The 72,089-nt window shown below is 43.7% G+C and overlaps 2 protein-coding genes across 2 annotated transcripts; both read left to right on the top strand.

Annotated features, from left to right (window-relative positions):
- Positions 1 to 25,952: 25,952 nt before the first annotated feature.
- Positions 25,953 to 69,266, top strand: LOC144888589 (uncharacterized). Its single transcript, XM_078767040.1, has 4 exons — positions 25,953 to 26,157; positions 61,470 to 61,912; positions 63,417 to 63,776; positions 69,256 to 69,266. The coding sequence occupies exons 1-4, from the start codon at positions 26,135 to 26,137 to the stop codon at positions 69,264 to 69,266; spliced, it is 837 nt and encodes a 278-aa protein (XP_078623166.1). The 5' UTR covers positions 25,953 to 26,134.
- LOC144888620 (uncharacterized) lies at positions 35,984 to 37,437 on the top strand. Its single transcript, XM_078767213.1, has 2 exons — positions 35,984 to 36,305; positions 36,444 to 37,437. Exons 1-2 carry the CDS (start codon positions 36,009 to 36,011, stop codon positions 37,290 to 37,292), a joined length of 1,146 nt encoding a protein of 381 aa, XP_078623339.1. The 5' UTR covers positions 35,984 to 36,008; the 3' UTR covers positions 37,293 to 37,437.
- Positions 69,267 to 72,089: the final 2,823 nt, after the last annotated feature.

The following is a 72,089-nucleotide window of genomic DNA, read 5'->3' as shown; positions in this document are numbered from 1 at the left end:
TCCTACCGTGCCCACGTCGCCATGCTCGCTGAATAAGCGAGCCAGGCGTGGTGCCCGGGGATGGACGTTCGCTGTCTAAACATGGTAGCGCTAGGCCAGTGGGACCGCCGGGACCCACGTGCACTCACAAGTTGTTCTGTGCGTGGGCGGCAGTATCAGACTGGGGCGCCCAAACGCTCCCCGGCTAAAGTTCATCCTGAAAGCGCCCACATTGTGCGGACAAACCAAGTCAAGGGCCACGTGGTCAGGAGAACCTCGTCCCTTCCGGTCACACTGTGCCTATCGGCCGGCCTCAAAGGCCGAAATTGTGACGGTGTCACCCGAAAAATCATGCAGCGAAAATGAATGAACTCATTCATTTCGTCATCTAAACAGTGACGCGCATGAATGGATGAACGAGATCCTCACTGTCCCTATCTACTATCCAGCGAAGCCACAGCCAAGGGAACGGGCTTGGCGGAATCAGTGGGGAAAGAAAACCCTTTTGAGCTTGACTCTAGCCCGACTCTGTGAAGGGACTTGAGAGGCCGCAGGCACTCAATAGGGCTGGACCCGTGAAATTTCGGGGATTTTTGGTAAAATTACCTCAGGGTAAAGTTACATAGGAAAACACCGTGTTAGATTTCCGTCGCCGAAGGACTCTATTTCTTATTGCGAAATTCTCTAAGACTTCGCCTCTAGGAGTTATTGAAAATATTAACTTATATAAAAATTAGTTTTCTAAGACTGAAGCGCAGTGACGTCATCACGCCCTTAGTTTTCTAAGACTGAAGCGCAGTGATGCCATCACGCCCCCACCATGAGTGTCGAAGGTCTTTCGAAGAAGAAGAGCTCGGAGTTGGACTGGACACGAGGCGGAGCGGACGCCATTTGGAAGAGCTGAGAGGACTCAGTCGTGATAGGGTGAGCCTGAGTGAGTATATCAAGACAAGATCAAGATCTAGAAGGAGGTATGTACGGTGCGATTCATATAATATATTGTTTAGTTATCGTCGATGAGGAATTTGGGGTCGGAATGGGTGGTCGGCCTGGGTGACTTGGTCTCGACTAGATGCTAGGCCGCAACTCAGTTTTTTCATTAGGAATATATGCGATTTGCTCTTGGAGGCCCTCGAGAGTGAACGGGGACTCGGATCTTAATTCTGTTTTCAGATTTTGCAGTCGCTAGATTAGCTTAACACTCAATAGAACGGGACCCGCGAAATTTCGGGGATTTTTGGTGGAATTACCTCGGGGTAAAGTTACATAGGAAAGCCCCATGTTAAATTTTCGTTGCCGAAGGACTTTATTTTTTGCGAAATTCATCCTGACTTCGCCTCTAGGAGGATACAGGGGTATCTGTGGATAACGGGAACCTTAATTTGGCGAAATTCGGACTGATATTGACCGAGTTATTCAAAATATTAACTTATATCAAATAAATCTTTTGAGGTGAAAGCGCGATGACGTCACCACGTCACGCGGCACGAATGCGCACCTGTATCGCTGGAGGTATTGACTTATATAGGGTTGGTTTTCTAAAGCTTATATCAGAATATTAACTTATATCAAATGGGTCTTTTGAGGTGAAAGTGTGATGACGTCACCACGTCACGCGGCACGAATGCGCGCCTGTGTCGTTGGAGGTACTGACTTCTATAGGGAGGCCCCATCACCCTCCCCCATCACCCTCCCCCATCACCCTGCCATCACCCTCCCATCACCCTGCCATCACCCTCCCATCACCCTGCCATCACCCTCCCATCACCCTCCCATCACCCTTTATTGGACCATTTGACTTCTATAGGGTTGGTTTTCTAAGGCTTATATCATAATATCAATTTATATCAAATAAATCTTTTAAGGTGAAAGCGCGATGACGTCACCACGTCACGCGGCACGAATGCGCGCCTGTGTCGTTGGAGGTACTGACTTATATAGGGAGGCCCCATCACCCTCCCCCATCACCCTCCCCCATCACCCTGCCATCACCCTCCCATCACCCTGCCATCACCCTGCCATCACCCTCCCATCACCCTTTATTGGACCATTTGACTTCTATAGGGTTGGTTTTCTAAGGCTTATATCAAAATATCAATTTATATCAAATAAATCTTTTAAGGTGAAAGCGCGATGACATCACCACGTCACGCGGCACGAATGCGCGCCTGTGTCGTTGGAGGTATTGACTTATATAGGGTTGGTTTTCTAAGGCTGTAGGCCGCACCTCATTTTGTCGAATAAAGTGGTATGCGGGTGGTTCCGGTATTTGGGACCGCAGGGACGGAAAGTGCAGCCGGCCCGCTCTGAAGGTTCGGATCGGGACACCGGGATTCATTCCGGTCGCCCGGTCGGCCCGGAGGTGGGGGTGCGGGGCATGTCACGGAACGTCAAAACAAACGGCCTGCCGGGGCTGCCCAAAAGTCGGGCGTGAGGGGCGCGTCCACTAATGGAACGCCTCTCGCTTCCCAGATCGAGGGCCACATGGTCAGGAGAACCTCGTCCCTTCTGGTTGCCCTGCCGTCCCGCCGTGGGCGCTGGCAGGGTGTACTTCAAACTAAGCTTAAGTGTCAAGTGTTAAGTTCCTCCTTGCCCTCGCAAGGGAAAGGCTAGGGTCAAGCTCTTCCAAATTTCCAAACACTAGGAATCGGACATCTCAAATTAATTAATTAATTTGTTAACACATCTCAGTCGCCCGCGACCTCTCTAGCGCGGGCGTCGAACCAGTTCATTCCCGGTGCGGCCGGGCCGAATATCGGCCCGGACGTGGCTGAAGCCATTGATTCCGCCGTAGCCCGCTAACGCGTAGGCTCGCACGTCCCCGGTCCGCCTGGGCTCCGCGGGTGTCCTACCGTGCCCACGTCGCCATGCTCGCTGAATAAGCGAGCCAGGCGTGGTGCCCGGGGACGGACTTTCGCTGTCTAAACATGGTAGCGCTAGGCCAGTGGGACCGCCGGGACCCACGTGCACTCACAAGTTGTTCTGCGCGTGGGCGGCAGTATCAGACTGGGGCGCCCAAACGCTCCCCGGCTAAAGTTCATCCTGAAAGCGCCCACATTGTGCGGACAAACCAAGTCAAGGGCCACGTGGTCAGGAGAACCTCGTCCCTTCCGGTCACACTGTGCCTATCGGCCGGCCTCAAAGACCGAAATTGTGACGGTGTCACCCGAAAAATCATGCAGCGAAAATGAATGAACTCATTCATTTCGTCATCTAAACAGTGACGCGCATGAATGGATGAACGAGATCCTCACTGTCCCTATCTACTATCCAGCGAAGCCACAGCCAAGGGAACGGGCTTGGCGGAATCAGTGGGGAAAGAAAACCCTTTTGAGCTTGACTCTAGCCCGACTCTGTGAAGGGACTTGAGAGGCCGCAAGCACTCAATAGGGCTGGACCCGTGAAATTTCGGGGATTTTTGGTAAAATTACCTCAGGGTAAAGTTACATAGGAAAACACCGTGTTAGATTTCCGTCGCCGAAGGACTCTATTTCTTATTGCGAAATTCTCTAAGACTTCGCCTCTAGGAGTTATTGAAAATATTAACTTATATAAAAATTAGTTTTCTAAGACTGAAGCGCAGTGACGTCATCACGCCCTTAGTTTTCTAAGACTGAAGCGCAGTGACGCCATCACGCCCCCACCATGAGTGTCGAAGGTCTTTCGAAGAAGAAGAGCTCGGAGTTGGACTGGACACGAGGCGGAGCGGACGCCATTTGGAAGAGCTGAGAGGACTCAGCGTGATAGGGTGAGCCTGAGTGAGTATATCAAGACAAGATCAAGATCTAGAAGGAGGTATGTACGGTGCGATTCATATAATATATTGTTTAGTTATCGTCGATGAGGAATTTGGGGTCGGAATGGGTGGTCGGCCTGGGTGACTTGGTCTCGACTAGATGCTAGGCCGCACCTCAGTTTTTTCATTAGGAATATATGCGATTTGCTCTTGGAGGCCCTCGAGAGTGAACGGGGACTCGGATCTTAATTCTGTTTTCAGATTTTGCAGTCGCTAGATTAGCTTAACACTCAATAGAACGGGACCCGCGAAATTTCGGGGATTTTTGGTGGAATTACCTCGGGGTAAAGTTACATAGGAAAGCCCCATGTTAAATTTTCGTTGCCGAAGGACTTTATTTTTTGCGAAATTCATCCTGACTTCGCCTCTAGGAGGATACAGGGGTATCTGTGGATAACGGGAACCTTAATTTGGCGAAATTCGGACTGATATTGACCGAGTTATTCAAAATATTAACTTATATCAAATAAATCTTTTGAGGTGAAAGCGCGATGACGTCACCACGTCACGCGGCACGAATGCGCACCTGTATCGCTGGAGGTATTGACTTATATAGGGTTGGTTTTCTAAAGCTTATATCAGAATATTAACTTATATCAAATGGGTCTTTTGAGGTGAAAGTGTGATGACGTCACCACGTCACGAGGCACGAATGCGCGCCTGTGTCGTTGGAGGTACTGACTTCTATAGGGAGGCCCCATCACCCTCCCCCATCACCCTCCCCCATCACCCTGCCATCACCCTCCCATCACCCTGCCATCACCCTCCCATCACCCTGCCATCACCCTCCCATCACCCTCCCATCACCCTCCCATCACCCTTTATTGGACCATTTGACTTCTATAGGGTTGGTTTTCTAAGGCTTGTATCAAAATATCAATTTATATCAAATAAATCTTTTAAGGTGAAGGCGCGATGACGTCACCACGTCACGTGGCACGAATGCGCGCCTGTGTCGTTGGAGGTACTGACTTCTATAGGGAGGCCACATCACCCTCCCCCATCACCCTGCCATCACCCTCCCATCACCCTGCCATCACCCTGCCATCACCCTCCCATCACCCTTTATTGGACCATTTGACTTCTATAGGGTTGGTTTTCTAAGGCTTATATCAAAATATCAATTTATATCAAATAAATCTTTTAAGGTGAAAGCGCGATGACGTCACCACGTCACGCAGCACGAATGCGCGCCTGTGTCGTTGGAGGTATTGACTTATATAGGGTTGGTTTTCTAAGGCTGTAGGCCGCACCTCATTTTGTCAAATAAAGTGGTATGTGGGTGGTTCCGGTATTTGGGACCGCAGGGACGGAAAGTGCAGCCGGCCTGCTCTGAAGGTTCGGATCGGGACACCGGGATTCATTCCGGTCGCCCGGTCGGCCCGGAGGTGGGGGTGCGGGGCCTGTCATGGAACGTCAAAACAAACGGCCTGCCGGGGCCGCCCAAAAGTCGGGCGTGAGGGGCGCGTCCACTAATGGAACGCCTCTCGCTTCCCAGATCGAGGGCCACGTGGTCAGGAGAACCTCGTCCCTTCTGGTTGCCCTGCCGTCCCGCCGTGGGCGCTGGCAGGGTGTACTTCAAACTAAGCTTAAGTGTCAAGTGTTAAGTTCCTCCTTGCCCTCGCAAGGGAAAGGCTAGGGTCAAGCTCTTCCAAATTTCCAAACACTAGGAATCGGACATCTCAAATTAATTAATTAATTTGTTAACACATCTCAGTCGCCCGCGACCTCTCTAGCGCGGGCGTCGAACCAGTTCATTCCCGGTGCGGCCGGGCCGAATATCGGCCCGGACGTGGCTGAAGCCATTGATTCCGCCGTAGCCCGCTAACGCGTAGGCTCGCGTGTCCCCGGTCCGCCTGGGCTCCGCGGGTGTCCTACCGTGCCCACGTCGCCATGCTCGCTGAATAAGCGAGCCAGGCGTGGTGCCCGGGGACGGACTTTCGCTGTCTAAACATGGTAGCGCTAGGCCAGTGGGACCGCCGGGACCCACGTGCACTCACAAGTTGTTCTGCGCGTGGGCGGCAGTATCAGACTGGGGCGCCCAAACGCTCCCCGGCTAAAGTTCATCCTGAAAGCGCCCACATTGTGTGGACAAACCAAGTCAAGGGCCACGTGGTCAGGAGAACCTCGTCCCTTCCGGTCACACTGTGCCTATCGGCCGGCCTCAAAGACCGAAATTGTGACGGTGTCTGGCTTCATCGCCAGAGATCCCAATGATTTTTGAGAGCCTTGTTTTCCATGGCATCAAGAGGGGCAAGGTGTGAGGCAGTGGCACCAGCCCAAAGAAGAAAGCAGTACTCCATCCAGCTATGAATGCCTTTTATGTTATTAAAAGTTCAGACCGACCAAGGAAAGACTGTGCACGACAAAGGGTGCCTGGTCGGCGGCTAGCTTTGGAGGCCATCTTGGAAATGTGATCTGCCCAAGAGGGATCATGGCTGATGGTGAAACCCAAAAGTTTGAGTGACTTAATTTCCTCAAGTAGTTTATTCAGGAAGTAGATGGGAGGGTTTACTGGACACTCCTTTTGGAGAGACAGGTTGAGTGTGTGGAATCTATCTGGGTTGAAAGACCTTCCAAGTGTTGGACCAGCTCCTGATTTTATCAAGGCCTGCAGAGAGGGAAGAGGCTGCTGCCTGCCTGTCTGAAGGATGGAAATGATATGACAGGGAGTGAAATCATCATCAAGAGGTGGCCAGGATTTTCCAGGGAATCATAAAGATCATTGTTGAAGATGAGGAACAAGACGCTGCCTTGGGGCGCTCTGGCCTTGACATGGAGAGGAAATGAGAGGAATCCGTTGAGAGCTACACGAGCTACAAATTGAATGCAGGAGTGGAGGAAGTCAGTAATCTATGATAGGTGCCCTTGGATACCACAATCAGAGGTTGGAGATCAATGTGGAGTGTTACATCAAATGCTCGAGATATTTCCAGAAAGATGTCCCTGAAAGATGTCCGAGATTGTGAGCAGCTTCCATCCATTGGTTGGGGAGTATGCGCAGCATGTCAGAGGTAAAATGACCAGGTTTTAAACCAAACTGATGATCTGAGATCAGTCCATTTGGAGAAAATAATGGGGTTGATGTCTACTGCAATGATATTCCATGACCTTCCTTATATTTGGAAGCAAGCAAGAAGGCCTGTAGTGAAGAGGATCTGATTTTCCAACATGTTTGTGTATTGCAGTGATTTTGGCTTAAGTTCCAGAGAGATGGAAATTGCCTCCAGAGAGAATGATCATTTAAACGGAACAGGAAGAGGATGAGCAAGATTGGCAGAGCAGATTTTTATGGACACGTGCACTGATGCCCTCTCGGCCTGTCGCAGAATCGCAGTCGAGGTTTGTCCGTTTCATCTCACCTTCTCAAGTGGGAAAGACAGTATTGAGGAGCCAGTTGGGTGTGAGATGGTAGAGCAGATGTAGGGAGTGGGGGTTGGGAAACAAGATTTGAAAGCAAACACAGAATTGAGTCATTTGGCCTTCTCACGAGTCGAGTCGGCGGCGGTGTCATTTGAAGTGAAGGAAGAGATGGATGGCGAGCAGACTCCACAGACAGACTTAATAAGCGGGTGCGACCAGGTTTCAGATGAGGGAGACAAGTTTGAAAGTTCAATCATAAAGTTGGACAGATGTTTCCAGGTCACTCTCTGTCAGGAGATTGTTTTCTTTTAGTGGCTTAACTGCATCTTCCAGTGTGTCAACTTCATTGTGTAGATGACTTAACTTTGCTTGAGAAATCTTTAAATGTTGTTGTTGTAGTGTGGTGGCATGGTCAAACATCATGTCAAGCTTGCGTTTGACACTTCCTGGGCTCTCATGAATGCCGCATGTGTGTTCGTGGTTTGTTGACGTTTCTTTGCTGGAGTTCTTGGCACATTTATGTTGGATTGGGTAATGTCTTTCCATAGAGTCGGTCTCATTGAGGGTGCTTGATGTGAGGTTTTCAGGTTTTGTGTGTTGGGGTGCTTGTTGGTACATTTGTCACCAGGAAGGGGCGTTCAATCATCGGGAAGGTGGATTGGTGTCCTCCATTTGTTCCAATCTGGTTGACTCCATATGAGGAAGGCATTTCTGATGTGATGAGTTGTTGTGATTCGAAGATCCACATTCTGATGTAGTTTGATGGCTGCCTTGCTCTTGGTTTTCTGGATGAGGTGACATCACAAGATGGTGCCTGAGAAGGTTCCTTGTCATTTGACAAGAGGTGTCGATGAAACGGAGGCTTAAGCAGCCTTACAGTCTGAAAAGATAAAACAATGAGAGGAAAACAACTGTTAATAATGTTATACATTGATTCATAGAGCCTTGAACATTTGGGTAAGCATCTAATAATAATTTCGAAAACATCTAATTTCTACGCTCGATCAAACCCTTCAGAGAGCACTTTAACACACAAGGAACTACAAAGAGCAATCACAGATTGCAGACCCTCGCCAGGATGTGTTTTCAGTGATTTTAAGGCTTTGGTGTTGAAACAAATATGGCGGCCGAACCACGTGACAGATGACGTCATTTTTATTTCTCCACCAATTTATCCCTGGATGATGCTCAAGAAATTTCTTCTTGATCGAATGAAGTTTTATACTTGTTGAACAATTCCGCAGGAGGAGCCGCTCATATACTAAAAAATTCGTGTTCATCGGACTAACAGTTGCAGAGGAAATTTGTTTTTTCATACTGATCAGATCAAGCATTGTACTTGTCGAATTATGACGTCATAATGAAGACACCTATGACATCATCATTAACATATGTTATTCCCCATGGAGAGTTCTTTACAATGAGCCATGTCTCAATTTATTCCATTGAGCAGTTTGGGAGATATAGAATTGTAAAGTTTTTCCAAGATGGCGTCCATACCACGTGACATATGACGTCATAATTATCATTAAAAATTCCGACAGGTGGATGTGCACCTATGGTGAAAATTTCCTGTCAATCAGACCAACGCTTGCCGAGAAAATCATATTTATTCTGTGCGAACAGACAACAGACAAAACAATTCAGACAGACAGACAGACAGACAGAGACCAACGGACTCGAATGCAATGCCCTCTCCTCTGGCGAGGGTATTTATTTCTGCACAAGTTTTATTTCATTATTTTTGCTTTAATGTTATTTTTGTGCCCCGCTTCAACGCACACGTGTTAGTTTTCCATAATGGATGTGAGATTTAATTAACTGAAATAAAATTGTTCCGATCTATATGTCATTGAATTGACAATCAGAGCGAGAGGGATACATTTGTATATATGAAGAAATAAGGGAAATAAATGAAAAACAAACTCATGTGATTGTCTATTTCCCCAATTCAAAACAGACCAGTTTGCAATCATTTTTAGTACAGTACGAGAAGTGTCCCCATTATGAGTTTGGATTTTGAAATCAGAAATAGTCCAGAAGACTTGTAATCATAAAGCTGCATTGAAAGGAAGATAATTCCACAGATTGCAACACCTTCCCATACCAATACTTTGGCTTTAAAATGGCAGTATACTTGAAATGGGGGCTGATAGGGATTACCCTTTATAACCCTTTATCATTGCCTTTTAGAACCCTTTAGAATTACCCTTTAGAACCCATGAGAATTACCCTTTACAACCCTTTAGATTCACACTTCAGAACTCTTTACAACCCTTTACATTTACACTTTCGAACTCTTTGGAATAACCTTTTAGAACCCTTTAGAATTACCCTTTAGAACCCATGAGAATTACCCTTTACAACCCTTTATATTTACCCTTTAGAACCCTTTAGAATTACCCTTTAGAATTACTGCTTAGAACCCCTTAGAATTACCCTTTACAACCCTTTACATTATCCTTTAGAACCTTTTAGAATTACCCTTTACAACCCTTTACATTTACCCTTTAGAACCCATTAGAATTACCCTTTACAACCCTTTAGATTTACACTTTAGAACCCTTTACATTTACCCTTTAGAACCCATTAGAATTACCCTTTACAACCCTTTAGATTTACACTTTAGAACCCTTTCGAGTAACCTTTTAGAACCCTTTAGATTTACACTTTCGAACTCATTGGAATAACCTTTTAGAACCCTTTAGAATTACCCTTTAGAACCCATGAGAATTACAGGTTTGAGCGTAATTTTGATGTGATGAGCGAGTCAGGTTTGAGCGAAGGCCCCGGATTTTTGAGGTCCATACCGTTAAGGAGGAGGGGGAGGGGGAGGCATCGGTTGCAGGACAGGGGAGGAGAGGGGTAGGATGAGATGAGATTTAAAAGGGAAGGGGGAGATTAGAAGGGGAGGTGCAAGGGGGGGGGGAGATTTGGAGCTGAAGGGGGAGTTTAGGAGGGGCGAGGGGGGAGTTTAGGAGGAGAGGGGTGATGAGGGATAATTGAAAGGGAGGGGTGAGGGGTGAGTTTAGGAGGGGAGGGGTGAGGGGGGAGTTTAGGAGGGAAGGGGTGAGGGGGCACTTTAAAAAGTGGACGATTAATGACAAACGAACATTTGTTACAAACTGGGTTTATTGTGATTTTCAAGTCAGATATCCGTTTAAAAACTATAGTGGAGCGGTGGAATGAATGTGAGTTTAGAGAATGTAGAAAGGAAGAACTGTAAGAGATTCAACCTTTTTTTTTTAATGGAATGAATTGAAGAGGAAATTGAAAACAGCCTTTTAAATAGGAAGAAAAACAGCATGTTGTAGTAAACCACTGAATAAATCACTGCAGGGGAAAGTTTAAACATATTTGAATACTATTTAAACAAAACCGTGAAAAACAATCTGGGAAAAGTCCCTGAAGTGAAGGCGTGGATCTGAGAAAGAAGGAGAAAGGGTTGAATGAGTATGGTGGAAACTAGAATGGGAAGGTGAGTATGGAGCTTTAGAGGTAGAAGAAAAAGGAGATAAAGGGGGCGGGCAAGACAACACACACGTGGTCGTGGGCAGGAACCACGAGGACAGAAGGAAATCATATATTAATTTATTTATTTTTGTTTTTAAAACGTTAGACAAAGGGTAAGATGTTCACTGGTGGTAGCGGGAGAAAAGAAAATCAAAGAAAAAATCAATACAGCGAAGGAAATAACTTAAGTTTACAAAATACCGACGGGGGGGAGGGAAGCCTCGAGGTACCACGCTTAGGGCGAGGTACGAACAAAAAACTACTAATTACACACAAGTTTGCACGAATTACAAACCAAAACGAACTAGAAACACACAGTAACACATACACAGTAAAATAAGTGGTGGTAATTTAACAAAGACACGAATCGGAAAATACTTAACTATGATGACGTGGAGAGCTCGAAGGACGCTTCCTCACTGGAGGAATCAGAAGCAGAAAAGTGGAAGTCTAATTGGCATTATAATTATGCTTAGAACGCTTTAGAATGATCCTTTAGAACCCTTCAGAATTACCCTTTGGAACGCATTAGAATGACCTTTTAGAACCCTTGAGAAGTACACTTTAGAACCCTTCAGGAATTACCTTACCCTTTAGAACACATTGGAATTACCCTTTAGAATTACCCTCTAGAACCCTGTCGAACCATTTAGAATTACACTTTAGATTTACCCCTTATAACCTTTAAGAATTACCCTCTATAACCCAGTATAATTACCCTTTAAGAATTACCCTTTAGAACCCTTTCGAATTACCCTTTTGGACCCATTAGAATTACCCTTTAGAACCCATTAGAATTACCTTTTAGAACCCTCTGGAATTACACTTTAAAACCCTTTAGGAATTACCTTACCCTTTAGAACCCATTGGATTTATCCTTTGGAACCCTTTAGAATTACCCTTTGGAACCGATTAGAATTACCCCTTAGAATTACCCTTGAGAACACTCTAGAACTACCCGTTAGAATTGAACATGGAGTTGGGGGTTAGAAAGGTTCTTCTTCTTCATTCCAGACGGACAGATCTTGTAAGCAATCATCGATTGTAGATTATGAATATGTATGCATGTGTAATTCAGCCATTGGCTGTCGGACATGCTTTTAATAAACCATTTTTGATTGATCTCCTTGAATAAAGTCTTTGGAGAGAGATGGACGGATGGGAGGAAGGACATATCCAGGTATTGAAGGGGCTTCACCACTTAAAAATCAGATACTCTGTGTCATGGGTTAGCCTCATTTTACCTTCACATATCTAACAGGATTTTGTTTTTCTGTTGAAGTCTCCAGCCACGGACTATCTAGTCCTCATCAAGGCACAGGCCTGAAAACCAAACCATTTGTACACTTTGCCCTTCCTTGACAGTTCATGGAGTTCCCGAATCCCATTTCTCTCCTGGATGGTGTAGATACCAAAGCTCTGGACATCATCAGTATCCTTCACCAAGTTGCTGATGCGCAGGACCTGCTTTCTCATCACAGTTTGTTGGATGGCCACTTGATGCTCCCCATCTTCCATATATCATTTCAGCCTCGGATCCTCCAATGTCCAGTCTTACCGGAACACAGGTTAATTCAGTAACTCCATACTTCTTAACTTGTTACACCTCATGAGTTCTGTTTCTGCCAAAATCTCCATGTATAACTCCAATCCCTGTCTTCGATTCATGGCTGGCAGTGGAATCTGAATGGCTACTGCTGTTCTCTTCGATGTCCAATTGTTTTTTATCCCCACCAAGTTCCTATATTTTATCTGCAGGTTCTTATTTACTGTCATATCCTGATTGCTTGGTCATCCCTAGCTGACTATTCCCCATTGGTTCACTTTCAGTATAATATTGAATCCTTCGTCTATTGCTGTCTTGCTCTACTGTTTGGAAAAAACGTCATATGGCCACCCAACTCCCCCACCCAATCCCACCTTCCCTCCCCCCCACAATCCCACCCAATCCCACCTTCCCTTCCCCCCACATTCCCACCCAATCCCACCTTCCCTTCCCCCCACATTCCCACCCAATCCCACCTTCCCTTCCCCCCACATTCCCACCCGATCCCACCTTCCCTTCCCCCCACATTCCCACCCAATCCCACCTTCCCTTCCCCCCACATTCCCACTCAATCCCACCTTCCCTTCCCCCCACATTCCCACCCAATCCCACCTTCCCTTCCCCCCACATTCCCACGCAATCCCACCTTCCCTTCCCCCCACATTCCCACCCAATCCCACCTTCCCTTCCCCCCACATTCCCACCCAATCCCACCTTCCCTTCCCCCCACATTCCCACCAAATCCCACCTTCCCTTCCCCCCACATTCCCACCCAATCCCACCTTCCCTTCCCCCCACATTCCCACCCAATCCCACCTTCCCTTCCCCCCACATTCCCACCCAATCCCACCTTCCCTTCCCCCCACATTCCCACCCAATCCCACCTTCCCTTCCCCCCACATTCCCACCCAATCCCAACTTCCCTTCCCCCCACATTCCCACCCAATCCCACCTTCCCTTCCCCCCACATTCCCACCAAATCCCACCTTCCCTTCCCCCCACATTCCCACCCAATCCCACCTTCCCTTCCCCCCACATTCCCACCCAATCCCACCTTCCCTTCCCCCCACATTCCCACCCAATCCCACCTTCCCTTCCCCCCCACATTCCCACCCAATCCCACCTTCCCTTCCCCCCACATTCCCACCCAATCCCACCTTCCCTTCCCCCCACATTCCCACCCAATTCCACCTTCCCTTCCCCCCACATTCCCACCCAATCCCACCTTCCCTTCCCCCCACATTCCCACCCAATTCCACCTTCCCTTCCCCCCACATTCCCACCCAATCCCACCTTCCCTTCCCCCCACATTCCCACCCAATCCCACCTTCCCTTCCCCCCACATTCCCACCCAATCCCACCTTCCCTTCCCCCCACATTCCCACCCAATCCCACCTTCCCTTCCCCCCACATTCCCACCCAATCCCACCTTCCCTTCCCCCCACATTCCCACCCAATCCCACCTTCCCTTCCCCCCACATTCCCACCCAATCCCACCTTCCCTTCCCCCCACATTCCTAACTCCCCACCTCTCCCTCCCCACCTTTCCCCTCTCCTCGCCAAACCCCCACCTTCTCCAGAAAAATATTTTAAAACATGATACAGCAAAGAATAGGAACAGCACACTTTCGTGTAAAAGTATAAATTTTTCCTGAACAAGTAGTTTTCCACTTCCTGCATTTCAAAAGGTCACCCAACATGATAGACACAAGTGGTTCCACTCAACGCCTAATGGTGCCATCAGATTGTGATTTTTTCCCCTCACTTTGATGCCTTTGCATATTGAATGTGGACCCCTGTGGGTTTCCAGCATCGTGGATAACATATTGTTTGTGTGGAACGAAATGCCACATGTGCTTTTGGTTTGTGCGCACTTTCATGCATCGGCCAACAATCTGTGTACAAAAATGAGCACAAACATCAGTCAAATAAATGGCCGTCGCATCACAGCGCAGCAATCTCAGCAAGGATCCACTGCGCTCGATTTCCTCAAGAACTAATTACGTTTACTCAAGGTACATTTGGGAATTACAGGCTCTGTTGTATGACTTACCCGAGAGATGACCTCTGGTTTTATGGTATTATGTTCAACAGGTTTGTTTTTATTGATGTCAGAGAATCGGTTATGCTGTGAAATGTAAAACACAATCCTTCGTCAACAACAACGGCACAACAATCCAATTTCCCATTATAAAACAGCAGGTAATTAATTTAGAATAATTCACATGCAGTATATTGCTTATTTTACCGATGTGTGTGTGTATACATATATATATATATCTGTGCAGTGTCTGTCTTGTCTTGTCCTGTGTTGTCACTGAACTACTCCCTCAAACTTTTGTGAAATCGTACCAAACTTCTGGTATGCACCTACCTCTCCCGTGTGTATGTCCTAAGGGTATTTTCTAGAAACCTTTAGTTTTTTTTTTTTGTTTTTTTTTTAACTTAAATCTTTCACTTCAATTGTTTATAAAATGTAATATCACGTATATTACGAATACAATCGTGCAAAATAATATTGTTTGTGTTATGATTGGTGTAAACCATGACAAAACAGCAACTCAGGTACAGTCATCTATCTATATATCTACACATCTGTGCAATGTCTGTGTTGTGACTGAACTACTCCCTCAAACTTTTGTTTCCGTGGTTGTGAAGTGTTTTTAATAATGTGGTGGTGAGGTGTTTTGAATTACGTGGTGGTGAGGTGTTTTGAATTACGTGGTGGTGAGGTGTTTTGAATTTCGTGGTGGTGAGGTGCTTTGAATTACGTGGTGGTGAGGTGTTTTGAATTACGTGGTGGTGAGGTGTTTTGAATTACTTGGTGGTGAGGTGTTTTGAATTACTTGGTGGTGAGGTGTTTTAAATTACTTGGTGGTGAGGTGTTTTGAATTACTTGGTGGTGAGGTGTTTTGAATTACGTGGTGGTGAGGTGTTTTGAATTTCGTGGTGGTGAGGTGTTTTGAATTACGTGGTGGTGAGGTGTTTTGAATTACGTGGTGGTGAGGTGTTTTGAATTTCGTGGTGGTGAGGTGTTTTGAATTTCGTGGTGGTGAGGTGTAATTATCCCAAACATCCAGTCTGCACCTACCCATCCCATATATATGTGCTGTGGGGTTTTTATTTTATTTTATTGTTTTCAACCTAAATTGCTTATAAAAATGTAATATCACAAAAGCCACAAATAAATTTGTGTAAAATAATTGTTTGTATTATGATTGGTGTAAATCATGACAACACAGCAACTCAGGTACAGTCATTATCCTCAGCTAAAACAAGCCCGTTCCTCTGTAATGACACGTCACGTCCGTAACGACACAACACGTAAAGCTAGTACTGTATATCTATCTATCTATCTATATCTATATCTATATAATTATAAAATTGAAATCTTGCGTGTTTGTGTGTAACATTCGATTGGTCCGGGGGCGTGGCTTACCCCTTTGAGAGAGTAGTAATATCCACCATTTTATTAACTCGCATAGCTTTGAGGCCTGTTTTGTAGGCCCGTGGTGTCTTGCTCTCTCTCCCAGCTTTATTTCAAATCAAATTCGATATATCGTTTCATTTTTCACAGTCGCTAACATAGTTTTAGACTCGGTTGAAAAAAAACGGGAAGAAAATCGCGCCACGTTGATATACGAATATACACCGCCTAAAATAACAGGCATACAGTATATATCTTCGTTATTTCATTCAACATTATTACCCGGAAGTAAAATATGTTTCAGGAAATTACCGAGAGATATTTCTTCGATTTTTTTAATTATTTATATGCGCATACACTTTAAATAGGTTTATTTGAAATCTTTAATTTTCACAATGTAATTTATTTGTCATTTGATGATCGGCAAAAATATGTTTCAGGAAATTACCGAGAGATATTTCTTCGATTTTTTTTATTATTACCGCTTCCATCTGATTTCATTTTTATCGATGGTTTTAGACTCGGTAAAAGGAAATAATTGAGAACATTCACGCACACACGGGAAATTGCAGAGATATATTTTAAAAATCGCGCCACGTTGATATACGAAAATACACCGCCTAAAATAACAGGCATACAGTATATATCTTCGTTATTTCATTCAACATTATTACCCGGAAGTAAAATGTTTCAGGAAATTACCGAGAGATATTTCTTCGATTTTTTTTATTATTTATATGCGCATACACTTTAAATAGGTTTATTTTAAATCTTTAATTGTCACAATGTAATTTATTTGTCATTTGATGATCGGCAAAACGATAGCACAAAAACAATACTATTTGCAGGAAGAATGTCGTATCAACCCTCCGACGGCGCTACGGACGCGGACAACGAATCACACCTCACGTCTATGGACGCGAATAGCAACATTCCTTCAAGTTCTCGTGCGGAAGCAGTATCTCCGAGGGGTGCTGAAACAGACGATGGGAGATCACGACGTCTTCAGCAGCAACGAGAAAGCCAAAGGAAGAGACGACATGCTGAAACGCCTGAGCAAAGGTCACAGCGCCTTCAGCTGCAAAGACAAAGGGCAAGGATGAGAAGGAGTGCTGAGACGGAGGAGGTGAGAGCGCAGCGTCTTCAGGAGGAATGAGAGAGAGTCAGCTTGCGAAGGGATGCGGAATCTGCAGAGGAGACGTCACAGCGCCATCAAGAGCAGCAAGAAAGAGATCGTATGAGGAGAGATGCGGAATCTGCAGAGGAGACGGCACAGCGTCTTCAGGAGCAGCGAGAAAGAGATAGGATAAGGGAAGTTCTTGAGACAAGGCAGAGAAACGCGCAGAATGCAAGAAATTTCACTTCTGCTGACGTCGGTGCGATGGACAAGATTTGTCCACATTGTAGAGCGCTTCTTTTCCAAGGTGAAACAGCTCATTTTTGCTGCACGAATGGAAAGGTGTCCTTGGGAAATCTGGGACCTTTACCCCATCAATTACACAATCTGTTTGCCGGCGATGGACCCACAGCGAACGAATTCCGCAGGAACATCAGACAATACAACTGTCTATTTCAAATGACATCATTTGGAGGAAGCCAAGTTTCTCCTCGGCATGGTGCATGGAGCCCATCGGTCATAATTCAGGGTCAAATACATCATCGTATCGGTTCCTTCTTGCCAAATGCGGATGAACAACCGAAATTCCTCCAAATTTATTTCTTAGATCCACATGACAGCGTACAGTTGAGGATGCGGATACTCACCAATGCTGGTATTCACCGTGATGTAGTTGGAGCATTAGAGACCGTGCTGAGACAAGTGAATCCTTACGTTCAATCGTTCCGCATGGCACGCGAGGAAATAGGCAATTTGCCAGAGGCGTTCGTTCTTATTGATCCCAACAGGAGACCAGCTGGTGAACATGAGAGGAGGTTCAATGGTCAAATCGCTGATGAAGTGGGTGTCGTTGTGAAGAATACTGTCGATCCTCAAGCTACAACGCGTCACATTGTATTGAAAGCAAGAGGAGGAGCGCTGCAAAGTATTTCTGAGTTGCACCGTTCTTACGACGCACTCCAGTATGTTCTCTTCTTCCCATTCGGAGATGACGGATGGCAGCCCGAAATGAACATGACCAATGGCAGGAGATTGACTGCCAAGAAATACTACTCCTACCGAATAATGAACCACGAGGATGAGTTCAACTACCTCCTCAGAGGGGGGCATCTGTTCCAGCAGTATCTTGTTGATATGGCAGCCAAAATGGAAGGCACAAGATTGGCGTTTATAAGACTGAACCAGGCATCGCTGAGGTCTGCTACATACAGTGGCTTCACTGATGCTCTCAATGACAATGACGATTTGTCCAACATCGGACGCCGCGTACTACTGTCATCGACATTTGTAGGGGGGCCGAGGTATATGATGGAGCGATGTCAAGATGCCATGATGTACGTAAGAAAATATGGTAACGCGACCTACTTCATCACTATGACGTGTAATCCAAAGTGGCCTGAAATCTCCAATAACCTGTTTCCTCACCAAAGTGAGAACGACAGACCGGATCTCATTGCGAGAGTGTTCGAGTTGAAGAAAACGGTGTTCATTAAATACCTCACTGGATCAGAAGGCTTCTTCGGGAACTGTATCGCTCACGTTGTGTGTGTGGAGTACCAAAATCGAGGTCTCCCTCACATACACTGTTTGCTGTGGCTCGATGAAGCTTCAAAGCCGAGACCACAAGACTATGATCGATTTGTACAAGCTGAAATACCAGATCCCGATGAAGATCCAGAGGGACACAGACTGGTGTTGAAGCACATGATCCATGGTCCATATTGTTCCACAGCAACTGGATGCTGGAAGAATGGAGCATGCAGACACAGATACCCGCGGTCATATGCTCCGTACACACGGTGCGGAGACGATTCGTACCCCATATATAGAAGAAGATCCCCAGAAATGGGAGGATTTGAAGGGCACCAAGAAGGGAGGCAACGACGACCTGTTACAAATCAGTGGGTTGTTCCCCATAATCTCTATCTCCTGAAAACGTTTGATTGCCACATCAACGTTGAAATATGCTGCTCTATAAAGTCGATCAAGTATGTTATTAAGTATGCCATGAAAGGTAGCGATCAAGCTACGTATGCACTGCGCACAAACGACGAGATAACGGAGTACTTGACGGGTAGATACATTGGACCTTCAGAGGCTGTTGCCTCCATTCTTGGATTCTCAGTCCATGACAGGAAGCCGGCCGTTATCCGTTTAGGAGTACATCTGCCAAATGAACAACAGGTATTTTTTGCTGGGAACGTTCATGAACAAAGAAATAATCCCAATATGGCCAAAACCACGTTGACAGAGTTTATGGATCTTTGCAGACGTGACCATTTCGCTAAGACACTGTTGTACGTGGATGTTCCGAGATTCTATACATGGACTAAGGAGAGATGGCAACGAAGAAAACAGGGCAGACCAGTGGAGGGCAACCCTGGAATGTTTGAGGATGACATATTGGGACGAGTTTACACTGTTTCGCCGCGTACTGGTGACCTGTACTATTTCCGACTACTCCTCCACCACGTGAGAGGGCCGACTTCGTTCGAAGTCCTGAGAACGTGTGATAATGTCATTCTACCCACATTCAAAGACGCTTGCAGAGAAATGGGTTTGCTGCAAGGAGACGCTGTCTGGCGCGAGACTCTGGAGGATGCTGAGAGGACACGCCTTCCCAGACCCATGAGGGATTTGTTCGTTGTGCTCCTCACACAAAGTGAAGTCGACAATCCATTGGATCTATGGGAACATTTCAAGGACGCTATGGCTGAAGATTATCTTCTAGCTCATCGACGATCTGCAAATGATCCCAATATTGCCATCAATGAGCGCCATCATGACTTGGCTCTATCGTATTTGCAGCAGAAACTGCAATTGTTGAACAGAACTGTTGCACATTTTCACTTGCCGACTCCAACGACTGTTCTTCATCATGAAGGGATTGCCAACATTCACCTACTGAGAGAACTCCAATACGACACGGAGGAACAACAGCGAATCGTAGACGAAAGGCAGCTTCTGCTCAATGATGAGCAGAGAGTTGTCTATGACTTTGCGTGCGGTTGCATCCGCACGAATCAGTCATCAATGATTTTCATTGACGCGCCTGGAGGCACAGGGAAGACGTTTCTTATTAACCTGATTCTCTCTAAAGTGAGAGCGAGTGGAGAAGTTGCCCTTGCGGTGGCCTCATCTGGCATAGCTGCTACCCTCATGCCTGGTGGAAGAACAGCGCACTCAAGGTTCCAAATCCCTCTGACACCGAGGGAAGATGGCGTATGCAACATCGATAAAAATTCCACTATCGCAGACCTCTTTCGAAGTACAAAACTCATTGTGTGGGATGGGTGTCCTATGATCAGGAGAGAGAGTTTCGAGTCTGTGGATCGCACGTTGCGTGATGTATGTGACAAAGACGAGCCTTTTGGAGGGATCTTGACGATATGCTGTGGTGATTTCCGTCAACTTCTGCCCGTGGTGAAAAGAGGGTGTGATGCTGATGTTGAGAATGCGTGCATAAAGAAGTCCTACTTATGGCAGAGCTTTGGAATGTTTCACTTGAGAACTAATATGCGACTGACCGACGGAAGTGGGCAGTTTTCAAGATTTTTGCTCGACATCGGCGAGGATAGAATCGAGAAAAATGCGGATGATGAGATAGATTTGCCAGAGGATATACTGCTGACAGCGAGTGGGCTCGATGAGTGCATCGATACCATATATCCATCATTCGCCAATCCGATGGAGGTTTTTTCAGCAAGGTCTATATTAGTGCCCCTCAACGAAATGATGCGAAACATCAATTCAAGATGCATCACAAGGTTCCCTGGTGCTAGCAAGGAGTATGCTGCGTTCAACAGTGTGACTGAGGGTACTAATGCGACGCACTTCCCAACGGAATTCCTAGATTCCGTTGAAGTCTCGGGATTGCCGCCGCACAACCTCGAGCTCAAAAAAGGATCCCCTATCATTTTGATGCGGAACTTGGACCCTCCGAAACTTTGCAACGGGACGTGCATGATTGTTGAGGACATGCTTCGAAATATTATAGTTGCGAGGATCATAAGTTCAACGTTTGAAGGCGAAACTGTAATGCTCCCTCGGATCCGAATAAATCTGTCGGAAGCTGAGGATATCCCTTTGCAGCGCTGCCAGTTCCCCATACAATCCTGCTTCGCAATGACGATCCATAAGGCGCAAGGGCAAACTATGGAGAATGTGCTGGTCTACCTGGAGAAACCGGTCTTCCAGCATGGTCAGCTGTATGTGGCGCTCAGTCGAGGGAAGAGGAAAGAGAATGTGCGAGTTTATGTAAATGGAGGATCGTCGACAAAGAACATCGTCATCAGAAGTGTCCTCTGACAACAAAATCGTGGTAGTCCACGGGTCGCGTGTTTTTTCTAAAAAAAAAAAAAAAAAAAAACGTAATCGGAGATAAGGGCCGAAATCACGTGTCACAGATAAGTGATTTAGAACGCTGGAGAGGTGAGCCTTATGGCTTGCTGGCCCAAATAATCTCCCTGATGATGTCCAGCATTCGCTTTAGTTCTATTCTCATATCTATTCAAACTGACTGACCCAACGGGTCATGGGTCGTCTAGTATATATATATAACTAGAAAATTCTTCAAAAAAAATACCCTTAGGACATACACACATGAGAGGTGGGTGCATACCAGAAGTTTGGTAGGATTTCACCAAAGTTTGAGGGAGTAGTTCAGTGACAACACAACACAGGACAGACACTGCACAGATAGATATATATATATATATATATATATATATATATATATATATATATATATATATATATATATATATATATATATATATATATGTATGTAGGGAATTACCAGGGAGCTGTTACTCAATTCGCACACACACATGACAAGCTGTCAGCCTCCCTGGCATTAATTCAGTGATCGATCGGGATTCGAACCCAGGAACCTAGGATCTCATGCCAGCACCCTAACCACTAAGCCAACACCAGGCTTATTATACATATCTGTACAAAGTTTTAATTTAAATCCCTTCAGCTGTACACAAGTTATCACATTTTTACCTGACATGACCTCTGACATTTGGCCCCGGGACCCAAAATCTAATTTATTAATCTTTACATCATTATACATATCTGTACCAAGTTTAAATTATATCCCTTTAGTTTTTATGAAGTTATAGACCTATTACCGACTTTGACCTTTGACCTCTTGACCCCAAAATTTAATCAGTTATTCTTTACATCATTGTACACATGTGTACCAAGTTTGAATTAGATCACTTCAGCCGTTCTCAAGTTATAGAGCTATAACAGACATTGACCTTTGACCTATTGGCCCCAAATTATAATCAGTTAATCTTTGCATCATTATATATGTACCTGCACCAAGTTTGAATTAGATCACTTCAGCCATTCTTAAGTTATAGACAAGTTATTGCGGTAACAGGATTTTTACCTAACATGACATCTGACCTTTGGCCTTTGACATCGTGACCACAAAATCCAATCAGTTCGTCTTTACATCATGCTACATAAGTCTACCAAATTTGGTCAGAATCCCATCACTGGTTCACAAGTTATTGCGGTAACAGGATCTTTACCTAACATGACCTCTGACCTTTGGCTTTTGCCCCCGTGACCACAAAATCTACTCAGTTCATATGTACCTCATTATACATACCTGCACCAAATTTGACTAAGATCCCTTCAGCTGTTCTCAAGTTATCACGGTAACGAAAACCTATCACGGACGGACAGAAGAACAGCGGACACGGACAACCTGAAAACATAATGCCTCAGGCGACTTTATCATGTGGAGGCTTAATTATGCAGTTAAATGTGTCCTTTGTTTGGCTTTAAGTTTTGGCAGCTTTTTCAAAAGTATAATCTTGAATACCCTATCTTCATGACAAAGCCATTAAGATAGAAGCAGAATTGTCTTCTTCTTTCATAAGCAGGCTGAGGCTGCTAGTTACCCTGTGCTCACAAAGCGAAAAGCGGGGTTATGCAATCGGGTGCGTATGTGTGCCGTACGTGTGCCGTGTGCCTTACGTGTGCCGTGTGCCGTGTGCCTTACGTGTGCCGTGTTTGCATTTTAAAAACTAGTGAGATACCCGTGCTACGCACGTGTGGGACGGACGCCAGAAGCAAACAGACAATGCAGAAACGGCGAATGCTAAAACATGAAACCAATAAATTCCACATTCCTGTAGCACCCTCAGTCGCACGTCAGACATGGACAGAAAGTTCGTGAAGGACTTCCATGAAAAACGTACCCGTACGCAAACAAACGGGTACGTTCACATATAGAAACGTCGATCGTGGGTCCGTGGCGGATCTGCATATGGCGATCCGCAAATTTCACGTTTAGAAAGTAGAAACCATCATGACATGTCGTCATTCACCTGAACTCGATATACATATTTTTTCATTCCAAACAACATATCTCCAATCACAAATTAATCACCACATAAACTTTTAACAACATTGTTAATGTTTCCTTCTTTGTAAAAACTACCAAGTCAACAGTTAAAGGGATTTTGAGCCGATAGCTGTTACGGCCTTGGCAAGATCGATTGAGACAGCGATCTGTTAGCTTACACACCGCCCAAATAACTATGTGGAATTCTCTCATGTAGAGATTAAACCCATGTCGTTTGAACTTTGGCCGAGGTCTTTATTTACTTTTAATGATGTTTATATACGAATCAAAAAGAAGATAATTGTTTTTTGGTCGTCCTTTCCGCATATCTCTTGGGATTGTGAGTTGGAGCGACGACCGTGATGGCGGGGAGGGGTTTGGCATTCTCTCAAGCAGGGATTCAACCCATGTCCTCATAAAAGGTCTTTGTCCGAGGTCATTATTTTTAACTGTGTTTTCATTCATCAGGTTGTGATCGGTGCAGCCGTTTGTGCTGTACCCGGGAAAATAACGTCATGCGGAAGTCCAAACCTGAAAATGCTGGAGACCAAAGCTGAAATTGGAAAAACAATATAGCCTATTTTACTCCAGGGGGTCCCAGGATTACCCACCCAAAATATAGTTTCGATTGGTTCAGCCGTTTTTGCGGTACCTTCGAACTGACGGACAGACGGACGGACAGACAGACATTTGGTGAATTATTGTAAGATTCATTTTCTCGGCAACGTTGGTCCGAATGACATGATCGGACCAACGGTTGCCGAGAAATTTTACCGTATGAGCGCCTCTGCCTGTAGATTTTTTGCTGATAATTATGACGTCATAGGTCACGTGGTACAGATGCCATCTTGAAAAAACGTTACACCTATATATCTCTCAAACCACTTAATGGAAAAAATTGAAACATGGCTCATTGTCAAGTACACCCCATGGGGAATAAGATATGTTAATGATGATGTCATAGGTGTCTCCATTATGACGTCATAATTCGAGAAGTACAACGATTGATCTGATCAGTATGAAAAAACAAATTTCCTCTGCAACTGTTAGTCTGATCAGCACGAATTTTTTAGTATATGAGCGGCTCCTACTGCAGAATTGTTCAAATGATAAGTGTGACGTCATTAGTCACGTGGTGCAGGCGCAATCTTTAAAAAATCGAAAAAAGTTGCACCTCTATATCTCCGAAACCACTCCATGGAAAAAAATGTAACATGGCTCAATGTCAAGCATTCCCCTTGGGGAATAAGATATGTTAATGATGATGTCATCAGTACCTAATAATGAGGTCATAATTCAGCAAGTACAACGCTTGATTCGATCAGTATGAATTTCTTCCTCTGCAATTCTTGGACCGATTGACACGAAATTTTCACCATACGAGCGCCTCCTCCTGCAGAATATTTTAATAATAATTATGATGTCATTGTTCAGCGGTAAAGGTGCCATCTTGCAAAAACCGAAAAACCTTGCCCCTCTATATCTCTGACCCCGCTCCATGGAAAAAATTGAAACATGCCTCATTGTCAAGTACTCCCCATTGGGAATAAGATATGTTAATGATGATGTCATCGGTTCCTTCATTATGACGTCATAATTCGACAAGTACAACGCTTGATTCGATAAGTAATGATTTTTTTTTTCTTAGCAACTGTTGGTCCGATGGACACGAATCACCATAGGAGCGACTCAATCTTCACCATAGGAGCGCCTCCTCCCATATAATTTTTTAAATGATAATTATGACATCATAGGTCACGTAGTACAGGCGCCATATTGGGAAAAAAAGAAAAACTTTGCACCTATATGTCTCCGAAACCTCTCCATGGAAAAGAAGAAAAAGCAATCAGAGGTCGCAGACCCTCGCCAGGATGTGTTTTAGTGTTTTTTTACGGCTTTTGTGTCAAAACAAATATGGATCAAAACACAATATATATATATATATATATATATATATATATATATATATATATATATATATATATATATATATATAGATATATATATATTATGGTCTGGCAGCCATATTGGATCAAAAAAAAAAACCCTTAAAAAACAGAAGAGTTGGCTTCTCAAGATTGCGCAGGGTAAGTATTCTATAGAATACCATCTACTTGTATCATTGCTGGGGGTGCAGCTGTGCCTCTGATGCAGTGCCCCATTTCCAGTAAGCTGGCACTCATTTTGCCGACCTCGGAAGGATGACGGGCTGAGTCAACGCACCTGGTATTATTTAACGGCACGATAGAGGCTCAAACTCAAGACCCTAAGGTAAGCCAGCAACCCTCACCATTATGGCAACGCCAGGCTTAGCATTGCCCTGGATTGGTGGAAATGTGAACTTTTGAAATTCCACGTGAGGACAATGTCCTTTTTCACGGATGGTCCATGGTCATGCCCCCAGCGAAATGTCCATCACAAAACGTAAGCCATATTTCCGTGAGGCCCTTAGGCATCATTTACAAAGAATATATCCCATTAACATAACCTTCCAATTTAAATTGCATTAACATGGTTCAAATTATCCTGATAATCCTCTAACAAAGATTGTCTGTATTTCCCCATTCTCATCTCATCGCCTCATTGGATCATTTAACTCAACTCCTCACTGAAAATACCCCGAGCATATCTATGGATTCAGGCATTCTTTCAGACTGATGCTCCAAATACTTTTCCTATTATTTGTCAAGTAGTTTGAGCTACTGTTTGTGGATTTTGAGATGGCCACAAGGAGTTAAGTTTCCACATTCATCTGGTGTCCTCCCCTGAAAAGGCAGCTCATGTTACAGCAAAGCCCCTCCCACAGTACAGAGCAAAGCCCCTCCCACAGCACAGAGTACTTTTGAGAGTGTTTCCCCTGCAGAAAGGGCACCTATCTGGTGGAAAGTTGCCTTGGACATGCAGCGCAAGCCTGATGTCGATAGACATTGAAAAAGTCTGAAGCACAGATAGGTTTCGGTAAGATAGAAGGTAATAGGTCAATCGATAAAGGTGCCAGAGTCGTGCGGAGAAGCTGACAACTCATCATGGAGACGTTTCTCCAAGGACGGTAAGTGCTGCAACAAATTTATAATTTCGTCAACTTGCTACATGAGCAAACCAATATCCAGGTGCTCAATAGTAACTGTCCAGGTAACTATGGTGAACTTTACTGTGGCTTTATAAGGAAATTCAGTAGTACTGCAGCTTGACCTCGTACGCTACTTTATGTACTTTACACCATGTTGGTTGTATCATTGATATTACTGAGATGAGGATTCCCAGCTTTGATCAATGCTTTGGACAATCTTTGAGGAACGGCAACATCTTCCTATATCTACTTTTGCTTGTACATTTGCATCTCTCAAACCCTGCCCCACTACCCACCTTGTATCTCACCAGTCTTTCTTTCCTTCCGAAATAAAATGCTCAGTATATTTATCATCTCTTTATTGAAAGATTCATCTCTTTAATTCGATTATAACTTCACAAGCTGTGTATGTACACGGGTTCATCAGTATGTAGTACCACTCTCTCAAGCCTGGTCTTGGCTTGACGGTTAAGATGACCGGCTTATGATCTTAGGGTCTTGAGCTTGAGCCCCTGTCGCACCGTTGAATTAACATCAGGTGGGTTGACTCAGCCTGCAATCCTTCCAAGATCGGTAAAATGAGTACCAGCTTACTGGTGACACGAGCACTGCAACAGCGGCACAGCTACACTTCCAAGAAAATGATGCAACCAGCAGCCACAGGCTCTTCTTTTGTTTTTCTCTTTTTTAAAGGCTGCATACGAAGAAACAACAACCACTCTCTCAGTAATCAATGATTTAAGGTGTGTGTGCGTGTGTGTGTGTGTGTGTGCGTGCGTGCGCGTGCGTGCGTGTGTGTGTACACACATATATATATATATACTTGCGTGGGTCAGCTCGCTACGCTCACCTCACCACATGTCGTCGCTCCAGAGGCACAAGCTTGTTTTAACTGAGGATAATGACCTGACTTTACGTGAGTTTCTGTGTTGTCATGATTTACACCAATCATAATACAAACATTTCTTTTCTACAAATGTATTTGTATGATTGGTGATATTATTTATTTGTAATTTATTTGTAATCAAAAAAGGTCCAATTGGTGTAAAGTGCTAAATTGTCAAGGGTCCAAGTTGTCTAATCGGTCTTAAGGATGTAAGGGGTCTAAATGGTGTTAATGCCTCGGAGGTCGAAAGGGACTTGAGGTGTGTAAAGATTTAAAGGGTAGAAAGGTTGGAAAGGTGAAGGGATCTAAAGGTGTCTAAACTATTGAAAAGGTCTTATGGGTCTTGGGGGTCTAAAGCTTTTTGGACTTTTGGGTCTTTACGATATTTTGGGTCTTTGGGATTTTTTGGGTCTTCTAGGGTCTTCAGTGAATTTTGGGTGTTTGGGATCTTTGGGGTATTTTTGGTATTTTCCGTCTTTGGGGTCTGATTTATACGAATCATAATACATTTATTTTTGTACAAATTTATGTATAATATTGGTGATATTATGTTTGTAATTTATTTGTAACCTAAAAAGGTCCAAGTGGTGCAAAGCTCTAAATGGTCAAGGATCCAAGCTGCTTTAATGGGTCTAAAGCGTCTTATGTGTCTTAAGGGTCTTCAGGGTATTTTGAGTATTTTGGGTCATCATGGTGTTTTGGGTCTTTGGAGTCTTTTGGGTCTTTGTGGTCTTTTGAGTCTTCAGGGTCTTCAGTCTTTTGGGTTTTTTGGGTCCTCTGTGTCTTTTGGGTCTTCTTGGTATTTTGGGTCTTTGGGGTCTTTCAGGATATTTTGTGTCTTCAATGTCTTTTGGGTTTTTTGGGGTCTTCAGGGTATTTTGAGTCTTTTGGGTCTTCGGTGTCTTTTGGGTATTGTGTGTCTTTGGGTCTTCAGGGTTTTTTTTGGTTCTCTGTGTCTTTTGGGTCTTCGGGGCCTTTTGAGACTTCGGGGTATTTTGGGTCTTTGGGATATTTCTGGTATTTGGGGTCGTTGGGTCTTTAAGGGTCGTTGGGGTATTTTGAGTCTTCAGAGTCTTTTGGGTATGTTGGATCTTCGGGTTATTTAAGGGTCTTCGGGGTATTTTAGGCATTTTGCGTCTTCAGGGTGTTTTGGGTCTTCAGGGTATTTTGGATTTTGGGGTATTTTGGGTCTTCGTGGACTTTTGGGTCTTCAGGGTCTTTTGGATCTTCTGGGTCTTTGGGGTGTTTTGGATATTTTTGGTCATCATGATGTTTTGGGTCTTTAAGGGTCATCAGGGTCGTTTGGGTCTTCATGTACTTTTGTGGTCTTGGTGGTCTTAGGGGTCTTGGGGGACTTAAAGGGTCTTCAAAGGTCTAAGGGGTCTCAGCATTACAAAGGGTCGAAAGATATATTCCAACAGTACGTAATTAATAAACGGACATAACTAATACGAAGAAAAGGAAGGGGCGGCTATGGATTCTCCACTCTCACCCACAGTAGCAAACCTCTTCGTGGAAGACTTTGAATGCTCAGCCCTCCTCTCAACGCCATTTCAACCTAAGTTCTCGCTACGTTATGTCGATGACATCTTTGTTATATGGCAACCAACAAGAGCGATCTCAATTCTTTTCTTCAACACCTTAACAATCAGCACAGCAACATTACATTGACCATGGAGATCGAGCGACAAGAGTCAATTTCCTTTCTTGACATCCGCATTGCCAAGTCTCCTAATGACAAGCTCTCTCACCAGGTACAGTCGTGGCCAAAATATTTGCACCCTTGCCCTTTTTTTCAAATAACTCACAATTTTCTCAAAAAATAAGTTGAAATTGAAAAAAGTATTTGGTCTCCACAATTCTTGATTTCACTGTTAATATTACAGAACCTTTTTTTTTTTTTTTTTTTTTTTTGTATACAAGATCGAGGCTCGTGAAAGAGCTAACATTAATCACACAAAAAGACAAACCGACACACAAAACACAAAAAACAAGGGGAGCGGCAGACAAGATGGGGAGAGAGGGGGAAGGACACAAAAGAGAGGGGGAAGAGGGGGAAGGACACAAACACAACATTTGAGAGCAGGGACATCGGGAGGACTTGGGGGGAGGTGGGAGAGGATTAAAACATATGAACACTGCAAGGACTCTGGGGTGAATTACCGGGGGTAGAAAAGATCAAGGTTTTCGATGGGGGATGATAAGAGATGGTGGTGAACAGCTGTTTTAAAGACCTGGAGGGAGGAGTGGGATTGAAGGGAGTGGGGGAGTTTGTTCCAGAGGCGGGAGAAAAGGGGAATGAAAGAGTGAAGGTGAGCACAGAGCCTAGACTTTGGCAGTTTAACCATAAGAGGGTTGCAGGCAGATCTTGTGCGACCTGAAGGAATATTGGGGGGACAGAGCACAGAGAGAGCTGGGGGAGCAAGGCCGGAGAGGAGTCGGTAGAAGACAGAAAGACCACCAACCTGCCTGCGGTGAGTGAGTAAAAGGCCCTCGGCGTTGACTACATCGCAGGAGATTCCAATGATTCTGAAAGCTTTGGCCTCAACAGCGTGAAGCCGAGCAAGGTGTGAGGCAGGAGCACCAGCCCAGAGGGGGGAACAGTATTCCATTGAGCTGCGGATGAAAGCCTTGTATGTGGTGAGGAGCTCAGGTGTGCCAAGGAAGGACTTCGCACGACGGAGGATGCCCAGTCGGCGACTGGCTTTGGAGGCCAGCTTGGAAATGTGGTTTTCCCAAGAAAGATCATGGCAGATAGTGAGACCCAAAAGCTTGAGCGACAGAACTTCTTGGAGAGGATTGTTGAGAAAGTAGATGGGAGGGTTGTCCAGTCGGTCCTTTCGGAGAGACATTGTAAGAGTGTGAGATTTGTCAGGATTGAAAGACATGTTCCACTTGTTTGACCAGTCTGTGATTTTGTCCAGGTCTGCAGAGAGTGAGGAGGCTGCAGACTGCCGATCTGAGGGATGAGGAATGGAGCGACAGAGAGTAGAGTCATCAGCAAAGAGATAGAGAGGATTTTCAAGAGAGTCAGAGAGATCATTGATGAAGACCAGAAAAAGCACAGGGCCCAGAACACTACCTTGGGGAACTCCAGCCTGAACAGGAAGAGGAGATGAGAGAAACCCATTCAGGGCCACACGTTGACTACGACCAGAGAGGAAGTCCGCCAGCCATGCGTGGAGATTTCCATGGATACCAAAGGAGGAGAGTTTGGAGAGCAGAGCAGGGTGCCAGACCGTATCGAAGGCACGTGAAATGTCAAGTTTTTGATTCAGAACTTAATATATCCCATTAAATCACAAAATAAAAAGAAATGGCATTGACAAAATTGTTGACACCCGAGACTTAATATTTGGTAGCACAGACTTTTGGAAAAAATAACTGCAGTCAATCACTTCCTATAGCCATGAATGAGCTTCCTACACCTCTCTACTGGCAGTCTGGCCCACTCTTCTTGTGCAAACTGCTCCAGTTCTCCCAGATTTGAAGGGAGCCTTCTCCCAACTGCTGTTTTCAGATCTCCCCACAGGTGTTCAATGGGATTTAGATCTGGACTCATTGCTGCCCACTTCAGAACAGTCCAGCATTTTGTCTTGAACCATTCCTGGGTGCTTTTTGAAGTGTGTTTGGGGTCATTGTCCTGCTGCAAGACCCATGAACTTCGACGGAGACCCAGATTTCTGACACTGGCATTGAACATTGTGCTCCAAAATGCCTTGGCAATCTCCTGATTTCATGATGCCATGTACACATTCATGGTACCCAGTGCCAGAGTCAGCACAGCAACCCAAAAACGTCACTGAACCTCCTCCATGTTTGACTGTAGAGAAGGTGTTCTTTTCTTTGAAGGCTTCATTTTGTTTTCTGTAAACATAGAGATAATGTGCTTTACCAAAAAGTTCTAATTTGGTCTCATCTGTGCACAGGACATTCCCCAGAATGAGTTTGGCTTGTTCAGGTGTGATTTGGTGAACTCCAGTCGGGCTTTCTTATGTCTCTCCCTCAGCCCAGTGGTGTCCTCTTGGGTCTCCTACCATAGAACCCACTTTCATTGAGTTGGCATTGGATGGTGCGAGTTGAAACTGTTGTACCTTGTGTCTGAAGGTCAGCTTGGATCGGTCTGGCAGTTGATCGAGGTGCTTTCTCCACCATTCGAACAATTCTTCGCTGCAATCTTCGCTGCAAGTTTTCTCTTGCTGCCACATCCAGGGAGGCTGGCTACAGTACCATGGGCCTTAAACTTCCTGATAACATTGCGTATGGTGGACACAGGAATGTAGTGGATTTACCAAGCAGCTAGCTAGCGCTTACCATGCCAGCCGTTCCTTAAGGGTTTTGAATTGAGTGCTTGCCCGAATGCTTAAACCACTTGGCGATCTCTCCACAAGAAACTTGGTAAATGAACACACACCCAATGTTCTTGAGACCCGATCATAGAGAGACTGTAATCTATATAATCCAAAGAGGAATGACCTTTCCTGCCGCTCTCGAAGTGAGCGGGTGTTTACGTCGTAATGCCTTTTTCTTTTTTTTTGTATACTGAATCGAGGCTCGTGAAAGAGCTAACATTTACTTCAGCTAACATAACACTTCAGACATCATATACGTATTGATGTAGCATGACGGCCGGACACAAAACTTCCCCTACTTTAATATATATGACATATATTTAACCTCCAGTAACGTTGCAGTCACTACAAAGGGATTAGTCTTACGATTAGATTTACTATAATAATAAAATCACGTTATTATGACGAAAATTATATTATTTTTTTAAAACCGAGGTGAATTCCTTACCTCCGCTTTTACACCGCTTCAATCCATCAACTTTCCATTCACGACATTGGGATTAAAGTGTTTTATTTATATGTACTATAATATTATCATTACTACGAAAACGATACTACTGAAACAACACCACTGTATTAAGAAACCTGGGATTAATTTGTCCGGAGCAGACTGAGTTATAACGCCTAAGGCCGATACGTACCATATTGGTGGAAGAGACGTAACGCCGATGCTTTCGATATTTGACGGTCGTTTTAACAATCGATTTGTTTGTGTTTCACACTGAATGAAAAACGTAAATGTAGAGCATGGTGATTGTGATATATGACAGGTTCGACAATATGTTCGGCATTAACGGCATATAAATCAAAATGGCGGTGCATGGAGAGTCCGCCGCAGCACCTCCGAAATGACATCAGACGTAATGACATCATCCTGTCATGTGACCAGATTCTCAGCTCTGATTGGTATACGTTTGAGGGGACATACAGTACATACATACATAACTACATACAGACGGACAAACTCTGTTCTGGACTGCTCTACCCGATATACAGTCACATGAAAAAGTAAATACACCCCATGTAAAGTTTTGACTTTTTCAACATACAGCTATTTGATCTTCATTTCAACAATATTGATAGATAAAGGTGATATAATATAACAAATATCATGAAACATTTACATTTTGTAGTCCATTGTATAATTTAAATAAACATAAATGCAAATTTCGCATGTGGAAAAAGTAAGTACACCCTTGGCTCTAATAGGTGGTATTGCCCCCTTTGGCAGAAACAACCTCAAGTAGGCGTTTCTTATAACCGTCTACCAGTCTCTGACATTGACTGGGAGAAATTTTTGCCCACTCCTCCATGCAGAATTCTTTCGGCTGTGCGATGTTTGAGGGGTTTCTTGCATGCACAGCTCGTTTCAAATAACCCCCAAAACATCTCGATGGGATTTAGATCCGGGCTTTGACTTGGCCATTCCAGAACTCTCCATTTCTTTCTTTTCAGCCATTCCTTGGTGGCTTTACTGGTATGTTTAGGGTCATTGTCATGTTGCAGGGTCCACCTTCGGTTGAGCTTCAACTTTCCGACAGATGGCCTCACATGATCCTCAAGCACCCTCTGGTACAATGAAGAATTCATCGTGGATTCTATGAAGGTGAGTTGCCCAGGCCCTGATGCAGCAAAGCTGCCACAAACCATAATATTTCCACCACCATGCTTTACAAGTTGGTATCAGGTTCTTGTGGTCAAATGCTGTCTTTGGTTTTCGCCAAACATGTCTTCTGGTACTGTGGCCAAATAGCTCTACCTTTGACTCATCTGTCCAGAGCACATTGTTCCAGAAGTGCTGCTCTTTACGTTGGTGTTCATTGGCAAACTTTAGTCTTGCCCTGATGTTCTTTCTGGACAGCAAAGGTTTCCTCCTGGCACACCTCTCCAGTAGATCAAATTTGTGCAGCCTCTTTCTCATGGTAGACTCATGCACTTTGACATCAACAGTGGCAAGAGCTACCTGTAGGTCCCGTGATGACTAGTCTAGTAGGAAGACTAGGTCCCCCTGCACCCCCCGGAGATATACTTCTAATCAGTGTTTCTAGATTGGAAGAAATGTGTAGAAAATGACTAGCTATGGCCCCAAGCTGAAAAAATGTCCCACATACCATTTGTATGCAAATTACTGCTGCCATTATCAAAAAAACGATTTTTGACATATCTCAGCCAATATTGCAGATAATTGAAAAATGAAGGTGTCTAGACCCATGTTTTGAAGGGCATAGATCATGATAGAACTATTCATAACATGATTACATGTGTCTATGGTATACTAGTATGCATATTAATGCTGTAATTACAAAATAATCAGTTTTACAAATGATAAGGATACGTTAATACTGCAGATAACTTAACATGGTACATAAGGGGTCTAAACCCAGGTATTTTCAAGGTTAAATGTCAACAAGATGCTCCTGAGTCTTGCATAGGGGCGGGACATTGGCAGTAACATTGGTACCACTCAACTTTTCTTCCCACCATTGACTTTGTATTGCGAGAGATTTTCACTTGCTTATTTAAAGGTTTCTCACCCAGCCCACGTAAAATCTACCAACTCCTGCTGTTAACTCCCAAACATATTTTTTTATGTTATCCAATCACAGTGCAGAAATGACAGACTAGAGATCCAAATTAGTGCTGCTATAGCTGCCATTTTACATTTCCATCCATGTAACATGCGCGCTCGCGCGCTCGTATCAATTGGTAATGTCGCGCGCTCGTATCAATTGGTAACGTTGATGTTATTGAATACCTCAGTTGAAAGTTCAGTCTTCCATTCCATCTGTGTGTTGTTCTTGGTATTCATCCTCCAATCTAGCCAGGTAAGATGCTAACTATAATGTTACTCACACTCTTGACTTCAGTTTCTGCATGAAATCATAAACAGGCAGAATAACAGCTGAGCCAGCTAGCACCATGTTAGCTAACGTTAAAGCTAGCCTCATCTATGTACAGTATGTTCCTAATGTCGGTGTAACTTAAACTTTTGTTAATGCCAAACATGAGACATATCTGTTGACTTCTGTATATGAATTGAACCAGAAAGAGGCACGACAGCTGAGCTAGCTACAGTAACTTAGCACAATGTTTCATTGGCCTAGATAGCTAACGTTAGTGTGGAAGAATTTAGATGTTTTAGCTATTAGCACTTTTGATGCCACTAAACATGGTTTAGTCAGCTAAAAAGTACCCTAGTGTAGAACATGACTCAGAACCTCTGTTACCTCACTGAAAACTCAGAGCCTCCTTTCACAGGCACTTTTAACATCATTCGTGATTTCTTATTTGTCATTTAACAGTGATGGTAGACATCGACAGCAAGCATGCCCAAAATAAAACGGAGTGTAGAACCTGCAGCCCAAAGCTCTCCTCCTACATGCATCCTTCATGTACCATCCATGTCTGATCATGGGGATTTCACGCCCCTCCGTAAAATTAAAGGATCTGCTTCAGAAAAACTGCAACTGCTTCAAAAGATCCGGGATAGACGTCTCAACCAACCGCATGACTCCCCATGTCGTATGCAATCAGTATGTGATCAGATCCCGGCAACTCTTCCTGATGACCTAGAAAGAGTAGGATATCACAGCAAGTGTTATAAGCACTTTGTCCGCCACTTTCATCGTCTGGGAGATGATACAGAACCAGGGCCATCAACCTCATCATGGCATCACTCTCCTCGTAAACCAGGAGGTTCTGCTGAACCCATCTTCCCGCCAGAGTGTATATTTTGTGAGAAAGTTGAGACCAAAGATGCTCATCGCAATACTGAGAGGCCTACAACCTTCCCATCCTTTAAAAACAAAGAAAATGCATGGGAGCAAATCGAAACACGGGCTGAGAAAATGGGTCTCTATCGACTCCATCGAAAGGTGAAAAACAAAGACCTCTTTGCATGTGAGGCCAAATACCATCCGTCATGTTTTAAAGCTTTCCGCACAGCATTCTACAACTATGAGCGTGCGATTCACAGAGCCGAAGCACCAAAGGAGCAGGCTTGCATGTCAGCCGCCCATGAAAAGGCATTCAACTCAGTACTGGAACACATTCAAACCCAGGTCATCCAGCAGAATAAAGTTCTACAGCTTTCTTCCTTGCGCTTGCTCTATGTCGAGGAACTGAAACTGAATGGATATGAGAACTCAAATTATCGGTCAGAGAAACTACTGAAACGCCTACAGAATGACCCAATCAAGGAGCATATCCACTTCACGAAAGTTGATCATGACAAATGTGATGTCATTTCTTTCTGGCTTGTGCACAGCTCAAACATAACAGTTTCCAATGCTCTCGCACGAGCATTCACACTCGGAAGCACAAACAAGAACCAAAATGTTGCCCTCCAACTTCGCCAGGGTATTCTACAGGCTTTCAGAGAGTGTAAAGACCAACCATGGCCACCAACAGCTGAAGACATGGAGCTCAATCCTGAAGACATCCTACCTCCAGACCTTGACCGCTTTCTCAGCGTGCTAATGACTGGCAAGGAGGGCATCGAGACAGAAAAGGTGAAGCGTCTGGTCTTCTCCATTGGACAAGATCTGTGCCGTGCAGTTGATGGTGACCTGCACTTGCAGGTGCTTGATCAGATGGTGGCCAAGCAGCACTTTCTGTTCTCCACTGACAGTTACCATCCTGAGTCAATCAAAGCGCAGGAAAGGCTGAGGCGGGGCAGCTCAGAGAAGATCATTCTGGCTGGACCAGCAACCAGGAAGCCATATGACTTCAAAATGTTCCTTGCAAATGACGACAACAAAAAGCAGATGTGCCAGCTTCTTCTGAAAGTGTGGAGTGGACAAGAGGCAGCTACCAGGCTGGAGAGAACAGAGATGGCTGTGCTGATCGTGGAGGGGAAGGCCCACCAACTTGCCTCAACGAATGGCAAGGTAAAATTGAAAGCCCTTCGTGAATGGCGATTCAATTTGTAATTTTTCCTGAAAAAAAGGTGATTACCTGTGATGTTTGTCTAGATCTGAAACTGGCAGTGACTGGTGATTGAAATGCGGTGCCTTTTTGTGTTTCAGGTCGAGGTACGTGAACTCCCCACGATCTACAGCAACCAGGAAGAGACTGATACCAGGGTGGTTCTGTACCTCCATCATGCTGCTACCATCGGATACAAGAACGCTGTAGTCAGAACACCGGACACAGACATCCTCCTGATCCTGCTCCACCATGCCCACAACATCAAGCTGACGGTGTACCTGGATACAGGGTCAGGGAAGCATCGCCAACTTGTCAACGTCTCTGAGCTGGCAGAATCCCTGGGAGAGGACTACTGTGCCACTCTCCTGGGGTACTATGTGTTCAGCGGAGAAGACTGCACCAGTGCCTTCAAAGGGAAGGGAAAAGTCGGGCCCTTGAAAAAGCTGGAGAAGAATCCCAGGTTTCACAGGGCATTCGGTGAACTGGGTGACAACTGGGATGCCAACCCTGAGGTGGAGAGGCAGTTAGAAAAATTCACCTGTGTGATGTACGGCCAGAGTCGCGAGTCATCAGTGGACATTGTCCGTGCCAAGCTGCTACGAAAAATGGTGGGAGAGGACAAGACCCTCACATCCAAGTCCAAGGTTGATCTGGCTCGCCTTCCTCCATGCCAGTCTGCCCTGAAGCCGCACATCCAGCGTGTGAACCACCGCGTAGCATTGTACAAAAGAGCCGATCAACCTATCATCGAAAAGCCAAAACCTTATGAGGAGCAAGGATGGATAAGGACTGATGAAGGACTGTTGAAACCAATGTGGTCCAGTGGTCCCATCCTACCAACCTCACTGGTGGATCTTCTGAACACAGGAGAGCACGAAGAGGAGGAGGAAGAGGAAGGAGAAGAAGAGTTTGACTCTGACGATTTCGATGAAAATGATGATGACTGACTCAGTGTAGAATCACTAATGCTAATGATGTTTATCTAAAACAAGCAAGAGAAGAGTGGTCACATTGAGTGCTAGGACTATTTTGACAGTTGTAATATTTAGAAAAATAAAACTTTGTGTTAACGTCTGTGTAGACGGACCTTAATATGAGTCTATTATTTCGTAAAACTGTGATTATTTTGTAAATAAAGCACTAATTAGCATACTAGTATACCATAGACACATGTAATCATGTTATGAATAGTTCTATCATGATCTATGCCCTTCAAAACATGGGTCTAGACACCTTCATTTTTCAATTATCTGCAATATTGGCTGAGATATGTCAAAAATCGTTTTTTTGATAATGGCAGCAGTAATTTGCATAAAAATGGTATGTGGGACATTTTTTCAGCTTGGGGCTATAGCTAGTCATTTTCTACACATTTTTTCCAATCTAGAAACACTGATTAGAAGTATATCTCCGGGGGGTGCAGGGGGACCTAGTCTTCCTACTAGACTAGACATTCTAGGGTTCTTTGAGAATTATTTCAGCATCTTGCGGTTTGCTCTCGGGCTGAACTTGCTGGGGCGGCCTGTCCTGAACAAGTTGGCAGTTGTTTGGAATCTTCTCCACTTGTAGATGATCTTCCGGACAGTCGAATGATTGATTTCAAATTGTTTGGAGATCTTTTTAAATCCCTTCCCAGACTCGTAGGCATTTATAACCTTCTTTCTGAAGGCCTCAGAGAGCTCTTTTGATCTCGGCATGGTGACGCCGCACACTTCAACAACAAAAAGCAAACCAAACGAAATGTCTGAGGTTTAAATAAGACAGGTTCCTCCAAGATCCTCTCTAATGATGTTCTAATCATTTGCACCTGAGCTGGTGCACGTGATTCTAATTGTAGGTATTTGAAGTAGTGATAAATGTAAGGGTGAACTTACTTTTTCCACATGCGAAATTTGCATTTATGTTTATTTAAATTATACAATGGACTACAAAATGTAAATGTTTCATGATATTTGTTATATTTTATCACCTTTATATATCAATATTGTTGAAATGAAGATCAAATAGCTGTATGTTGAAATATGTTGAAAAAGTCAAAACTTTACATGGGGTGTACTTACTTTTTCACGTCACTGTATGTGTGTAACAGCTGTGTTTTTTTTTTCAGCATAATCTCCATTGCTCTCAATGCATTTTTACAGCGCTTCAGTAAGGCCTGGGTTCCTCTAGAAAAAATATATTTTGGCTTCTTGTGTGGCCATTCGTACACCGCCTCTTCGACCTCTTCGTCAGATCGGAAAGTGGTTTCACCAAGCGCCTCTTTAAGTGGCCCAAAGATGTGGTAATCCGAAGGGGCGAGGTCTGGCGAGTAGGGTTGATGAGGAAGACACTCAAAATGCAGGTTCTGGATTGTTGCAGCTGTAGCGTGGGCAGTTTGGGGCCGAACATTGTCATGCCACAGCAAAACACCGGTAGTGAGTAGTCCATGACGTTTTGATCTGATTGATGGTTTCAGATGATTTTGAAGGAGGTCACAGTATGATGCACTGGTGACTGTGGTCCCTCTGGGCATGTAATGCTCTACAAGTTGGCCTTGGCTATCCTAGAAGAGCGTCAGCATCACTTTTCCAGGGGATGGCTGTGTGCGGAAGTTTTTGGGCTTCGGTGAAGTTGAATGGCGCCACTCTTTGCTTGCCCTCTACGTTTCTGGCTCAAAGTAGTGGACACAGCATTCATCCCCAGTCACTACGCACTGCAAGAAAGTGTCGCCTTCTGTTTCGTAACGTCGCAGAAGTACTTTACATGCGTCCACTCGCCGTTCTTTCAGTTCGGGTGTGAGTTGTCTTGGCACCCACCTTGCAGACACTTTGCGGAACCCCAGCACGCTGTGAATGATATGGTGTGCTGAACCTTGGCTAATGTTCGATTCGGAGACCATTTCATCCACCTTAACGCGACAGTTTTCCCTTAGCATGCGCTCAACTCCTTAACCATTTCTGGTGTGTTGGCTGTGTGAGGCCGGCCCGAGCGAGCAGCGTCTGCCACACTAGACACTCCACTTTTAAACTTCCTGTCCCAGTCGTACACCTGCTGCAGCGATAAACATGCGTCACCATTTTGCATCTTCATTCTGTGATGGATTTCACTGGGATTCACACCCTCACTTCCCAAGAAACATATGACAGAAAGTTTCTCCTCCCTGGTGCTTGCTTCTAAGGGAGCCGCCATCTTGGAACTGCGCTACTGACGTCATACGCTCAATGTTGCCAGATCTAAAACAGGCAAAATATGACTCTTACCCATATATATAACATATGTCGTCTACTACTACACACATCACATTTTCCAATTTATATCGCCATTTTAAGGTTACTTATTGACTGGCCCTCGGATATTGTCACACACCCAACCTGTCCATCAAGTTTTGTCAATAACTTTTTGACGTCTCGTGCTATATATCGGGTTTAGCCCAATCTCTCAGTGGCGAAAAATCACTTAGAAATTCTCATATCCAGATCCCGATCCTCACCAAAATCCAATCATTACATCCTTGAGACATACCCAACCTCTGCCAAATATCTCTGCCAGAATATGTCCACAACTTTGAGATATCCTGTTCACAAACAGAAAAACAAACAGAAATGGGTGAAAAATAACCTTCATCCACCTTCGGTTGCGGAGGTGATAAGTAAACAATATTATACTGATTTGAAAAGACAATGTGAATCGGCACAAAATGTCCTGCTTTGTCAAAGTATCCTTGTGTATGTAAAATACGGTTTGTGGTAGAAGATGAAATATGATTATAGGTGTACTTTTTCTGGGGTACCTGCATCAAGTAGCTGCGAAAGAGTATCTCTGTGCTGCAGATGCAGTGCAAGCTGTAAGTGAAGCAGGACTTTGTAAATTGTTCCGGGAGCTGGTGATAGCTTGCCAACTCTTTGTCAAGGATGGAACACCGTGGGATATTTAATGTCTGCCAACTAAGGCTTGCAGACAGGCCATCCCCAGATTACCGTCCACTCCAAACGTGCCAACCCCAGGCTAAATTGCTTCGTTCTTGGTGGAACCAGGGCCTCCGATGAAGTCATTTCACTCAGATGTATATCCATGTCCTGTGAGTAATCCATGGATGGAATGTCTTGAACAGAACACAGTGATGCATCACATCTGCCACTTGGCGGCTTTCCTTTTTCATTTTTCCTCTTCGTTCAATCATAAAGTCGAATAAAGGAGGTTGTTTTGTTGTTTTGTTCCTTTTGATGCCATGACAATGTCGAGGTTCTTTGTGGCCATCTAGTTAGTTTGTGGGAGTGGGTGCAGAAATGTGAAAATTGCAATGATGAAATGAGGGGAAGGAATGATGAAAAGGAGGACCTGGATTGGTCAGTGTTGGAAGAGTGACGAGAGGGTCAAGTGCATATTTTCCCTCAAGATCGCTAATCCTGCCGGTCTCTTTTTCCAGTAATTGTTGGTGAGTCCAAGCAATAACATTACACACAAGGGCAACATCTCACCAGAACCAGCACAACTCCAATGGAATCTTGACAGGACATTGAAATTGGCTGTGGCTTCTTGAGCTCCACAATCCATGATTTTGGCATTTGTGTCATTGGGAATCTTTGATGTCAAGGAACCAAAATGTTGGATAAATGTTGTGACAGTTTACTTGGCCAGAAGCTTTTCTTCTCAACTCACCCTCCCTCAGCTCCAATCCCTGCATCTCTCATGAAGTAGGTCTCGTCGACACAATCTGGGAATCAGGCCAAGCATGTCATTGCTCCACCTTGCAATTAAAAATCCTCTGCCATTAGCGCTAATCATAGGTCTCTGTTGGATCAGTCATGATTTGGGATGTTTTATTTGGCCCTCCATCTGGTGCTATGTATTTTAATTGGTCATTGCCAGGAAAGGAAGCAAAAGAGGGCAGGGGTCATTTTGGAACTGTTTTTTGTTTTGTTTTGTTTTGAATTTTGGAACATTTTGGAAGTCTCCCCTCCATGCATGTATGTACTGTATGTATGTACTGTATGCCTGCTTGTGTGCATGTGCCTGCAAAACATCAACCAATCCGATAGATTAAAGTCTGGCTGAGAAAGGTGTAAATCACACGTCGAGTGTCTGCCAGCAACGACACGCAGCTTTTCAGGATTACTACCATGTGCTCGCAAAGCGAAACGCAGGGTATAGGGATCGGTATTGCATCTATGTATGTTTTGTATTGTATTGTATTTTTGTGTGTTGTATTATTGTATTGTATGTATATATATATATATAGTATATAGTATATATATGTGTATGTATATATATATATATATATAGATAGATATATATAAAGATATATAAAGATATACATGTGTATATATATATATATATATATATATATATATATATATATATATATATATATATATACAATAATACAATATATATATATATATATATATACTCGCAGAAGTACCCAGCATTGCCAGGCGGGGGAGGGGAGAGGTGAGGGGAGGAGAGGGGGGAGGGGGGAGAGAGGAGAGGGGGAAGGCGAGGGGGGAGGGGAGGGGGAGGTGAGGGGAGGGGGGAGGGGGAAGGGGAGGGGAGGAAGGGGAGGGCCTGTCAACAATGACGTTGCAGTTCTCATGGGAGGAGAGCAGCACAACAATCGCGACATCGTCCTGCATCTTCACAACAACAGCACGAAGCGGATTTTGGAGACTCACCGATCCTGTGACGCCCTCCAGTACCGGCGTTGCCGGGAGGGGGAAGGGAGACCCATACATTCCCAACCCGTACATTCGCCCTCTCGACTCAAGCTCACTCGGACAAAAGCCTTGCACAAATTACACCGTGAAGGCCCAATGGCCATGTCTATGCCACAAATCAAGTACGTGAGCGAGTCTGCTGCACTGAATTGAAAATATATAGAATGCTCATACTCCGTGAAAAGTGTAGCCGCCGTGTCGCCATCTTGGTTAGCACGACTCGACCAACTCGCTTCGTGGATCTCGTTTGTTTTGAACGTGTCACAGATTTTAAAAGCCAGACAACTGTTAAAATGCCATTTTGTGCGGCAATAAACTGCTTCAATTGGTTAAGGAAGGGTTGTGGAAAGACGTTTCACAGGTGTTTCAAAGACGTTTAATTCATATTGCACAAAATCGACAAAAATCGACACAAAACACGATCGCACAAAAGGTGAAAAAACGCAATCGCTTTTCGCTCTGAATTACGAGCAAACGTGTGACGGAAATCACCATCGCCCAGCATCGAATGCCAACCAAGATGGCGCCCGGTAGCTGCATCTCCACCTATGTGGTGTGAATGGCAATGGTCATTCTATATATTTTCCGTTCAGTGGTCTGACAGCGAGGATGGAACATCACGTGATCGCTCTGGCACCGGCTGAGATTTCGTGTATAATGTTCCTCGCTGAAATGCGCTGAGGTAAATATGAATAAAAAATATGGATCTCGTCAAATATTTTTAGGTAGGCCATCTTCTTCCCAGGCTCAATGGCCATGTCTATGCCAAATATCAAGCACGTGAGCCTCTCCGTTTGGGAGTCTATCGGTAACATACACACACACACACACACACACACACACACACACACACATACTCAAACACACAAGCTGTGTTTTATTTATATAGATACATACATATGCAGAGTGGTCCAGAAACACTGGGCACCTTTTGAAGAACGATACCTGCACCAAACAAGTAAGTTTATTATTGTTCTTTGGTGCAAAACAAAACATGATTACTCATTAAACAGTCTAATCAGTCTAACATATATGAAACAGATCAGTTCAAATGTTCAAACTGCCTTCCTTCATTGTCTTTGCACAGCTGTAGCCGTGAAGAAACACTCTGACACACAGTTCTGCATGTTTCAGTCGTTAAGGCAGCAGTCTCATTACTGATGAATTGTTTCAAGTATATAAGGGTTGCAGGATTCCTCGCATACACTTTGTATTTGAGGAAACCCCAAAGGAAGAAATCACAGGGTGTTGTTAAATCAGAAGACCGCGGCCGCCAATCCATTTGTCTGTAAAGTTCAAATCAAGGGCCTGGCGTACACTGGCAGCATAATGAGCAGGTGCACCATTATGCATGAACCACATTTGGCCATCATGGAGTGGAAATGCATGCTGCTCCAACATTAGAAGGTAATTCACATTTTCTTCGAAAAATATTGGTCCAACAATGGCTCCAGAAGAAATGCCTGCCCAGACAGACACACTAGCTTGATACTGGACGTTGTGCTCAACAGTAAATCGTGGGTTGTCTGCTGCCCATATCATGCTGTTATGACGATTCACAGAACCAGATAAAGTAAACTTGGATTCATCTGACCACAAGATCCTGTTTTGCAAATCATTGTCCATATTCATTAACCCAAGCAATGTGTCACATGACTCAACGCGCCTGACCAAATCATCCTCAGATAGTTGGTTGAATTAACCTGAGTATGTATGGTTTTGCATTAAGGTATTTTAGTATTCTTCGAATCGATGATCATGTTGGTGACGTTTGATAAATGACGAGTTGATAATGGTGTGTTACGGTCAAGTTGTTGTAATAATAAACTTGGTTGTTTGTTGCAGGTATCGTTCTTCAAAATGTGCCCAGGGTTTCTGGATCACCATTATATATATATACAGACTTGGCATTTAATATGGAATATTTTTTTTGTGGGGGTGAACTTACTTTTCAAGATGACTTAGAACCAAAAGTTCATTGGAATTATGTTGAAATTATTCTAGATTTTGTTAATGTGACCTTTAAAAGAAACAAAAACCACATTTGACATTTCGAAGCAAATAAATTGATCCTTGAAAGTGATGTAAACTGATATCGAACTCAATTCACGGACAGTACTGTGTCAAACTTCTGTGCGTTTTCGAGAAGTATGTCTTTATTTTGCACATTAGCCAAAAAATTATTTAAACAAAAACAAAAGTTAAATTACGACTGGGATTACGGACAGTAAAATTACAGTTCAGTACTTCGTGTAACCCCCACGAGCATTCAGGAGAGCACGTACACGTTGAGGCATGCTGTTCACGAGATTTGCCAAGGTTTGGACAGGAATCGCTTGCCATGCAGTTACATTAGCCTGCTGCAATTCACGCACAGAGGCAGGCTGCTGGTCCAAGTTGTCGATTTGACGCGTTAATTCTGCCCACAAGTTCTCTTATCGGATTCATATCCGGGGACATGGAAGGCCACTCCATATGCTCTACACCACGGTTAGCCAGAAAGTGTTGGATCATGCGAGCACGATGAGGCCGTGCATTGTCATCTTGGAAGAAAAAGTTTCCTCGAAAGGCTGCACGAACAAATGGAAGCAATGTTTCTTCCAGAATGGCCCTGTGCTTGAACTGGTTCAGGTTTCCATTCAGAACAACCAGGTCAGTTTTGCCCCCTGCATGAAAAGCAGCCCAAACGGTCACCCCACCACCTCCAGCTTGGACTCTTGGCACTATACAATCTTCGTTGTAGGCTTCATGCACTTGTCTGTGCACTCGGACGCGGCCATATTGACGATAGACAAGAAATATAGACTTGTCACTGAAGATCACGTGATTCCAGTGTCCTGGCTGCCATTGACGGTGCTCCCTGGCCCACTGCAATCGGCGCTGGTGGTGTTGTCTGGTCAGACTTGGCTTTCTCTGGGAACGCCTGGCACGATAGCCTGCTTGAACCAGTCGTTGGTTGATTAGCCTTCTGGATACAGGCACATTTGTCAGTTGCTGCCACTCAGCCCTAAGCCGATTAGCTGACTTGGTACGGCCATTGCGGACTAACCGGTTCAGCTGGCGATCATCCCTCCTTGTGGTTCTGCGGGGACGTCCTGACCTCGGTATTGGAGTAGGGACACCCCTCTGAGCATTTCGTTTCAGGATCTTTGACGCCAGACCTTGAGTGATGCCATACTGCCGAGCAATAGCACGCTGTTTCATGCCGGAATTTCCTAAAGCCACCACTAAATGACAAACAGCATTGTCGAGTTGACGGACCATCTCCAGGGGAAGCGGAAATAACTTTTGTAGACGTGCAGCAGTTGTTTTCCACTAATACAGAACGCAACAACCCTTATATACCCAATTGTGAAGCCAATCGTCAAATGTACCTGTCCGTACATTTTGTCACGCCACCTGTGATATAATCCTGTTATTGACTTCTTGCTGCGACAGACAATCAGTGACATGGTTCTTTTAACAAAGAAATCACCGAAGTGTAAAAGAAACTCACCAGATTGATATACCGAGTTCAGAAAGTAAACCCGTCAAGAAAAAAAAAAATTCCATATTAAATGCCAAGTCTGTATATATATACTCAGAGGCAAAAGTTAGTGTGACATGGAATTTTTTCATTGGTAATCTTGTGAATGAATTTTTGGATTTGAACCAGAGAAAGAGTGTGTTAAAATGGTCGAAGAAACGCAACCAAGCAGTTGTTGTTCGAATTGCATGAAATTTGCAAGAAGCATGACATATTCGAGAAAAATGGCCAGCAATGTTCACTTTAAAAGGCCAGACAACCAGACGCTTATCATTTCCACTCAATGCAGTCTTAAGAAGTGCAGAAGTCAGAAAAACACCTCTATTCATCGTTCTGGAATAAGTTCGACATGCCACGCCTCGGGGAAAATGACAGATGGAGAGCTATAGGTATGCTTCAGTCTGGTACCTCGCAGCGTGATGTTGCTCGTCGATTCAACGTCCATAGAAACACCATTTGGCACAGCTTCACCGAGCTGACGGTAGGACACGTGTCTACAGGTGCACAGGTGAACGTTACATCAGGCCATGTGTTCTGGAAGGGGATCGTTTTGGAGGTGGGGGCGTTATGATCTGGGGTGGGATAACAGCTGCAGCAAGAACGCCAATGATTGTGATTAAGGGGAACTTGAATGCTGTGAGGTACCGAGACGAGATTTTGCAAATGGCCGCTTTACCGTTTTTGCAACAGAATGGCCCTAGAGTGTCGTTTCAACATGATAATGCCAGACCACACGTTGCTCGAGTTGTACAGCAGTATCTTAATCAGAACAATGTTAATGTGTTACCCTGGCCTGCAAGATCCCCTGATTTGTCACCCATTGAACACGTCTGGGATGAAATGGAGCGACGTTTACGACGTCATCCGAATCCTCCAAAAACGCTGCAGGAACTCCACCAAATCCTTCCTCGGATATGGAATGATCTTCCCAAGGACTTTCATCGACGTTTAGTGGCCTCAATGAGGCGAAGGTGCCAGGCCTGCATCAATGCACAAGGTGGACACACTCGCTACTGACTGTGTGAACTTGCTTGTGAACCCCCTCTTGTGTTGTGGCTCATTTGCATATGCCAGGTGCACTGTTCTTATGGACTGTTGATCGTTACCATACCTTGAAACATTTGTCTTTCCATGTAATAACATTTTATTCGCGGCAGTAAAAGTTTAACACTGATTCTGTTTGTTGTTTGTGTGTCACAATAACTTTTGCCTTTGAGTATATATATATATATATATATATATATATATATATATATATATATATATATATATATATATATATATATATATATATATATATATATTGCTGCGGTTTTTAGAACCTTCACATGTAAATTTAGTTGTAAATTTCCTTATAAATAACCCCTGTGTACATTTCCCCTTAATTGGCTGTTAAATGAAATAATCGCACCTTAGTTAGTCCACATTGCAACACGGAGCAAATCATAGTCCCTTTCGTAGTTATTTCATTATTCTGTGTTTCAGGTAAGGCTGTGTTGCCCCTAGTTGAATCTGCGTTGCATCAAACAAATAAGATAGTTCCCCTTTTTCAAATCCCCCAAAGCGCCTCTGCCAGCCGCAGCCGCCTTACCGCTCGCTCCAAGACGCCATTGCCCATGTGCTCCATCTCGGAGAAGAAAGGGGAGGAGCTACCAGAAGCACAGGCTTGGCCCCACCTCGTCACCAAAGGTGGGGTCAGCCAGCCCTTACGACCAACCAGGAATCAGTGGGCATGGCTAGAGAGGGCGGAGAGAGAAACATCTGGCAGGTTCGCGAGGGTTCCAAGGGTGCGGTTATAAAACCCTTGGCGCGAAGCCCCCATGGAGAGAGAGCTTCAGAGACGTGCACGCACATGAGCCAGGTTCAAGGGAGTCGGTATGAGGCAGATGAGTGAGGGAGCACGAAGAGCAGATGAGAGAGAAGGGATTCGGCGGCAACAGATACGGGAGAGCAGATACGGCAGAGCAAAACGAGGACAAAGAGAGGAGTGATCCAGCCGAACCGAGAGAGAGAGACGGGAGGGGGTGCTCGTATTGCGGCAATAGGCTGAGACCCTCTCGGCCCTATTGCCGGTCGGTGAGACACGAAGCTGTTTTGCCGGGTTTTCGCCTTGAGCCCAAAGCGTGAACCGAGAGCGTGGACCTCAACGCCTGACCCATCTGCCCCGGACCTTCCTGCCGAACCATCTGCCTGGATTCTTCTCCCTCTGCCATCTTTACAATCGACATTTTCTCCCAGTTGTGGAAGTGAGTTCGTTCTGTCTGTATTGTCCTGGGGATAAGTAAGCCTGTGTAGATAAGCTTGCTCTGTGTCCTGCTCCTTCCATTTCTTGTTTAAATGCCCTTCTTTCGTTTCCTCTTGTAGATAGAAATAAACCTGTGTTCTTCCTTTACCCTTGTTGGTTCTTTGGCTTCCTCTCATCCGATCGCTTTAGTCTTTTCTTTCAATTGAGTACCTGTGGCACGATTTTGGCAGAACCGCTTTACAATCGGGTTAGTCTTTGCTAACGGCTCGGATTCCGGGCTGCTAAACTGCTCGGCAATTACCATCTTGTCCGGGATTCGAGCGGGGCCACCCACCTGCTTTGTGGAGGGATTGGCGGAGGTGTCTGGGAATCCCTTGACCAATCACCTTGGCCAATCCTATCCCACAAAGGAGCGGGGTGGGTCCAGGAACGGAGACGGCCAGCTTAACGACGAGGGGATTAAACCCCCCTCGGTAAGGGGAGTGCCATACTCCGGATTCCGTAACAATAAAAAAATAAAAAAATAAAAAAATATATATAGTCACGTGCAAAAGTAAGTACACCCCATGTAAAGTTTTGACTTTTTCAACATATTTCAACATACAGCTATTTGATCTTCATTTCAACAATATTGTGAGATAAAGGTGATATAATATAACAAATATCATGAAACATTTACATTTTGTAGCCCATTGTATAATTTAAATAAACATAAATGCAAATTTCGCATGTGGAAAAAGTAAGTACACCCATGGCTCGAATAGGTGGTATTGCCCCCTTTGGCAGAAACAACCGCAAGTAGGGGTTTCTTATAACTGTCTACCAGTCTCTGACATCGACTGGGAGAAATTTTTTCCCACTGCTCCATGCAGAATTCTTTCAGCTGTGCGATGTTTGAGGGGTTTCTTGCATGCACAGCTCGTTTCAAATCCCCCCACAACATCACGATGGGATTTAGATCCGGGCTTTGACTTGGCCATTCCAGAACCCTCCATTTCTTTCTTTTCAGCCATTCCTTGGTGGATTTACTGGTATGTTTAGGGTCATTGTCATGTTGCAAGATCCACCTTCGGTTGAGCTTCAACTTTCCGACAGATGGCCTCACATTATCCTCAAGCACCCTCTGGTACAATGAAGAGTTCACAGTGCATTCTATGATGGTGAGCTGCCCAGGCCCTGAGGCAGCAAAGCTGCCCCACACCATAATATTCCCACCACCATGCTTTACAGTTGGTATCACGTTCTTGTGGTCAAATGCTGTCTTTGGTTTTCGCCAAATATGTCTTCTGGTACTATGGCCAAATAGCTCTACCTTTGACTCATCTGTCCAGAGCACATTGTTCCAGAAGTGCTGGTCTTTGCCTAGGTGTTCATTGGCAAACTTTAGTCTTGCCCTGATGTTCTTTCTGGACAGCAAAGGTTTCCTCCTGGCACACCTCCCATGTAGATCAAATTTGTGCAGCCTCTTTCTAATGGTCGACTCATGCACTTTGACATCAACAGTGGCAAGAGCTTACCTGTAGGTCCCGTGATGACATTCTGGGGTTCTTAGAGACTTCTTTCATCATCTTGCGGTCTGCTCTGGGGCTGAACTTGCTGGGGCGGCCGGGCCTGAACAAGTTGGCAGTTGTTTGGAATCTTCTCCACTTGTAGATGATCTTCTGGACAGTCGAATGATCGATTTCAAATTGTTTGGAGATCTTTTAAAATCCCTTCTCAGACTCGTAGGTGTCTATAACCTTCTTTCTGAAGGCCTCAGAGAGCTCTTTTGATCTAGGCATGGTGATTCCGCACACTTCAACATCAAAGAGCAAACCAAACTAAATGTCTGAGGTTTAAATAAGACAGGTTTCTCCAAGATCATATCCAACGATGTTCTAATCATTTGCACCCGAGCTGGTGCACCTGATTCTAATTTTAGGTATTTGAAGGAGTGATTTATGTCGGGGTGTACTTACTTTTTCCACATGCGAAATTTGCATTTATGTTTATTTAAATTATACAATGGACTACAAAATGTAAATGTTTCATGATATTTGTTGTATTATATCACCTTTATCTATCAATATTGTTGAAATGAGGATCAAATAGCTTTATGTTGAAATATGTTGAAAAAGTCAAAACTTTACATGGGGTGTACTTACTTTTTCACATGACTGTATATATATATATATATATATATATATATATATATATATATATATATATATATATATATATATATATATATATATATGTATGTATATATATATATATATATATATATATATATATATATATATATATATATATATATATACATATATATTGATACAGTGTGTATCAAAAAAAGGCAAAGGGTTAATATGCAAAGGTTATTTATTTGGACAATTTACATGTGGTTTACTAATTAAGAGGAGATCCTCAGCTTTCCATTGATACCTTCCATGCATCATTGCTGTCACATATGACCGAGTACATGTTCATTGAAAATGACAAGTTCAAATCGCATTTTTACAAGTTTGGCTAATCGATGCAAGTCAGGATAATTGGTGCAAAATGAACGTCAGATGTGAACTTTTCTCAGGAATGATTGGCCTTTATGTACCCACACCTTCAACATGTCCACCTCGCCTTTCAACACAAAGCTCACAGCGGCGGAGCATGCCATGAACTGCTCGTCTCACCATAGCCAGGTCATTGTGCAAAGCATCCACTTCATGTCGAATATGGCCCTGCAATTCGTCAAGATCACGGGGAGGAGTTACGAACACCTTGTTCTTTAAATGTCCCGTAAGGAAATAATCACATCATGTGAGGTCAGGTGATCTTGGCGGCCATTTCACTGCATGGTTGAGGGCGATGACTCGGTCTCCAAAGAGTTCCCTCAGTCGATCTTGGACAGCGATAAGACGATGTGCTGGGACGCCATCTTGGGCCCACCAGAGATATCTGAAGACACCACGAACCTGTCGCTCAAAGATCTCCTCCAGCTGCGGTAAAAATTTCATCATTGATCATCTGCAGATACCTGTTACCATTGACATTCCTTTGAAAGAAAAATGGTCCGATCACCTGACCACTTCCACAAAGTCCCAAACAAACCACTTTTGTCGATTCATGTTGGTGTCAAAATTAAATTCCGGGGGTTGTCCTGTCGGTGCATATTCAAGAACATTATGGGTATTGACCTTGCCATCCATGGCGAAAGCAGCTTCGTCGCCGATAACGAGATACTGCAGGAAATTGACATCTGCTTCGCAACGTGCTATCAACCATCTGGCAAGCACCAGCCTCCTGGCAAAATCCCCTGGCGTAAGTTGATGCTGGATGTGAATCCGATATGGATGTTGGTGGAGGTCCAGTCTTGTGATTCGGTTGAATGTTGCCAAAGGCAATCCCATCCCATTTCGTCTTGCGCTGGTATCCCGAGGATGCTCCAAAACTTGCTGCCTTACTGCTGCAATGTTCATTTCCGATCGCCCAGTGCGCCTCCTACCAGAATTCCCCTTGTTGCGGTTGAGGCTCGTGCCATGCTCTTGGTATTTTCTAACATTCGCCCAGATGGTTTTGGCTGCTGGAGGCTCCCGTTCTGGGAAACGTTCCCTGAACGCATCACGAGTTCGCTGCAAACTTCCAGTTTGGTGAAAGGTTGTAAACACGAAGGTCCGCTGTTCAGTCGTAAGTTGAACCATCTTTTCAATGACTCAGACTGTCTCTAAACCCATACACTGTAGGCCCATCTTAAGTACCCATCTTAAACAAACGATGACGCAACCGACGATTACCAGACCAGCTTAACAATTTTACATAATCAACTTGGCAGTCGGCAAGTAATGCATTCATTTAAAACTGTCTTGCACCGATTAGCTAAACTTGTAAAAATGCGATTTGAACTTGTTAATTTCAATGAACATATACTCGGTCATGTGTGACAGCAATGATGCATGAAAGGCATCATTGGAACGCTGAGGATCTCCTCTTAATTATTAAACCACATGTAAATTGTCAAACTAAATAACCTTTGCATATTAACCCCTTGAATTCGGATTACCTTTTTTTTGATACGCACTGTATATATATATCCAGTCACGTGAAAAAGTAAGTACACGCCATGTAAAGTTTTGACTTTTTCAACATATTTCAACATACGGCTTTTTGATATTCATTTCAACAATATTGATAGATAAAGGTGATATAATATAACAAATATCATGAAACATTTACATTTTGCAGTCCATTGTATAATTTAAATACACATAAATGCAAATTTCGCATGTGGAAAAAGTAAGTACAACCCTACATTTATCACTACTTCAAATACCTAAAATTAGAATCAGGTGCACCAGCTCAGGTGCAAATGATTAGAACATCGTTAGAGAGGATCTTGGAGGAACCTGTCTTATTTAAACCTCAGACATTTAGTTTGGTTTTCCCTTTGTTGTTGAAGTGTGCAGCGTCACGATGCCTAGATAAAAAGAGCTCTCTGATGCCTTCAGAAAGAAGGTTGTAGATGCCTACGAGTCTGGGAAGGGATTTAAAAAGATCTCCAAACAATTTGAAATCAATCATTCGACTGTCCGGAAGATCATCTACAAGTGGAGAAGATTCCAAACAACTGCCAACTTGTTCAGGCCAGGCCGCCCCAGCAAGTTCAGCCCGAGATCAGACCGCAAGATGCTGAAAGAAGTCTCTAAGAACCCTAGAATGTCATCACAGGACCTACAGGTAGCTCTTGCCACTGTTGATGTCAAAGTGCACGAGTCTACCATTAGAAAGAGGCTGCACAAATTTGATCTACATGGGAGGTGTGCCAGGAGGAAACCATTGCTGTCCAGAAAGAACATCATGGCAAGACTAAAGTTTGCCAATGAACACCTAGGCAAAGACCAGCACTTCTGGAACAATGTATTCGAGACAGATGAGTCAAAGGTAGAGCTATTTGGCCACAGTAACAGAAGATATGTTTGGCGAAACCCAAAGACAGCATTTGACCACAAGAACCTGATACCAACTGTAAAGCATGGTGGTGGAAATATTATGGTTTGGGGCAGCTTTGCTGCATCAGGGCCTGGGCAGCTCACCATCATAGAATCCACTATGAATTCTTCATTGCACCAGAGGGTGCTTGAGGATAATGTGGGGCCATCTGTCGGAGAGTTGAGCTCAACCGAAGGTGGACTTTGCAACATGACAATGACCCTAAACATCTATCTATAATTCCAGTAATCTCTGTGTGTATGTGTGCGTGTATGTGTGTGTGTCTGTGTGTCTGTGTGTCGTTTGTCTGTGACCGCTGTTTCTCGACAACCACGGGTCCGATATACTTGAAACTTGCCAGGTATATTGCTGGGGACCCGAGGATGTGCCTTTTCAAGGTTTCATATTAATCGGAGAAGTAGTTACCGAGCTATGGCGATTTATTTACCAAACTCCGCAAGCCGTTCGCTTTGGCTTTGCGAATGGACCAAACCATTTCATGTAAATAGAGGGGGGGGGGGGGGGATTGTCACCGTACTCGCAAGCCGTTCGCTTTGGCTTTGCGAATGGACCAAACCATTTCATGTAAATAGAGGGGGGGATTGTCACCGTACTCGCAAGCCGTTCGCTTTGGCTTTGCGAATGGACCAAACCATTTCATGTAAATAGAGGGGGGGGGGGGATATAATTTTAGATATATATGTAGTACGGGCATGCCCTAGTACCAGTAAATCCACCAAGGAATGGCTGAAAAGAAAGAAATGGAGGGTTCTGCAATGGCCAAGTCAAAGCCCGGATCTAAATCCCATCGAAATGTTGTGGGGGGATTTGAAATGGTCTGCGCATGCAAGAAACCCCTCGAACATCGCACAGCCGAAAGAATTCTGCATGGAGGAGTGGGCAAAAATTTCTCCCAGTCGATGTCAGAGACTGGTAGACAGTTATAAGAAATGTCTACTTGAGGTTGTTTCTGCCAAAGGGGGCAATACCACCTATTAGAGCCAAGGGTGTACTTACTTATTCCACATGCAAAATTTGCATTTATGTTTATTTAAATTATACAATGGACTACAAAATGTAAATGTTTCATGATATTTGTTATATTATATCACCTTTATCTATCAATATTGTTGAAATGAAGATCAAATAGCTGTATGTTGAAATATGTTGAAAAAGTCAAAAGTTCACGTTGGGTGTACTTACCTTTTCACGTGACTGTACAGATGTATTGCATCTGTATCGATGTATGTCGTACATGTGTATCTACATTTTAAAAATTCATTTTCTCAGCAACCGTTGGTCCGATTCACCCAAAATGTTCACCATCGGATCGCCTCTGCCCGTGGAATTTTTTAGCCATAACTATGACATCATAGGTCACGTGGTACGGACGCCATCTTGGAAAAACTTTGCACTTCTATATCTCTGAAACCACTCAATGGGAAAAAATGAAACATGGGTCATTGTCAAGTACTTCCCATGGGGAATAAGATATGTTAATGATTATGTCATTAATCCGAATTATGCCTTCATTATGATGTCATAATCCGACAGGTAAAACGCTTCATCCGATCAGTATGAATTTTTTTTCTCTGCTACTGTTCGTCCGATGCACACGTAATTTTCACCATAGGAGCGCCCCATCCTGTATAATTTTTTATGATAATTATGACGTCATATGCAACGTGGTTCATGCGCCATCTTGGAAAGAACCCGAAAAACGTTGCACCTCTATATCTCTGAAACTGCTTCAGTGAAAAAAATGAAACATGGATCATTGTAAAGAACTCAATATGGGGAATAAGTGTTGTTAATGATGACGGCATTGGTGCCTTAATTATGACGTCATAATTTGACAAGTACAATGCTTAGTCTGATCAGTTTGAAATTTATTTAACGTTATCTACACAACAATTATATTAGAGAATGTAGATTTATCATGTCATCTGTCACATGGTCTGGCAGCCATATTGGTTCAAAGAAGAAAAAAACTTTAAAAAGCAGAAGAGTTGGATCGCAGAAAGTTGACTGCATGGGGTAAATATTCTATGAATACCATCTAGTTTGGACAGCATCACCAATGCTATTGAGGAATACTGCAGCAGCATCTCCTGTGGATTGCTACGTTTTTGGGGAATTGCAGAAAAATTGGATAACCCAGTTTGCATTTCACATCTTGCCATTTATTTCTTATTTCTTTATCCGACTATTCTTATTTGTATGGTTACTCTTGTTATAATAATTGTATTCCATCTTGTTGTTATTGCAACCATTCTCTTGTTATGATAGGAGTGCCACCTCTACTGTCGAGCTCCTTCTGCTTTTCGGCCCTCTGGCACTCCCTAGCAACAACAGGATGCATGTGTTTCTCCAGTAACCTCCTCCTGGTTAAACAAAATCTAAGCTTAAAGTACAACTCAACTCTCTTGTTCCTTGCTTCTCCTTGGTTGTTATCTCCATTTGCATGTTGCAGAAGGTGGAACGGAGCGCTCCCAAGTCTGAATATATCTACCTTTGTGTGTGTGTGTGTGTGTGTGTGTGTGTGTGTGTGTGTGTGTGTGTGTGTGTGTATACATATATGAGTGTGTGCACGTATATATGTGTAAGTGTATGTACAAGTTTCTGTTAGCTGCTATGTCCACACGTGGGTGGGTTTCAGGAGGGATCGGACACCTACCAGGTCTCAAAGTATCGTGTGTGTGTGTGTGTGTGTGTGTGTGTGTGTGTGTGTGTGTGTGTGTGTGTGTGTGTGTGTGTGTGTGTGTGTGTGTGTGCAATAATTGTGTACATATGGAAAATAAAGAAATACCAATCCCATCACCTTTACAGCTAATGTTATACCACCTTTCTAAACTAGTGCTTCCCCCTATAACTATTGCTCCTGTGCCCTGTACTTCTCACATTGTGGAACTGTTTGTTATTTGCAAAATCGAAGATTCACAAGCATATTGGTTCGTCTGGTCTGTTATTACTTGGCAAAAAAATTTTTTTTCACAACTATGTTGATCACTTCGGTTTGTGTGTCTGTTTGTTTGTCTGTCAGCTCGCTTATACTTGGCTACAGGTCACAATTTGAAACCGAACTTCACGAAACTTCACCCAATGGTAGAGTTCGTCGTTCGACAAAATCCTATGTATTTTTGAGGTCAAAAGTTCAACGTAGGCCAAAGGTCAACCACTTTTTTTAGAATTTCTAAAATCCTCAATTTTCATCTGATTGACTTTCTTTTTTTCTTTTTTTACACACAATGTCTACGCTCGTGGAAGAGTTGGGACATAGAACAGATCAAGACACAAAATAACAAAGGGAACAGCAGGAGAAAGGGGAAACAGCAACAGCAGCACAGAGGAATAAAGACCAGATTCTCAGCTCTCATTGGTGTACGTTTGTGAGGGACATACATACATGCATACATGCATACATGCATACCTACATGCTTACATACTGACAGACAAACCCTGTTCTAGACGGCTTTGTCCTATGGGCTACGCCGTAAAAACCTGTCATAGGTTGAAACCATTGTACAGGCTTGATGGGCCAAATTGTCTTTTTCTGTGTTGAAATTCCATGGAAGGGAAGTCATCTATTGTAGACTGTATTGTGAACAGTGGTGCCTCCCATTTACGGCAGTCACTTCCCACGCTGTTTGAAAAGCTCAACAATCACGTTTGAAATTATGGGAGAATAGGCATGAATAATGTTGATGCTAAATTTTATTTTTCAAGCAGGATATTTTGACCCTCATTTTAGACAAATTGAACCTCCACCACCTGATGTTGCACCTCCATTTCACGATGGTTAGTATAAGTAGCTCCGAGCTTTGGCTCTGAGTGAAACAAAGAGTGCAACACAATTAACCTTTTTTAAATCCATGAAATTTTTTAATTTATAGATCAACATAAACCTTTCCGACGGGTACTTTTGCTTGCTTTTCCTGTCACTGGTGATGGGTCTCTTCCTGCTATGTATATAAGATAACTACTTTTACAATTTTACATACTAGCAACGGTACCCGCTCTATGGGCGGGGCTTCAATTGGGAGGCCCAAATGAAAAGGCAAAATATCAGAAATTGAAGGTTTTTTTTAGTTTAAACGATTTATATAAACATCCGTCAAATAACATCACACGCAAATCATCAAAATCTAAACAGTATTTGTAGAATTTCAATAAAAGACACATCACTGTTCATATCGGTAAATATTATTCCATCGTGTTTGGAAAAATTGGAAAATTGGAAAAATTTGAAATTGGAAAAATTTGAAATTGGAAAAATTTGAAATTGGAAAAAGTGGAAAATTGGGAAAAAACTTGGAAAAACAATATCGCCTATTTTACTCCAGGGGGTCCCAGGATTACCCACCCAAAATTTCGCGATCGGTTCAGCCGTTTTTGTGGTACCTGGGAACAGACAGACAGACATTTGGTGAATTATAGTTAAGTAAGATGAATCGTTTCCCCGGTTGCTTTCAAACATTCTCATGGATGTCTTTTTGCAATCTCAGTATCACATATACATGGCTCTTAACAGTGTGCTCTTTCCTCCGATTTTTGAATACCAGTTTGAAGTTGTTTCCTAATGTTTTGGGCACTTTGATTATATGGCAGAGTTATCACAAGTGTAAGAATATTTATCATAACCACCTCAGACTATTTCAGATCATCAGAGGGAAATTAAGCACCCAGGTTTTTGGTCGGCCCAGTTTTGGCTTTGACTCCTGCATCTTACATGACTTGACTGGTGCTTTGAAGTGGTGAAGGGGAATTTGGGGGATGGGTGTGGGGGGGCATCGTAGTATATCAACAGTGGTAAAATTATTGGATACGTTTGAAATTGGAGGGTTTTAATGAAGTTTGAACTCACCTGAGCAAGATATCTCAGCATTAGATAGCTTACTAGATGGTTGTTGTTTAGGTGGTGTATACGTGGCATTCATGTACTACCTTTGCCCAGAGTCAGGTTTCAATGCATCATACCTGATGTATGCCAGTTGCCCTTTGAAGTTTTATGGAAGGTGTTCAATTTTTAATGGTCAATGAATGAAAATGAATGAACGTTTTAAGGCCATTTTTCCCCGCTAGAGCGGGGGTTAGCCTTGCGGGCCCCATGACCATCATGGTTCCCTTTTTGAGGCAATGTTTTTTATGGCCGGATGCCCTTCCTGACGCCAACCCTTGGTCACGCTCTTACGATGCGCAGGGATAGATGGTCAACAACAACAACACACAACAACATGCATTTTAAGGCCATTTTCCCTGCTAGAGTGGGGGTTAGCCTTGCGGTCCCCATGACAATCTTCTCCATTTTGCCCTATTTTCTGCATCTCTCCTTGTTAACCCCCTTGCCCGCATTTCTTCTTCCACCATCTTTAGCCAAATCTTTCTCGGTCTTCCCCGTCCTCTAATTCCTTCTACATTAATTTCCATCACTCTTCTCAACCAGTCACTTTCATCTTTCCTCAACACATGACCAAACCATCTCAACCTGTTCCTCTTCACAGCATCAATCACAGGCAATATTCACATCATCTTTCGCAATTCATCATTTGTCTTCCTCTCTCTCAACGATAGTCCGCACATCCATCGAACCATTCGCATTTCCACCCTTTCCAGCCTTCGTTGCTGCTCTACGTTCATTACCCATGTCTCGCTCCCATAAATCATAACACTTCTCACACATGCAGCATACACCTTTCCCTTCAGCTTCAGCGACACTCTCCTCCTCATCAGCAAGCCACTCAGTTCCCGAAACTTCTTCTATGCACATCTCACTCGAGCAACCGTTGCCGAGTCTGATCCACCTTCTCCATTCAGCATGTCTTCGAGGTAGCAAAATGTTTTCATACCTTCCAGCTTCACGCCGTCTCCAAGATCCAACTCAACCTTTCCTCCATCTGCAGCTCCCGCTGTGCACACCTTACATTTGAATGTAGCTGCCACACTGGCAAATGACCCTCTCAGACCACTACATTTTTGATGAACCCACTCAGCGCACATTATACATTGAATGGAGTTCACTCTGACACCCTTCCTGCACACAGCACACGGCCACTTCCCAGTTCTTTCCACCTCACCACATGCTTTACCACTTGCCATCACCTTCGTCTTTCCTATATTCACCTTCAGACCTTTTGTCTCCATACATTCCTTCCACTTGTTCATCTTTTCCTTCAGTCCATCCATACTTTCCGCAATCAACACCAGATCATCTGCATACAACAACTCCCACGGTAAACCCTCCTTTACGTTCTGAGCCAGCACCTCCATCACAGCTACATATAGTAGTGGACTTAGTACCGACCCCTGATGCACTCCCACCTTCACCTCAAACTCACCACTGTTCCCGTCCTTCGTCCTTACAGCTGTGCGCGCTCTTTGTACATTGCCATCACTACTCTGATCAACCATTCCTCCACTCCTAACTTCCTCAATGCCCATGTCAATACTTTGCGTGGAACCCTATCGAATGCTTTCTCCAGATCAACAAAGCCAAAAAACAACTTCTTCCTCTTCTCCATGTACTTCTCCTGCAACTGCCTCACAATGAAAAGCGCATCTGTCGTTCCTCTTCCTGGCATAAATCCAAACTGCATTTCGTCGATCTTCACTTTCTTCCTTATCCTCCTCTCCAACACCCTTTCCAATACCTTCATTCCATGCTCCAATAACTTTATCGCTCGATACGAGCCACACTCCAGAGGGTCACCTTTTCCCTTGTATAGAGGGACGAGGGTACTCAGTTCCCAATCCACTGGAATGCGGCCTTCTTTCACCACCAGATTACAGATCTCTGTCATTCTGTTCACACCGCAACTTCCTGCTGCCTTCAACATATCTCCCATGTAGGGGAAATGGTGGGGGAGACTCAAGACTCCAATGACCGGACACAGGTTTTACAAAAGGTCATGACTTTATTATTAACTGGTTGTTCACTTTCATTCCAATACCAAATAACTACCGTTTAACTCAATGGACCAGGTCACTCTATCCGCATGGTCCTTCTCGTTCGGCCGATGTTCCTCCGCCATTCCCGTCGGGCAGAGGTTCTGAGTATGAGTGCTCTCTCTCAGCGCTGTTCACAGGGTTCCGTTCCGTAGGTCAGAGCTTCTGGTCACACGTCTCCTGACTCATCGTTTGCTCTGGTTTTTATGGGCCTTGCCGCGCTAATCCTTTCTCCGCTAATGCCCCGAGGTCATGCATGCACCGAGTCCTGGCATCAGCTCGCTCCCCTCCTGCTGCGAGTTCCGTTTACCAAACGATAGGGGGGTGCTCCAGCCTGGGGCTGTGACCAGGTGGACAAGAGATTACCATGTTCGTGCACATTCTTGGCATCCATTTACGAAATCGTTACCAGTCTTTAATCAATGAGTTACCAGTGCCAATCAATAAGTTACACTGAGTTACACTTCCACACCCACAACTCCCCTCGGCCCTCCCGCTTTTCCACTCTTCATTGCTTTTATCGCTTCCTCAACTTCCTTCTCAGTTATCTTCTCTGCCGGTCCTAAAACTGGGTTACTCTCTATGTTGCCATCCCATTCATTCTCTGTATTCAACAGCATTTCCATATATCTTTTCCATCTTCCTTTAATTCCATCTGGGTTGACAACGATTTGTCCCACTTCATCCTTCAAGCAACTCACCCCCATCACATCACACCCCTCTTTCGCTATGTGCTTTGCAATCCTGAATACTGCTTTCTGACCCTCTTCCGAATCCAAGCGTTCTCCGAACATTTTCCTACATGCCTCCTGCGCCTCTGCTACCTCTTTCTTTGCAGCCTTCCTGGCTGCCTTATAACTTTCATGCTCTGCTGTTTCTGCTCCCGTACCCTTTGCCTTCTGCCACTCCTTGAACTTCTTCCTCTTCTCGTCAATCCTCTTTCCAACTTCATCATCCCACCACCATGTTTCCGAGTGCCTCGGTGGTCCTTTTGTCCATCCACATACCTCACCAACGGCTCCCAACAGACTAGCTTTCATTGACATCCAACCACTTTCAAGCTCAACCACATCAGTTGGTGAAATGGATTGTCTCATTCTTGTTTGGCTCAGGTAATAAGATCGGCACGCCGCCGTTCAAAAATGCTCCGCTCACCATCTTATTCTCTTTTCAATCGAGGCCTCTCTGACCCTTTTGAGATTGTACACTGTTGAAACCAAATATCATTTAAAATTTGACGTTCGGGAACAGAAGCCAGTGCAATGATCCGGCCAATGTGCTTAAAGGTAAAAAGCTCGACCATTCTGACATTGACATGTCAGATGATAGATGGTCAAATGAAACAAAAATATTGGAATACCTTGCCCGTAATTTTTTTTATGTTACAGGTAAAAATTGTCATCTCAGAATAGATGGTTAACATGCCTGATGACCTGTAATGGTGGTAGTGAGTAGTTAAGCTTTTTTGATACTCTCACCAAAATATCAACAACAACAAAAAAAGAAAGTTTTAAATATTGATGAGACAGACTTTGACGCTTTCGGAAAGTGCGTTGTGGCATTATAATAAAGTGGTTTATTGAACAACCGTTTGGTCAAATAACAAAATGGCCGCCAGTCAACCATCTTGGATCTGATCTTGAAAATAAATGACGTGCATATATGTAAGCCATCATTCATTATCTCTGTACAAAGTTTGAAAAATGAGTGATGTTCTTCTGTTTTTGATTGTTTTGTTTTTGCTGTTATCTCACTGCAGGGTAACCCAGGCAGCCAATGTGCATCTCTGCAGGATAATCCATCCACAAGTTCTTCTGGGTCTCATCCTTAGCTTGCAACTTGTTCTGGGAAGTCATCACAGCAGCAACCACAACGACGATCAACAACAGCAAATAACATTCAAACATAACTACAACATCAATGTGCCTTCCCTTTGTCAAATCAGCCTGGGGGCTTCAAATGTCTCTTCTGATCATGCCACCATTGTTGATACGCAGCATCCTGTGCTTGTTGAAAGTCCAAGCTTGAAAAACGGAAACGAAATTGTCTTTACCCACCGCATTCATTTACCTAGGACAACATGTGGATGCACCTTGAAAGACCTGCCCCAGTTACAGGATCTGCTTGAACGGGTGGAGACAATTGAGCATGCCCTATCATCTGCCCTAAAAACCTCTCCTTGTGGAGCTCCTGATATTGAAGGTTGGTGTTAAAGGGTCTCAGAGGGTCTTTGGGGGGTCTTTTTTCGTTATTTTAATACAAGGGCTTGGCTCATCAACGAGCTAGGCCACAAAACAGATCAGGACACAACATGACAAAGGGAACGGTTGGAGAGAGAGGGGTAACGCCAATATCAGGGCGGAGGGAGAAGATAGGTAGAGACGGACAAACAATGATGCAGGTAACCATGTGGCGTAGGGGAGAACACAAGGGGTCGAATAAGGCTGTGCACATCAAATTAAATAATGACTATGACTAAGTTTCTGGGAAGGCAATGGAAAACCACCCAGTGTAACGCATGCCAGGAAAATGCTTCAGGAGCACCAACGCTCTTTAAGTAATATGGTAGACATCATCATGACTAAATGTGGTGGTGGTGGTGGTGGTTGTGTCATAGTTAGAGCATCCGATCTGAGACAGGAATGTCGGCAGTTCGAACCTGACCCCGGAAGTCATAACGGTCTTTAAAAATGGTGCATGTTGCTTTCTTGCTTGATGCTCATCACTTCAAAAATATGGAGCATAGCCCAGCCAAACAAGCATTTTGTGCAGGCCTGATGGGCCTAATAGCTTCCTCCTTCATTGAATTTCCTTGTAAGGAATCTCAAATTCATTTAAACTATCAAACAACCCACCTTCACAGACAGTTTAATTCCCTGAGGATTATGGATGCATTAATTACTCGTAATTTACCCACCTGTATGATGTCCATGGCGCAATTTTGCAACAGGTGATTCGATATCGTCCACATTTACATAGAGAAAATTGGGGTCCTTCCGCCAACCTGAACCCTCTGAACCCCCATCCAAAATCTATCTTGATCTTTTCTACCCCCGTTAATTCACCCCAGATCCACTTTTTTGAAATATCGACTTCTTTCCTGGAAGTTCGAGCAATGTCAGAGTGTTTTTTTTTTTACCTCTCCCACCCCCTGCCCTCCCCTTTCCCATGCATCCTCTACCCCAAGCCCTCTCCCTCCCACAGATCTCCCGATGTCCCTGCTCTCCATCTTGTTCTCCCGCTCCCTTTATCATATGTTTTATGAGTCAGTTTGTCTTTTTGTGATCAATGTTAGCTCGCACCCGAGCCTCGATCTTGTATTCAAAAAAAGAAAAAAACTCTCAAATGTTACCAACTAAAATGTTCCTGGTTCACCCTTCGAGTACAACCACCAGATTTCAACTCATTCCTCCAAGCAGTTCATTTATTGAAAGTAAAATATTTTGCAATTGAGAAACCTCAAATATGTGTTTTGTTGTTCACCAAAATAATTTATCATGTTTAAATATTTATTTTAGTCTGAATTAATTATGTTGAAACAGAAGGACCCGGGGAGAATTTCTAACATGGCAATCAGTTAGTTTTAACATCTATAAGGAATGAAAAGGTTGAGATGTTACAATGCAAGGAAATCTCAGGTGTGTTTTAAGGACAGACATGATATTCAAATTTTTTTTTACATCATGCTGATTCTTTTTTTCACCAGATGTTCATTTGCAATATGAAAGATGTAAACACATAACAGATCATGTTACAACCGTGCTTCCTGAGAAAGACTCCGTCACATCTCAACTGCCACCACTCTCGGCAACGGGACTTAGAATTTCGGATATCACAACCAATAGCATGAAGGTGACTTGGAAATTTATCTCCCAAGTTTTTGACAAGTTCATCATCAGCTACAAACCCAAGCATAGCACCAAAGATCCAAAGGAGGTCGAGGTGAGAGGTGAAGAAGACATGGTCGTTCTTCCACAACTGACTGAAGACACACAATATTTGGTGAAGGTTACTGGATATAAAAAAGGTATACCTTCTGTGCCTCTTGAAGCCACTGCCACTACAGGTATGATATGATGAACTGAGCGGTGTCGTTACACTTTGAAATGTTGGTGCAAAATCATCACTGTAAATTATTTGAGATTATTTGTGATTGAATTATTTGAATTATTTGAGATTCTTCAAATTGACTTTTACTGGCGAATAATATGCCCTTACAAACACACATATGGTATGTTATTGTCACGTCCGCGGGGTTTAGACCACTGGGTGACGGATGACTGAAACGAGCTTTAACTCCGAGGCGTACTTCGAACCTTGGCGGGATTGTATTTGGGACGTGTGGGAAAGGCCCGAAGCCTTATCTGATCAGACGGCCAACACTGGGTTAATCCAAACCCAAAAACACAAACATGGGACAAGCAAAATCCACAATACAAGAATGAAATGCAAAAATAAAGGATTTCATGAAAATAAATGCAAGAGACAAAAATGAAAGGCGAAGTAAAAACGATAATTCCTAATTGAGACGTCTCCACTCACTCGTATACAAAGACGGGGGAAAGATTAAATAAAAATAAATGATGATCCTGCCGGCCGGCACTTAACTCTGGTCTCACTCAATGAGGGGGGTTGGCGTTCGTCACCTCCAAATCACCGCACGGGAATCACACCAACAAATGGCGCTGACAATGCCCAGGCATGAACAAGCAGCCAACCGGCCCCTCCTCACTTCCACCACCAAGCGAGACGCGGCTCTCACCTCTCCCGAAAAGCACCACAGTCAACAGCACCCCCTCCTCCAACGTTGCAAAACTTCCAAAGCTCTGACACACCTCCTCACCAGCGCACCCGAGAGAACAGCGCCCACTCGAGCCGAGAGCCAGAACGAAAGAAAACTGCGACCACCTCCAACGAACACCAGGACCAGAAGAGACCAAGATGGCGAGACGGCTTATTTTTGCTCTCCTAGCTCTCGAATGTTCCACCGCTGACGTCCCATTAAATCAGTCCATCGTCATGACGAATCGTCGTCTTCAGGGTGGGGCCTCATGGCCTTGCTTGATGCCCAATGACAAAGGTCGAGGCATGGCCTCCCCGTCACGAGTCGTCAGGGGGCGGAGACTAATCTCTATTCGGGAATGTTCGGTTGACGGGGTTCCCTTCCTTGCCCATTGGCAAATGCTGTTTCTGGCGGCCCTGGCGGCGTGGTTGGCTAATGGAGCCCATCATCTGGCCAGCTGAGTTTTATAAGAACATTAGGCAAAAATCGCAGGGAGGCAAGACTAACCATAAGCCATGGGGATTATTAACCACAAGCCCTATAATTAATTAGCACAAAGCCACCCTCCTTATGGCGACATGCAAACACTCTTAACCTGAACATTTACCCTGCTTATGAACATCGCGATGTCTTCTTCTTCTTCGTGCCACACAGTCCATACTAAAACCTACACATTCCTACTTTCCAAAGGTATTTCATGCCTACCCCCACCAATGTAACAATATTTAGCATGATAATTCCTCCACTTCTATTACGTACAGGTATACCTCACTTAACGCTGCTCCGTAGAATGCTGTTTTGTTATAACGTTGTTTGGCTTGAAGAAAATTTTTATGAAAAAAAAAATGAAGAAAACCACTGAACATACAGAACACACCGAGTATACACACCTGCCATCATTGATTGTACTACTTGGACACTGAGCCAATCAGTGCTGGTTACTCTGCCTTCTCTCTCTCTCCCTCTCCCTGTCCCTCCCCCTCTCTCAAGATTCACTCAGCCAGTATAAAACCTCCCACTTTTTCCCCATGATGAACTCCTTGGTTCCGTTGGCAATGTGTTTTGGGTCATTGTCTTGCTCCATGGTGAAGGGCAATGAGTTTGGAGACATTTAATTGTACATTGGTAGACAAAATTTGTCTGTACACTTCCAAGTTCATTCTGCTGCTGCCATCATTAGTTACATCATCAATAAAGATGAGTGAGACAGTTCCAGAGGCAGACATGTAAGCCCAAGCCATGACACTACCTCCACCATGCTTTACAGATGAGGTGGTATGCTTTGGATCATATGCAGTTCCTTCCTTTCTCCACACGTTCACCTTTCCGTCGCTTTGGTAAAGGTTTATTTTGGTGTCATCTGTCCATAAAAACTTTACTGGCTCACCTCTTTACTTCTTGGTAAATTCTATTCTGGCCTTTCTATTTTTGGTGCCAATGAGAGGTTCGCATCTTGCGGTGTAGCCTTTGTAATTCTGCTGTCGAAGTTTTCTGTAAATGGTAGATTGTGATACTTTCATCCATGCACTCTGGAGGTTGTTGGTGATGTCACTGACAGTTGTTTTAGGATTTCTCTTCACAGCTCTGATGATGTTTCTGTCATTAACTGCTGTTGCTTTCCTTGGTGACCTGGCTATTGTCTATGATAAGTACACAAGTGGTTTATTTATTTATCAAAATATCCCAACTTGTTGTATTTGTTGTGCCCAATTTTTGTGCTTTGGTTCAAATTGAATTATTATTTTCTTTTAGCTTCCAAATTGTTGATTTTCTTTCATAGACAGTTCTCTGGTCTTTATGTTGATTTCTGACTCGAAAGACAGACTCCCATGGCAAAAACAAAGGCTAAAACAAAGACGAGACATTTTCAGATCTTTTATGTGTGAACAATTAACCAATGCAATAAGAAACACCTGAATAACAAGAAACACCTGTCAGTCATCGGCTGCAATACTTACTGTATGTTTACCTAAAATGGGGACACTGAACAGATGAAGTGCTTTTGTTCTGCAATCGTAAAACATATATACATATACACTGCCGGTCAAAAGTTTTAGAACACCTCAATTTTTATAGTTTTATTGAAATTTACGCAGTTTAATGTCCAGTGAATAACCTGAAATGGTACAAAGGTAAGCAGTAAACTGCTCGAGGTTAAAAAAAAGTTTAGGTTAGCAAAAACGGGAAAATAATGTAAATTACAGTGATATTGTAAAAAAAAACCGGCCTTCTTCAGGGAACAAGTAATGGGTTAACAACTTACAGCTGTTCTGCAGCAATGTAAGTAAATTAAGCCTTGAAAGTTGATGCAAACAATTCCTACAGGTGTCCCAACCTCTGCTGATTACTTGATTACAAACCCCATGTCTGTATAAAAGCAGTATTTGAACAGACTGTTATTACACCCTCTGAAGCATTATTTGGACAATATTGCACTGCAGGAAGTAGTATATTGGAAACTGGAGGAAACTCTGACAGGAAGAGGTCTGGCAGACCCAAAGCCACAACAGAATCAGAAGACAAGTTTCTGAGAGTCAACAGCTTGCGTGATAGGCAGCTCACAGGACAACAGCTTCAAGCACAGCTTAACACTGGTCGAAGTAAGCAAGTCTCAGTTTCAACTGTGAAGAGAAGACTTCGAGCTGCAGGTTTGACAGGTTGAGGGGCAGTAAGAAAGCCATTGCTAAGATGGCAAAATAAGAAAAAGAGGCTTGCCTAGGCCATGAAGCACTGCCAGTGGACTACTGAAGACTGGAAGAAGGTCTTCTGGACCAATGAATCAAAATTTAAAATCTTTGGTTCATCACGCAGGGTTTTTGTACGCCGTCGAGTAGGCGAACGGATGGTTCCTGAGTGTGTGACACCAACTGTCAAACATGGAGGAGGAAGCGTGATGGTCTGGGGCTCTTTTGCTGCATCCAGAGTCGGCGACTTGCACAGAGTGACTGGCACCCTGAACCAAAAGGGCTACCACAGCATTTTGCAGCGCCATGGTGGTATTGCAATACCCTCTGGTGTACGCCTAGTTGGTCAGGGGTTCATCCCACAGCAAGATAATGACCCTAAACACACCTCCCGGATATGTCAAAACTACCTACGAGGAAAAGAACAAGACGGTAGGCTTCAAATCATGGAATGGCCAGCACAGTCTCCAGACTTAAACCCCATCGAGCTGGTTTGGATGAACTGGACAGAAGGGTGAAAGCAAAGCAACCCACAAGTGCAACACATTTGTGGGAACTTCTGCAACAGTGTTGGGAAGAACTTCCCGAACAATATTTGATTTCCATTGCGGAAAGAATGCCACGCGTGTGTTCGGCGGTTATATCTGCAAAAGGTGGCGACTTTGCTGAATCAAAATTTAAATTAAATTTTGTTAAACAAAATGATTCTATGATTTCTTTTTATCTCCAATTGTTTATTTGTTCTATGCTTAATTTCAGAGTACATTGAGACATTAAACTGTGTAAATTTCAATAAAAACTGGAAAAATTGAGGTGTTCAAAAACTTTTGACCGGTCGTGTAAATACCCAAAAAAAAATTTTGACCTGTGCTCTTGCCTCATATTAATCTCTTGATCTCAAATCCAAATCTCTTGAGTATATAGCAATAATAACAAATTTGACCTCACTGTTCCAATACAGAGGGCATGACAAGAAGTGGTGTTTTAGCCTTAATGTAGCATTTCCATTGCTACTTGTATTTAATTGGAAAATCCTCTTTATCCCTTTGCTGATGACTCTCTGGCATGACATCCCTCATCCTTCTGACAGATTGGCATCACCCTCTTCCCTCTCCACAGACCTTGACAAAATTCCAAACTGGTCAAACACTTGGAATATGTCTTACAATCCTGAGAAATCCCACACACTCACTCTCTCCCTCTCTGAAAGGACCATACAGCAAATCCTCCCATCTATTTTCTCAACAACCCTTATGAAGAGGTTCAGTCACTCAAACTCTCGGGTCTCACTCTCAGCCATGATCTCTCTTGGTCAAGCCACATTTCAAAGTTGGCCTCCAAAGCCAGACACCGACTGGGCCTCCTCCACCATGCTAAGTCCTTCCTTGGCACACCTAAGCTTCTATCCACCTACAAGGCCTTCATCCACAGCTTGATGGAGTACTGCTCTCCCATCTGGGCTTGCTCCCCTGACTCACACCTTGGTCAGCTTGATGCCATGGAAACCAAGGCTTTCAAGGTTATTGGAATCTCTCGCAATGACGCTGAGTCTATGAGCGTATCACTCAGCCATCGCTGACAGGTCTTCTTCCGCCTCCTTTTTGGTCTTGCAATCTCTGGCCCTTTCGTGCTCTGCCCACCCAACATGTATCTGCAGGACGCACGCGGCCCACCAGCAACGCCTCCTAGTGAAATCAACTAAATCCTGAACCACTGCTCACCTCCACTCATTTATTCCTCTTTTGTCACACCTGTGGAACCACCTTCCACAATCTTTTCAATTTTATTCTTCCCTCCAGGTCTTGAAGACAGGTGTTCACCAACATGTCAAGTCATCCCCCATCCAAAGCCATGATCTTTTCTACACCAATTAAACCACCTCCACCCCTCCCACAATGTTGTTTCTGTGTCCATCTTGTTCATCCCTTGTGTTCTTCCCTAACCCTCATCAGTACCTGCAACCCTTGTTTGTCCGTACTTACTGATACTGATTTCTCCCTCCACCCCGCTATTGGTGTTTCCCCATTCAGCTGCTGTTCCTTTTGTTTTGTTGTGTTCTGATCTGTTGTGTGTTCTAGTTCTTCCATGAGCCTCGACTACGTTTACAAAAAATAATTATACATGTTTTTTTTTATTCTTATAATTACTTTGTAAGCAGAAAAGTGATTTCTGACATACAAATGCCTCAATAAGTCCAATCTATTAATTATAGAAATGGATATCTCTTCTGATCAAAAAAAAATAAGATAAAAATTCCCCAGCATGAATTTGCACCTAAAGAAAAGATATTTTGCTGTGTAATAAGTGTTTAAAAAAACGTTTTTGTTTATTATTATTATTTATTAATTTTTTCAAGAGTAATGGAAGACCAAGGTTGAATTGACAATTGCATTACAGTGCCATTCATGGTTGATCCTAAGTTGGTCAAGTTTGTTACCACCGATGATGGGGATATTCCATTTGATATCCATTACATCCCTGAAGACACCGATGATGGGGATATTCCATTTGATATCCATTACATCCCTGAAGACAGCGATGATGGGGATATTCCATTTGATATCCATTACATCACTGAAGAGACTGGATATGAAGAGAAACCCATTACATTCCCAACAGACAAACCTGCTAAATCTCTGGAGACCACTCACACATCTGGTATGCAATATTAAAAACACACAGTGCCCTCAGAAAGTATTCACACCCCTTGACCTTTTTCACATTTTGTTGTGTTACAGCCTGAATTAAAAATGGAATATATTGAGATTTTTTGTCAATAATCTACATATAATATCCCATAATGTCAAAGTGGAGGTTTTTTTTAGAAATCGTATAAAATAAATAAAAATGAAATACAGAAATATCTAATTTACATAAGTATTCAACGCCTTTGTGTTGATACTTCAAATTGAGCTCAGGTGCATCCAATTTCCTTTGATCAGTCTCTACAACTTGATTGGAGTCCACCTGTGGTCAATTCTATAGATTCTACATGATTTAGACAAACACACCTGTATATATAAGGTCCCACTGTTGACAGTTCATGTCGGAGCAGAAACTCTACCATGAAGTACAAGGAACTGTCCGTAGAACTCAAAGATAGAATTGTGAGGAGACGTATATCTGGGGAAGGGTATAAAACAATTTGTAGAGTGTTTAAAGTTCCCAAGAGCAAAGCGAGCTTCATCATTAGAAGATGGAAAGAACATGGAACTACCCAGATTCTTACCAGACCTGGCCGTCCGACCAAACTGAGCAACCGGGCAAGAAGGAACTTGGTCAGGGAGGTGACCAATAACTCAATGACCACTCTGACAGAACTACAGAGTTCCTTGGATGAGATGGGAGAACCTGCCGGAGAGACAACAGTCTCTGCAGCACTTCACAAATCTAGGCTTTATGGGAGAATGGCCAGAAGGAAGCCACACCTCAGGAAAAGGCACATGATAACACACAAAGAGTTTGCAAAAAGGCAGGTGAAAAACTCTAAGAGCATGAGGTCAAAGATTATGTGGTCTGATGAGAAACTGAGCGTCTGACAGAAACTGAGCACAGCTCATCACCCATGTATCACCATCCCTACCGTGAAGCATGGTGGTTGCAGCATCATGCTATGGGGATTCTATTCAGCGGTATGGACTGGGAGACTTGTAAGGATAGAGGGAACCATTAATGGAGCCAAATACAGCAAATCCTTGAGGAGAACCTGCTTCAGAGTGAAAAAGACCTGAGACTGCGGCGAAGATTTACGTTCCAACAGGACAATGACCCCAAGCATAAAGCCAAAGCAACACTGGAATGGCTTCAGAACAAGAATATGAAAGTCCTTGAGTGGCCCAGCCAAAGCCCAGACTTGAATCCCATTGAGAATCTGTGAAAAGATTTGAAGATTTATATTCACCGATGCTCCCCATCCAATTTGACAGAGCTTGAGCAAATCTGCAAGGAAGAATGGGAGAAACTCCCCAAATTCAGGTGTGCAAAGCTGATACAAACATTCCCAAGGAGACTCAATACTGTAATCCCTGCCAAAGGCGATTCTATGAAGTATTGACTCAGGGTGTTGAATAATCATGTAAATTAGATATTTCTGAATTTCATTTTAAATTATTTCGCAAAATTTTCCAAAAGTAAAATCCACTTTGACATTATGGGGTATTATATGTAGATCAGTGACAAAAAGCTCAAATTAATGGATTTAAAATTCAGTCTGTTACACAACAAAATGTGAAAAAGTCAAGGGATGTGAACACTTTCTGAAGGCACTGTACCTACACTAACAATCCATTTCAAGATTTAGTGGAAAAGTTAATTGATTTATTTTTGGATTAAAAAAATGGGGTTCATTGAAAAAGGAGAGTTCTAATTGACAGGAAAGAATATAGCTTTCTCGCTTGTGTGAGAACAAACCTTCTTATAAACACAGAAGCATTAACAAGGATCCACATTGTGGATAGATTATCGTCCATTCTGCATGAAAGATGGATGCTCTGTTCATGCACAAACCATCCTGCATGAAAGATGGATGCTCTGTTCATGCACAAACCATTCTGCATGAAAGATGGATGCTCTGTTCATGCACAAACCTTCCTGCCTGGAAAGCAATCCAATGTCAATTTGTGGTCTGTCTGGGAATGAAACACATCCAAGGATAATCTGAATTGCGAGTGTGCTTTATGTATTCATGCTTTGTCCTCACTCATCCGAATATCTCGAGACGAATGGATTATTCTTGCAAAACAGTTACTCCTGTCTTTTTACAATTCATCTTCGTTTGCAGGATCAATGTTTCATAAATTCAAAATTACCTTAAATCCACAAGCTATTCGTAGCCCAAAGCTGTGAATCGTCGCATCATATTCTCAAAAATTAATCATTTGACCCATCACTGTTAGCTCTGATCCCAAAATCA

Source organism: Myxine glutinosa, chromosome 13, assembly GCF_964187855.1.
Source record: "Myxine glutinosa chromosome 13, kmMyxGlut1.1, whole genome shotgun sequence".
Lineage (NCBI taxonomy): Eukaryota > Metazoa > Chordata > Myxini > Myxiniformes > Myxinidae > Myxine > Myxine glutinosa.
The sequence above is the reverse complement of the archived record's forward strand: the minus strand, read 5'-3'. Positions and strand labels throughout refer to the sequence as shown.

Excerpts from the sequence above, each read along its gene's own strand:
- LOC144888620 (XM_078767213.1), top strand. The coding sequence starts at position 36,009 with ATGGTGGCCAAGCAGCACTTTCTGTTCTCCACTGACAGTTACCATCCT. Across the intron at positions 36,306-36,443 it reads TTGCCTCAACGAATGGCAAG|GTCGAGGTACGTGAACTCCC; the intron begins GTAAAATTGAAA and ends TTTGTGTTTCAG.
- LOC144888589 (XM_078767040.1), top strand. The coding sequence starts at position 26,135 with ATGGAGACGTTTCTCCAAGGACG. Across the intron at positions 26,158-61,469 it reads GAGACGTTTCTCCAAGGACG|GGTAACCCAGGCAGCCAATG; the intron begins GTAAGTGCTGCA and ends ATCTCACTGCAG. Across the intron at positions 61,913-63,416 it reads TGGAGCTCCTGATATTGAAG|ATGTTCATTTGCAATATGAA; the intron begins GTTGGTGTTAAA and ends TTTTTTCACCAG.